Source organism: Zootoca vivipara, chromosome 1 (genome assembly GCF_963506605.1).
Source record: "Zootoca vivipara chromosome 1, rZooViv1.1, whole genome shotgun sequence".
NCBI classification, from domain to species: domain Eukaryota; kingdom Metazoa; phylum Chordata; class Lepidosauria; order Squamata; family Lacertidae; genus Zootoca; species Zootoca vivipara.
The window spans coordinates 11938942-12011030 of record NC_083276.1 but is presented as its reverse complement, the minus strand read 5'-3'; the positions used below and the strand labels follow the sequence as shown (position 1 = coordinate 12011030).

Below are 72089 nucleotides of genomic sequence, written 5' to 3'. Positions count from 1 at the left end.
CTCTCCCAGAACACAGAACAGATCAGGCCCATTTCTAGTCATTGAAATGTCATCTAGTCCAACCCCCTGCAATGCAGGCATCTCAGCTAAAGCATCCATGACAGATGACCGTCCAACTTCTGCTTATACACCTCCAAGCAAGAAGGGTCCACAACCTCCCGAAGGAGACCATTCCACTGTCGCACAGCTCTTCCCATCAGAAAGTGGTGTATAGTCGGAATCTCCTTTCTTGTAACTTGAATCCATTGGTTCAAGCCCTACCCTCTGGAGAAGGGGAAAAAAACAAGCTTGCTCCCTCTTCCATGTGACAGCCCTTAAGATATTTGAAGATGGCTATCCTATCTCCTCTCAATCTCCTCTTTTCCATGTTAAACATACCCAGCTCCTTCAACCTCATAAGGCTTGGTTTCCAGACCCTTGATCATATTGGCCACATTCCTCTGCAGACCTTCCAGCTTGTCAACATCCTTCTTAAATTGTGGTGCCCAGAAATGGACACAGCATTCCAGATGTGGTCTGACCAAGGCAGAATGGGATGGTACTATTCCTTTCCTTGATCTGGGCACTATATTTCTGTATAGTTCTGTATAGTTCTTCTGTGCAGTATCCTGTTCTCACGGTGGCCTAACAAACAGGGCCGGCGCATCCATTAAGGCGAACTAGGCAGTTGCCTAGGGTGCCAAAATGGAGAGGGTGTTGGCCAGCCTGCCCCCAAGTGGGGGAGCTGCGCGGCTTCGCCCAGCAGGGGTGCGGAAGGGTCGCTCAAGGCTGAGTGCGCCCCCTCTGCCAGTCCTGCGCAGTGGCAGGAAAGGGCTGGGGGGCGCCTGCCGGGGATCGCGCCCACCTCCTGGGCAGGGTGCACATACCAGAGAGGGACGGAGGGAGGGGTGGAGGGAGGCTGATTGCTGCGCACCCGGCTCGCTGCTGCCGATTGCCTCCTCCTGCCTCCGAGCCTCGTTGGGAGGCTCCACCGGCTGGGATGGCTCTGCTGCTGCGCCCGTCCACTGCTTACCCGGTTTTCCCCAAACTTATCCGGCTCTGCCCCACTTGCCGTGTCCTGTCAGGGCAAGGGAAAGGATGCCCGGCGGTGCCTTGTCCCAGGCCAGCCCCGACACTGAGTGAGGGAAGGCCGGGCCGGGCGGCGAGCGAGCGAGCAGGCAAGGGATGTCGCCGCCGCCCCCGGCACTGGGTCCCTCTTCCGCCGCCATCGCCGCTGCTGCTGCAGCAGCCACCCCCGGCGGCTCCCACTGCTGCCTCTGCCCTCCTCCGGTTGTCGCCCACGACCGCCGCTCCAGGCCCTGGAGGAACGCTGAGTGGCTCAGCCCCAGCAGTGACTGCCGCCACTTCCCCTCACAGGGTGCAGGACGGCACAGGCAGGACGTGGGGGGGGGGGGGGTTCTCGCCTAGGGCGCAAAAAAACCCTAGCACCGGCCCTGCTAACAAATCCTTGCATGCTTCCCACAGGCATCCAGTTGGCACTTTGAGAACAGAATGCTGGACTCGGTGGGCCATTGTCCTGATCCAGCAGACTCTTATTTATTTTATTTTATTCCTACAAGGGGTTCCATTTCTTCCTATGCCTTCATGTCCCAGGATGGTGGTGGCGGGGTGTCCAGGCAACCTCTGAGTAACTTGGTCAGGTAAAGTTCTGCCCACCCATTGCAGGCTGAGGAAATTGGTCTTCCCAGCACTAGATGATCCAGCAGCTTTCAAATTCTATATTCTAAGTGATTGTTGAAAGTTGAAAAGCAATTAATATTAATGCATTGGATTCAAAATGGATAGCTGTGCGATACCAGAGGGGGGAGAAATAGACACAAGAAACAGTGAATAAATAGCTTAGACTGCAGACTCATCTAGCTTCTACTTATTTATTTATTGGCCTTCTTTCTGCCCGAAGGCCCCCAAAGCAGATAAATTGCAAATAACAATTAGAATACAATGAAACCAGAACAGCAAGAGCTGCTAAAATAAATCAGGGAAACAATCAAAACAGGTTAAAAAGCCCAATGAAAGGCTTGCAATGCAGAGGCTAGATCAGGGAGGGGCACTTTTGACCCCCTGGCTCAGGCATCCCCAAACTGCGGCCCTCTAGATGTTTTGGCCTACAACTCCCATGATCCCTAGCTAACAGTACCAGTGGTTGGGGAAGATGGGAATTGTAGTCCAAAACATCTGGAGGGCCGAAGTTTGGGGATGCCTGCCCTAGCCGGACTCCAACTCCCATCAGCTCCACCCAGCATGCCTGATGGTCAAGCATGATGAGAGTTGTAGTCCAACAAATATCTGGAGAGCTACAAGTTCCCCATTCCCTGGACTAGGTGAAATTCCACTTCCCAGGCATTGCTATGGGAATGACTCTGACCCTCAGGTAGGGATGGAGTCAATTTGCACTTAAAGCTGAATTTAGAAAATCTGCAATTTCTAAAACAATTTGAAAACCAAAACCTATCCAAATTTTGTGATGCAGTTCTTCAAGTAAAACAATGTTTAGGGAAAAATGCATATATTAGGGCAGGAGGGTACATTAAAATGAATATATTAATAAAAATAACACAAAAAGCCATGATTGTGGGCACAATTGCTTGCAAAAATGTGTACACTAATCAAACCATGTGCACAAAAAATGTGTTTACCGGCAAAGGTTTGTTTTTTTAAAAAAATTGAAAATTGCTGCAGAAATTTTCAGATAGGAAAAAATGAGGAATGCAGAGAAGCAAAATTGACAGATTCTTCCAAGCTTCCATGCCTAGTCCCAACCCCACCTCTGAGGGTTTGCCATTTCCAGGCCATTTGCTCCAGTATCTAAACCTCATTTGACAGATGAACTAAATGTGAGTTCAAACCAGCCCCATCAGAAACTGTGAGGCATTATAATACTACCACACCCTGCGTTACAAAAGCCTTGTGCAATCCTCAGTCCATCTGGTTGGTATTTTTCTGCATGCCATTTCAGAGACCTAAAAGCCTTCACATGCCTGGTCCCCATTAGCTGGCTTCCACCTTAATTACATCTTTCACACAAAAGCAGGACACCTGCAGTGTACTTTGAAGGCTTTGGTGATGATGATGTTCCTTCCTCTCCCTGGGCTGCTCTCTATAATTTGGTTTTCTCAGGACTATCAACAAAGCAGATCGGAAAAATAAAACACAATTAACCACCCCGCCAAATTTCAGCTTAATTGGAAAGCCCCTCTGATGAGGTCACAATTACTGGGCAATCAGATAGACTTCCACAGATGCATCAGTTAATAGACAAGATTAATTCCTTGGCATAGAGCTGACAAATTGCTGTTTATTAGATGAAACAAAGTGGATGCATTAGGAGGAAATGCACAAAGGATAGTCGGAAAAAGGTTAATCCATTTTCTGCAGATCCCCAAATGCAAAACGTTGTGTAAACACAAGTAGGGGTTGCCAACTTTTCAACCAGCCCCAGTAAGCTGTCCCTTTGACAATTGCTTGATGGGTAGACATTAGCATATCTCCATGCCATGGGCAGCATAGACTTCCCGAGCTTTGCATAGCAACCAGCCGCTAAATGCATGGTGACAGCAGCCAGTTGATGTTTTAAATATTGTGCAGTATTGTGTTTCGAAAGTAATGTTGTGTTCTAATTGTTGTAGCCCGATCTGGGACCTTAGGGTGAAGGGCAGGTAATAAATTGCAATGGTTGTAATAATAACAATAGCTCATTGTCAGTGTGTGCTGTTTTGTGAATGGGTGAATTAATCATATTCTCTCAATGGGCCAAGCTAAGCCATTGTTGTTGTTTTCTTTCAAATTCTATATTAAAACAAAAAAGAAGAACAAACAGCCTTTGCTGATACTCCAGGTAATCTCTTCCACAGTTGGCCACAGTGAGGAGAGGTTGTTGAACTAGATGTGCCTGATCCAACAGGCTCTCCTTGTGCTTTTTTAATGAGCTCTACAGTATATTCATAAGGTGCTCTCTCCGCTGTGAAATTCTCCATTGGGGGGAACTGATATGTCATCATCATCATCATCATCATCATCATCATCATCATCATCATTTATTTATACCCTGCTCATCTGACTGGGTTTTCCCAGCCACTCTGGGCAGCTCCCAACAGAATATTAAAAACACGATAAAAATTCAAATATTAAAAACTTCCCTAAACAGGGTTGCCTTCAGATGACTTCTAAAAGTCAGATAGTTTATTTCCTTGACATCTGATGAGAGGGCGTTCCACAGGGTGGGCGCCACTACCGAGAAGGCCCTCTGCCTGGTTCCCTGTAACCTCACTTCTTGCAGCGAGGGAACCAGCAGAAGGCCCTCGGAGCTGGACCTCAATGTCTGGGCTGAATGATGGGGGTGGAGACGCTCCTTCAGGTATACTGGACCAAGGCCATTTAGGGCTTTAAAGGTCAGCCCCAATGCCTTGAATTGTGCTCGGAAACGTTCTGGGACCAATGTACCATAGGTCTTTCAAGACCTACCAGTCTTTTGTGGAACTGCGGTGCCTTTCTCAGCCACCCTTTCCCAAAATTCTTCTCCTAAGGCAGTGATGGCCAAACTTGGCCCTCCAGCTGTTTTGGGACTACAATTCCCATCATCCCTCACCACTGGTCCTGTTAGCTAGGGGTGATGAGAGTTGTAGTCCAAAAAACAGCTGGAGGGCCAAGTCTGGCCATCACTGTCCTAAGGGGATGGGTAAACACTTTCCCATTCCCCAAGCAATTACTTAGGACAACATTTTCCTGGTTTCGTTGTTTACTGCCTGGACTGTACTTCTGTGCCTCTTGTTAATAAACTTCATTTGCGTCTATTCATAAACCTAACTTTTTGTTTAATTAAACAAGTGTGTTCTGATCTGGGAAACATTCTGGCAAATATTGTTTTACCTCATGTTAGTTCTCTTGCTCCTCTCAACCCAGTTATGACAAAGGAGTGTGCTGGGGGCAATGGGCAAATGGAGACTGGAAATTGACACAGTTGTTAGCCGGTACCTCAGCCCAGTTAGATCTCTTTCCCTTTCCTGCATGACAGTCCTATTGCCATTTGACTCAATAAATGGTGGCAGCTGGTGATTCGTTGGACCATTTTCAAAGTGACTGTAATCCCAGTGGTAAAGAGTAACAGGATATTCTTCAAATTCAGCTTACCTAGTGACCCCTTTGGGGTTTCAGGATAAGGACTCTCCAAAGTACCCCAAGGAAATCACAGTAATGGATTCCATGTAGTTGAGGTGAGCATTAGGGGAGCCCCAAAGCTCATATTTCCAAGTCAGGAAAAAAAAGATGAGTTCTGGTGAAATCTCAACGAGGACAATATTGCTCAAGCCACTAGTCACTTTCTCTTTGTCCTGTGCTCAGTGTGTGGAAGCTGTTTGGCACCTAAAAATGCAGTAAATAAACTATAATAGCCCTATCATCAGAACAGAGTGTGGGGGTTGGATCCTTGTTACAAACAAGTTCTAGTTATTCATTTCAAAGTTGCAAATTCCTTTGTTTTTGTTTTTAAAAAGGAGAAGTGTTGACTAGTATTTGCCCTATCGTAATGAATTTGCTAACGTTAATATCAGGTATAAAAAGTATGCTACATATCTTCTTCTTTGGCGATCACTCATAGGCAAGTAAGGTTGTCTTCCACAAACACGGTTTTAACAATGAGTCCGTAAGTGACTCTGGAGGCCAATTCTGGATCCACACATCCTTCCACAGTGGGGACAGTGGTTTCCAGGTGGGAGCTAATCACAGTGTGGCTTTGCCAAATATACCTTCCTCTTAGCATGCTTCTCCTATGCGCCCTGAGTTTGAGCGTCTTCAAAGCCCATGACACCTTTGGTAAAGGCTGTTCTCCAACTGGAGTGTTCGCAGACCAGTGTTTCCCAATTGTTAGTGTTTCTACCATAGCTGCCAAGTCTCTCGTTGAAAAATCTGGGATCAGCAGCGGCGCGGCAATGGAAGTCGCTTCTACGCATGTCTGGACATGCGTAGAAGCAACTTCCGGTGCCGGCGCTGCCCGATTTCCGGTGCCCAAACATGGGCAGAGCGGCACCCGAAATCTTCTGGATTTAGAACATCTGGCTAAAAAGGACATCATTGGTAAGTATATATATATAAAGCATATATCCTATTTGTTTTTTATGCACCCAAAAGCACGTGTGGCAGCAGGGGTTCATCAGGCTAAAGTTTTCAAAGCTTCAAACCATCACAGAAGGAATTTAATTCAACGTAATGATCCCAGTGTCCCTGGCATCATATTTGAGTACATGCAGCAGGATTGGGATCCTTGTCAAAACTTCCTCTGGTGGTTCCAATAGAGCTGCTAGTGTGCCATCTTGCTCAGCACCTCACCCAGGAGGAAAACAATGGCTGAGTTGCACAGAAGCAGATTGTATATATAAAAAAAAATGCGTGCGGGGGGGGGGTAGAACTAGAGAATGTCCAGGCACCATCTCCCATCTCTCAACTGATCACCTGGTTAATAAAGGCCAAAAAAAGTGGTTTAATCTTCAAGTTCTGGAGTGAATTCTCATCTATTGCCTAAAATGCTCAAATATTTTTCTTAACATTATATCTCTGTATCTTATAAAAAAAAGATTGGATGGCCGCAGAGTTGGTCTGCTTTTCCATTAGCAGAAACCATGTTTTGATGCCTTCTGTAAGTCATCCAATGGAGAAAGAGAGAGAGAGAGAGAGATGGAAAAAATCAATGGAACTCACAGTGCAAAATGCAAAGCTATTTAGCATGAGCAAAATGGATGGATCAGGCCCAATGGGTCAAACACATTTATCTTTAACGTCCAACCTGTTGTCAAATGATTTACTGCCTTGTTCTATGGGATATGAAACAATAATTCTGCTTTCAGTGCTTAGACAAATTGTGCTCTGAAACTGACACAATTCTTCCATGGGCACGTATAAATCTTAGGTTGCTGATGAATGGTTTGATCCGGAGATCTCTTGTGGGGCTGGGCTCTCTGAGGTGCTCACAGGGTGATCCCACACAGAAGAGCACCCCAGATCACTTAACTGGAGAAGACAGACTGGGATACATGTGCATTGCAAGGCTCTTACATCTTCTGAAATGCATAAAGTTCTTGCATCAGTTCGGAGAGCTTTCAGTCTGAGGTAGGGAACCATTTTCAGCCCAATGGTAAGATGAAAAGGTGACCTGCTCTATGTGGGGCAATAATAATATCTGGCTGGGCTTCCCCAGCCACTCTGGGCGGCTTCCAACCGAATATTAAAAACAATACATCATCAAACATTAAAAACTTCCCTAAACAGGACACCTTCAGTTGTCTTTTAAAAGTAAAATATTTGATTATTGCCTTGACATCTGCTGGGAGGGGGTTCCTACCGAGAAGGCCCTCTGCCTGGTTCCCTGTAACCTTACTTCTCGCAGTGAGGGAACCGTGAGAAGGCCCTCGGCGCTGGATCTCAGTGTCCAGGCTGGACAATGGGGGTGGAGACGCTCCTTAAGGTATACAGGATTGAGGCCGTTTAGGGCTTTAAAGGTCAGCACCAACACTTTGAATTGTGCTCGGAAACGTACTGAGAGCCAATGAATATCTTTCAGGACCGGTGCTATATGGCCTCGCCGGCCACTCCCAGTCACTAGTCTAGCTGCCGCATTCTGGATTAATTGCAGTTTCCGGGTCACCTTCAAAGGTAGCCCCACATAGAGTGCATTCCACCTAAACATTAGGAAGAACTTCCTGACAGTAAGAGCTGTTCGACAGTGGAATTTGCTGCCAAGGAGTGTGGTGGAGTCTCCTTCTTTGGAGGTCTTTAAACAGAGGCTTGACAGCCATCTGTCAGGAATGTTTTGATGGTGTTTCCTGCTTGGCATGGGGTTGGACTGGATGGCCCTTGTGGTCTCTTCCAACTCTATGATTCTATGTGATAAAGGGGAGCCATACCAGGGTGAAGGCGTCTTCTTCCATTTGTCCCCATGCCAGTTTCAGTTAGTTGTTTCCCATACTGTTTGATACCATTGGCCCATGCTTACTCCTGACAGGTCTCTCCAGACTGTCACTATTTTCACGTGGGGTTCAATCACATGCCAGCACATTCAGGTTGTTCAATTGTACTTGATTGAGAGGTGTTGCGCAATGCATTCACTTGCCCCAAAAGACAGGATGTTTTGCAAATCCGCTTACCCCTTTTAAGGTCAGGCGGCATTGTGAATCAGCACATCCTGCCCCCAGCTGGATCCGATGAGGGAGCGGTTGTCATTGGGCTTCCCTGGCCAGTGAGATCCCTAGATGGGCCTTCAGGAAGTCAGATCATAGCCTGTCCACAAATTGGCCAGTTGTGGGTAGGCCAGGAGAGGTTGTTGCCTCTGCCAGCCCCTCCACTCTATATGCTTACAATGCATTTCACACCATAGGGAACATGGGCAGAAAATTTATAAGAGGCGGGATGCATCGCTTGAAAGCTGCATCTCTTTTTCTCTTCAAATTCCTATCAGCTTCTTCTAATGAGCCCGCGTGTAACTATCGAGTGATTACAATGCTATTTGTTCACCCCAGGATATTGCAATTAGCCTTGCATGCCTAATGAAAGGGAATTTTAGTTCTACGTGTTTTATACCAAATGGTTCCAATTTTAATTACCAATTCCCACTCTATCAACTTAGATATCAACTCAGCAAGTTCCAGGGGCTGGATCTGGAGAGGATCCTTCCGTTTGCAGAAGATGTGAACTGCAGCCCACCAGAGACGTATATATTCTCACACATTAAGTCTTCGGTGGAGCTGAACCTGAATGCAAAAGTAGCTTCTGTTACATCCAGAGCCTGCCATATGGATGCCCCATATTAATTGGGGATCTGTCCAGAAGTTGTCGGCACTCATCATAGCTCTGGTAAGGAGCACATCACAGTGATCTTCAGCTTGGACAAATACATAGTCTTAGAGGTGCCTGTGGTTCAACCGAGGGTGACTCCATGATGTTTTCAATTTATTTATTTTGTCGAAAGAGTATGTTGGTAATAACAAGGTTGTGAGCTGCACATATAGTCAAAAGCAAGATTCCGTTCTGGTTGCTGTTGCCAATTCCTTCTTTCCCAATAGTCCCAGGCCACAGATTGAATGGCTATCAAGATTATACCTCAACGCAGGCTTCAAGGAAGGAAACCAAGGCGCAAAATGAACACTCAAGCCCTTCAAGATCCTATTAAGGGGGATTGCTTCCAAACGACTCTTAAGGACCATCCGGTTTCGGAGTTCCCTGATAACATTGAATAACACTGGACCAAGCTTTCCTTTGGAAACCTTAATCTCACAATGCAATAATGATGCTCACACCCTGCAATGCTTGTTTACATAGTTAATTTCATTATGCTGAATTCCTACATTCATTGATGTGCGTGCACATACAGTGTAGAAGGGAGAACAAAGCCTCTCACTGCATTGCTGAAGTGCAGATCTAAAGATTTCCCCTGTGCCAGCAGACAGAGAGCACTTCACATCTCCTTGGAAGTAAATATGGTTTTACACACATACACACACACTCTGTTCACCGACTGGCTTCCCTCGCTTTCTGCCTCAGGAAATTGCAAGTGCTCCTGTATCCCACATTTCTTAAGGCTCTCACAGTGATTGCAAGCTAAGGCTTTATTAATATGAATGGAAGGCTTGCCAGAAGCATTATACCTGCATTTAACTACCGGGCAACTGACGTCCGTATGTATTTCCTTTTATGTGACCTTGATAGATGCGGCTGGCTTAATAAGGCTAAGATGAATGAACCAATAATTTTAGACAAGACGGCAGACATGCAGGCCCCTTTGATTTACAGTGGTATGTTAATAAATACCAATGGCATGTTTTGTTCCTTGAGCTCCTAGATGTGTCCCAAGCTATCTGTCATGCTTCCGTTTGGGTTCTATATTATTGCTACCAGGGCTTTTGCCCAAGGGTTGAGAACTTTTTTTTCAGCTCAAGGGTCACAGTCTGCCTGTGGTGGGTGGGGCTGGGGCAAAAAGAAGGCGGAGTAAGAGTGTGACTCTTACCTTTTTTGCAGCAAGCTGCACTCCAGCCACGTAAAACCCAGAGGCTTCTACACTGGAAGGATCTGTCCATTTTGGTTCGCTCAGTTTCTCATTTCCCCCCCATCTTAAATTCACCTCTCTGCATTTTGTAATCCTCCCGGAATTCAAGAGGGGTTTATCGCAAAGCTATCCCCTTTTTTATCTACAGTTTATCATGCAATTTCCCTGCATGTTCCCTGCATATAAATGCATGTTTATAAACTCTTTTCATCAATACTCTTAATTTCAATGCACACTTCCCCCAACATAAACATTTATTACAGGTAGGTAGCCGTGTTGGTCTGATGCAGTCAAAACAAAATAAAAAAAATCCTTCCAGTAGCACCTTAGAGACCAACTAAGTTTGTCATAGGTATGAGCTTTCGTCTGCATGCACACTTCTTCAGATACACTGAAACAGAAGTTGTTGTTGTTTAGACGTTTAGTCGTGTCCGACTCCTCGTGGCCCCATGGACCATAGCACGCCAGGCACTCCTGTCTTGCACTGCCTCCCGCAGTTTGGTCAACCTCATGTTTGCAGCTTCAAGAACACTGTCCAGCCATCTCGTCCTCTGTCGTCCCCTTCTCCTTGTGCCCTCAATCTTTCCCAACATCAGGGTCTTTTCCAGGGAGTCTTCTCTTCTCATGAGGTGGCCAAAGTATTGGAGCCTCAGCTTCACGATCTGTCCTTCCAGTGAGCACTCAGGGCTGATTTCCTTCAGAATGGATAGGTTTGATCTTCTTGCAGTCCATGGGACTCTCAAGAGTCTCCTCCAGCACCATAATTCAAAAGTATCAATTCTTCGGCGATCAGTCTTCTTTATGGTCGGAATGGAGGGGTCAAATGACACTGGTTCATCTTAAACTGACTGGCAGGCTGGGTGTACTGAGGAGTCTATTACAAGGCTACTAGAGTCAGTCCTAGCTGCTTGAGCACTTACAGATGAACCAAGGCCTATATCTTTAGGGCAACAGCTGGAATGTCCCTGGTTGCTGCACCACCCTCCTAATCAGATGAAAACAGCAGTCTCCTTTCTGCAGACTACTATCCATAGCAACTATAGCCTAATGGTTGATCATACTTGCTACCTTCCACCCTTCTCATGATCATCTTTGTGAAATAGCAACATCCCAAATAATTTCATGCAAGCATATTAGACCTATTACAACAGCCATACCAGTTTAGTAGCAATTAACTCATAATGGGAAGGGATATTAAATCTGATGCAGCAAGGCTATAAGCCCCGGAGCACAATAGAAATCACAATCATTTTAATGGCCATTTTCACAAGTGATGCTTAGATGGTTCTTTTGAATGTCCCACATTTGTTCATGGGAGGGGAAAAAACTCTTCATTGGCCAGGATCCACATTCAGTTTAAAAATGGCTTTTATGCTCTCCATACTATATTCAGTATGCTTAGCTTTTATATTAGCTATTTGAAGTATCAGGGGGGGGGAATTACACACATTTATTCAGTAACTTTTGCAGCATCAGTATTGTTTTATGCCCATGTTGCAGACGGGAGACTGAGAAATGGTCCTCTAGTCAATTTTACCAGTTGCTGGAAACCACAGAAGGGGAGCGTTTTCTTGGGATTGAATCCTACTTGTAGGTTTACCCACAGACATCTGGTTGGCCACAGTGAGAATAGGATCCTGGATAAGATGGGCCATTGGCCTGATCCAGCAGGGGTCTTCATATTTTGTTTTTTTAAAAAAAAAATCACAGTCATCTATTTGAAGTTACAGTAATTATTTCTAAAGTTGCATCTATACAAATAAATTAGCATGTGCAAACTTTATGCATATATGTGCTCTTTTGGGGAGTGATGTGTGTCCTCTGTTGGGGCCATGCGTAACTGGCCATTTTAGGCCCGTGCTTCCCTATCCTTGCTGAAAATCATGATCACCACAGAACGCAGCTTAAACTGAGTTCTTTACACCTCTTATTAAAGCGCCCCAACATGGCATAGTTTAAAAAACAAATAGAAAAGCACAAAGTGCACCTAGACAAAAGAACATCTTAGTACAGCAAATGGGAAATATTTATCTGCAAAGCTCTCTTTTTAATGCGTCAAATTGGTATTTCATTTTAATAGCGCAATCATTTTATCATAAGTACAAGCTGTAAAATGGCCACTCTCGGTGTGCTTTGTGATTAATTTAACTTCTTTTACGGCTTTACTAAAAGACAGATCAATAGGACCCAGAGATGTACGGACTTGGTTAGGTTATTTTAATATGGTCTCTAAGGACATCTCCCTTGAAAAGCACCATAGCAGAACACCTTACAGGCCTGGGAAGACATTTCGTCTTCGAAAACAAAACACTGGTAACCTTTAATTTGTGGAGGAAGCAGGTGTTTTTATTCCAGAAGCCACCTTTACTTATTTGCTTACTCTTTGACTATATGTATCTGTTGCCTTTGCTGCTGAAAATGGCCAATTTATTCATCCTTGGCTGCTGCTGAAAATTCCAAGTTGCATGGACTGGTAGATCATAATTCTCCAATAATATTTAGTTTCAGGATTGGACATTTGAGAGAGGGAGAGGGAGGGGGAGAGAGAGAGGGGGAGAGAGAGAAGGCTTTTTTCTTTAAAAATGTTTAGGGGTATTCTCATTTTAGTCAAGAAAATCACCATTTTATAGTTCAAACTGGGGGAAATAAATACAGTAAATGGACAAAAGTACAAAGATTCACAAAATGTTTAGTGGCATTCATACCCCTGCATCCCCCCAGAAAAAAAGCAGATAGATGAAAGATAGATAGGATACATTTAGATTCCACCCTTCCTCCCAAAGGAGCCCAGGGCAGGAAAAAAAGTGATATGACAACAAAATATATCCTTCAAATGTGTTTTAAGACAATTCCAGTGCAGGTACAGTCTGGAGAAGATCTCAGCTCAAAGGGCTTGTTGAAAGAGGAAGGTGCTTGTTTAATATTCAGGGAATTCCAAAGGGCAGGTGACACAACACTAAATACCCAATTCCTACACTATATGGAACAGACCTCCTGATAAGACGGACTCTGCAGGAGGCCCATACCTGCAGAGCGTAGTGATCAACTGGGTGAGACAATGTTTGGGTATCCTGGTCCAAAGCTATATAGGGCTTTATACAGCAAAACCAATACCTTGAACTTAGCCCAGTAGGCAATTAGCAATCAGGTCTATATTTTTTCAATTTTATTTTTATCTTTTCCTAGGCTGTTAGCTGGGTGATAATACAGTATGCTCTTCACAAAACTTCAAAGAACACTAATTCAGATTCAGGCTACCAAAATAAAAGGTCTGACACCCCTTCCAGAAAACACCTATAATTGGATGTGTGTAAGTCACTTGAGCAGGACGCAGGTGGTGCTGTGAGTTAAACCGCAGAGCCTAGGGCAGTGTTTTTCAACCTTTTTTGGGCAAAGGCACACTTGATTCATGAAAAAAATCACGAGGCACACCACCATTAGAAAACATTAAAAAATTTAACTCTGTGCCTATATTGACTAAATATAAAGTAATTCTCTTGAATAGGAAGCAAATAAACACAAAGAAAGTATATGTATATGATAACAATGAAACTTCAAGCTTTTTGTATTCAAGCTGACAGTGGTTTGAGATCTGGACCTGCTAAGCCCAAAGCCCCTGGCCCAGTCCCTGGTGCTGTGCTGCTTAACAAAGGCAACAAAAAGGCCACTTGCCTTGATGTCTCCTGCTGTCCCGGGCCGGGCCTTTTCCTCCTCCTTTTTCTAACAGACAAGGGGAAGGCGGGCCTAGGAGGGAGGTCGCTCGGGGACGCTGTTTTTCGGCTGGCCGACAAGCCAACGACTACAACGTCTTCTGAGGGGGTGGGAGGGGCGGCCACGTGTGCGCGAAGGATCCTGATGAGACGCAAGTCAGCCCCGGCTACGCCTGCCTCGGAACTCCGCGCTCATTCGCCGCCGCTGCAGCGACAACAAAGGAATTGGGGAGGTGCTTCTCGCCGGGCCTCTGGGTGCCGCCCGTCGCCTGCGTTCGGAACGGCACACCAGGCAACTAGTGTGCCGCAGAACAGTGGTTGAAAAACACTGGCCTAGGCCTTGCTGATCAGAAGGTCGGTGGTTCGAATCCCTGCGACGGGGTGAGCTCCCGTTGCTCGGTCCCAGCTCCTGCCAACCTAGCAGTTCGAAAGCACGTCAAAGTGCAAGTAGATAAATAGGGACCGCTACAGCAGGAAGGTAAACGGTGTTTCCGTGTGCTGCTCTGGTTTGCCAGAAGTGGCTTTGTCATGCTGGCCACATGACCTGGAAGCTGTACGCCGGCTCCCTCGGCCAAAAATGCGAGATGAGCACTGCAGCCCCAGAGTCGGTCATGACTGGACTTAATGGTCAGGGGTCCCTTTACCCTTTAAGTCACTTGAGCAGCCTTCCCAAAACTGGAGCCCTCGAGGGGTGGCATTTGATGCAGGTCCTTCTCAGAGTAGACCCACTGAAGCTGACAAATATAAGTTCCTTGATTTATTGGGTCTACTTTGAGCAGTGTGTAGTTGAATGCAACCAGCTGGGAAGAACTCAACAGATCACTAAGGAGATCGTTCCATCTGTGGCAAGCACTTCTGATCGCAGTGATGGAAAGAAACCCGTACCTCGCCCTCTGCATGCTGTCCTGAAGGTTCTCCCAATCCCCCTTCAAGCCAATGGGGGCATCAGGGAGGAGAGGGGGAAAGTCCCATTGCACTTGCAGAATTCCTTGTGTAGGTTTCCTCTAGGAGGACCAGTTAGTTGAATCTGGCCCTATATCTTTTGGATTACACTCATATCAGCCTTAGTCAGACTGTAGTGGAGTACAGATCAGCCTGTTCCTGGTCTGTGCCAATTTAATGAGTCCATTCATACTGATGCTCTACAAATCCTGCAATGAGCGTCATCTGATGACAGCCTTCCATTTTTATTATAGAGAGAGACACCCTGACCCTTTGAGTCTCAATGTGTAGGACACATGTCATGTTGTAAGCACAGGAAGATGATCCTAGGTCGAGTTAACATGGAATCTGCCCCTGGATATATCCTTGGGGGCTTTGTAGGTCTATTCCTTTCTGTTCAAGTTTGGGGCTCAAATGTCTTTACCCTTTAAATGATGTCTTGGCCCTCAGTCCCAGGGGATAGAAAGCCATGGGTAAATTTACTGCTGTGTTTTCCCTTTGCCTGCTTTCCAAGGCTGCAGTGATTGAACTAGGGACTTGTAAAGCTACTGCCTATATTTCTTGTGTCATTACATGGTCAGGCGTTGGTGGTTCCCTAATGCCTTCAAAGCATCCATCATCCCAGCTAGGAAATAACCATCCATTTGGATATTTTTATTAAAGGCTTCCCTGACCTGACGCTGCAATTAGAGGGCCATGTAATGGGAATTTGGTTATCTGTCAGGTGGGCGTGGGAGGAAACATCCTTACCCAACACACAGGATAATTTACCTGTCAAAGAACTACAGAGGTTGGCAAATCGTGCTGAGAAGAAAAGTGCCAAATATTCTCTTTTTTAAAAAAGTGCCCAAAATACTTATTTCAATTGTATTATTATTGGGGGGGGGAGGCAGGCCCCCATAACCTCTACATTCAGTGAAGGGTTAGAATTTGAGAAAACTCATACATTCATGAATTTAGCGAGGGCTGGGAAATAATACTGGCTAGCTTTCTAATGAAGCCACACGCTGAGGATGGCATATCCCCCGACAATCATCAGATAAAAATAAGGACATTCTATTCTACACCAATATCACTGCTAGTTTGTTGTATTTCTTGATTTGGGTTTTGTTTTTGTTTTTTCCCCTCCAGATTCCCTAATTGCAATACATGAATTTAAAGATTCCTATGCTTAAAATGCTGCAGTTTTGTGTGCTTCCTCTAATAACTCGACCTGGAGGAAATGCTCATGCAGTCATCCTGATGTAGAATCATAGAATCATAGAGTTGGAAGAGACCACAAGGGCCATCCAGTCCAACCCCCTGCCAAGCAGGAAACACCATCAAAGCATTCCTGACAGATGGCTGTCAAGCCTCCGCTTAAAGACCTCCAAAGAAGGAGACTCTATGTGGAATAGAATGTTCATCTGAGGAACATTGGAGGGTATTGCATGGGTCTTGGAGAAACAAAAACTGATAATGGCCTGGGTTGTTTGATAACGGCAAGCCACCGGCAAAACATAAGGCCCTCTACCCAGTAGCTTGTAGGGTAGGATTCACATAGGCTTGATAGAAGCAACAGGCGAAAAATGCCTTTTGAAATGGTCTGAAGCATGGGTAGGCAAACTAAGGCCCGGGGGCCGGATCTGGCCCAATAGCCTTCTAAATCCAGCCTTTGGGCGGATGGGGAATCAGCGTGTTTTTACATGAGTAGAATGTGTCCTTTTATTTAAAATGCATCTCTGGGTTATTTGTGGGGCCTGCCTGGTGTATTTACATGAGCAGAATGTGTGCTTTTATTTAAAATGCATCTCTGGGTTATTTGTGGGGCATAGGGATTCGTTCTTTTTTCTTCTTCTTCTTCAAAATATAGTCTTGCCCCCCACAAGGTCTGAGGGACAGTGGACCAGCCCCCTGCTGAAAAAGTTTGCTGGCCCCTGGAAGAAATAGGTTGCCAGGGTGACCGGAGGAAGGGATGCTGGAAGCGGAAGGGGGGGTATTTCTGCAAGTGATGCTGGGATGAAGGAGGAGGAAGTGGTGCTGTCTAACCAAACAGATTTGACTATATAATGATATAATAATATCACCCTTGGTAAATGAGGGCAATTGACAGTGTGAGTAATACAGTGGTACCTCGGTTTATGAACACAATTGGTTCCGGAAGTCTGTTCATAAACTGAAGCGTTCATAAACTGAAGCGAACTTTCCCATTGAAAATAATGGAAAGTGGATTAATCCATTCCAGACGGGTCCGCGGAGTACTCAACCTGAAGCGTACTTAACCCGAAGCATGGGTGTAATTGGTTCCAGAAGTCTGTTCATAAACTGAAGCGTTCATAAACTGAAGCAAACTTTCCCATTGAAAGTAATGGAAAGTGAATTAATCCGTTCCAGATGGGTCTGCGGCGTTTGTAAACCGAAAATTCGTAAACCGAGTTGTTCATAAACCGAGGTTCCACTGCATTGGGAAAGCCAGTAAGGCATTGTGTCATAAATGGAATTATATGGGGACGGTACATAGGGAATTAGATTTGGCTGTGTGATTGCATCACTAAATCAATTCAGAGTAAGAGCAAACAATGAAAAGCAGCTGAATTTTGGGAAGGGGGGGAGAAATATTCAGAATGTGTGCCCAATTTTTTTCAACACTGAAAGTTTTGCAGACCATTCCTGTGAGTAGTTTGCGGTCGGGCTTAGCCAAGAACCAAAGGGCACCATGCACAAAGAACTTCTGTGCAAACCTTGTTGCTGGGAATGCAAGAAGTGCCAAAACGCTCCAGGAGGCAGTGTCTGACCACCGTTCATTGCAATGGGATGCGTAGATCGAAATCACATCGAAGCATTAAAATCCATTACACTATTAGAGTCACTGGGAAATAACTGCGGCGAGGGGAGAACATGCTTAGTAAATAAAATTTGACCGAGTCCTCAGGATTGTAAATGCCCCCCCCCCCCATGTGGAATGTAGCAGGGTGGGGCCCATTTACATGGGTTTCCTCTCTTATCTCCATCATCCTGATTAAGGCAGATCGGAAGGCACAGCGGTTGCCTTTTATCAGCTGCTTATAAACTAGCAACTTGACCACGCTAAGATATTGGATTAAAAGGGGGGGGGGAGGAAACTGTAATTGCATCAATTACCCGATTCGTTTTACCAGGTTTTATGGGAGATGGAGTGAAATAGTCACCAGAGAAGCCAGCACTCAAATTCATTCAACCTCTCCCCCCTCTGCTTTGCCCCTTTGCATCAACAGCTTTTAATACCTTTTCGCTTTTAAAATTGCAATGGCTTGGCAGTCTCACCGCCTCCGCTGTTCTCCCCCAACGCTTGGGTGTAGTTTTTCATTCTTGATGCACTAATGAAATGATGGGCATCTTACAGAACAGCCAGGCTCAATGAGAGCTTTAGGGATCTTTCAAAACACATCTGAATTAGAGGGAAGCTTCGAAAGGTCCCAAATTCTTCTCCAGGTGAGATCAAAAGCCCAGCCAAAGGAGAATTCTCAACTTTGCCTTCCCATCTATTCCTGTCCTCTCACCTTCAATGGGATTAGTAGGTGGCCGGATGGTAAAGATCACAGAACTTCAGCACCTTTAGTGGTAAAAGTTGGTGGTGGCGGCCAAAGGACTCCTGCACCTCCCTGCCAACGCACCACCACAAAACACCACAACACCAAAGTCAGAAACCTGTTGCTGCAGGAGTCAGTGATGGCCACTAGCTTGGGTGGCTTTAAAGGAGGATGAGACACTCACACAAAAGGGATTGAGCAAATTCCTGCAGGTAAAGGCTACTATCAATGGTTGCCAGCCATGAGAGCTATGCTCTGCTTCCACAGTCAGAGGCCGTATGCTTCTGAACATTCATTGCTGGAACCCGCTGGAGGGAGGAGAGTGTTGTTGCGCCCGGGTCCTGCTTGCAAACTTCGCATAGGCATCTGGTCGGCTAGTGTGAGAACAGGATGCTGGACTAGATGGGCTAGTGGCTTGATCCAGCAGGTTCCTCTTATGCTCAAATAGCCACCGAGGTGCAGAAATGAAAGACTAGCCAGTGGCAGATCTTGGGGTCTCAAATATCAGCTGTGCCCTGTGCAATGCCAAAAATTGGCACCCCTCTGCCTCTCGCACTCCATTCTAAATAATAATAATAATAATAATAATAATAATAATAATAATAATAATAATAATAATAATAATTTCTGGCTGGGTTCCCCCAGCTACTCCGGGCAGCTTCCAACAGAAATATTAAAATACAATAATTTATTAAACATTAAAAGCTTCTCTAAACAGGGCTGCCTTCAGATGCCCTCTAAAATTCTGGTAGATGTTTTTCTCTTTGACATCTGGTGGGAGGGCATTCCACACGGCGGATGCCACTACTGAGAAGGCCCTCTGCCTGGTTCCCTGTAACTTGGCTTCTCACAGTGAGGGAACTGCCAGAAGGCACTCGGTACTGGACCTGTGTCCGGGCAGAGCGATGGGGGTGGAGACGCTCCTTCAGGTATACTGGGCCGAGGCCGTTTAGGGCTTTAAAGGTCAGCACCAACACTTTGAATTGTGCTCGGAAACGTACTGGGAGCCAATGTAGGTCTTTCAAGACCAGTGTTATGTGGTCTCGGCGGCTGCTCCCAATCACCAGTCTAGCTGCCACATTCTGGATTAATTGTAGTTTCCGGGTCACCTTCAAAGGTAGCCCCACATAGAGCGCATTGCAGTAGTCCAAGCGAGAGATAACTAGAGCATGCACTACTCTGGCGAGACAGTCCGCGGGCAGGTTGTGGTGTCGCTGGCAGTGCCCCTGAGGCTCCATGCCTAGTGTGACTGAATTGGTCACACGCCCCTAAATTTGCCTCCGAGACTAGCCAGAACATTGCCTGGGAGAAAGGGGAAGCCTTTGCCAAGGGCTGGAAAGATGTTAGTGTTAGTGCCAGGTGAGTCTTCTTGGGGAGAGCTTTCCACGAATGAGGGGCCACCACTGAAAATGCCTCTCTCTGCCTTGTCACCATCCTCCATGGGGGGCTGAGTGGAGGGCCCACTCAGTGGAGCAACTGCAGACATTCAGCCCTCAACATGTGGAGGGTAGTGGGATAGCTGGGTAGTGGGATAGCTGCTGAAGTAGAAGCACCAACCGCACAGAGAGAGGGGGAAGGTTTTCATTTCCCCTCCTTCCTGCCTCTCCATCACCAGGGTTGCAGAGCACCAAGGCCTGGAGAACCAATGATCTAGGCAGTTTCCTAGGGTAGCAGAATTCCAGTGACTCTAGTCTAACATGGAAATCCTGTAGTGGCTTCATATGGTGATTCACCAAATTTATCTCACAGAAGGCAAGTCCTATCTTGCAAACCTAGACGAGTTCATAGAGGGAGCTAGGGATAGCTCTGTGGATTGCTCAGCTGGTAGAGCATGATAGAGCTCTTAATCTGAGGGTCATGAGTTCAAGCCCCACTTGGGGCGAAATATTCCTGCATTGCAGGAGATTGAACTAGATGATCCTTGTGGGTCCTTCGAATTACTCTATGATTCTATGAGAGTGGCTTCATGAAAAATTCACAAGCATTTTAGTGCAGATCTCTCCTAATATACACATTGGCATGCAATATTGCCTAATATACGTGCATTTTGAAAAGTTAACTTCCCCAATATAATGCAGTTTTGTATAGTTTTCACCATACACAAATTTGTATGCACACTATTATATGCAATGTTGTGCACATTAGTTTGTTGAAGAACAGCATTGCGAGATTCACATTTTGAAGGATGGCTGTGTTTCAGATTGTGCACAGTGTTGCAAAGTGCAAATTATGCAGACGCGCCTTTAAACATAAACCGAATCAAATTCCTCTCCCCCTCCCCCATCCCTAGCCACGTTGCTGACATTTCCAAATTTAGACTCGCACGGCTTCGAAATCATATCCACCCAAAACAGGTAAGTCACATCGTTGCAGTTACAATCAGCCCCCAGTAAGGGGAGTTGAGGCTTCGCGTCTTCCTTGGCTTCGCAAACCGCTTTTGACAAGGTCACATCAACAGCCATCCTTTTGAAAACAAAAGTCAGAAATCAAACACTGTTGGATACACAAAGACATCTTCTCTGCACGGTCAGTCAAGCAGCATCTCTCTGTCCAAGAGGTGAAGCGGAGAGAGTGAGAGAAAGGGGGGTATTTCTGCCACTGCGATCATTAGGTCCTGCTTTCTCTGTTTTGAAGCCAAGCAAATGAAGCGTGTTTTGGAAGTCAGGGGTCTCCTGCCCTTTTCCACCTGAGTGACAGATCTTAACAGACAAGTTGCCTCTAATGGACAACTCTGCCTCCCATCACAGTCACGGACCTCCCCCCTACCCATTAGTAGTGCATGGCAGGCGCAGAAATTACTTAGATAGGGAAAGCAATCAAAGGGACAGGCTGGGTGGAAAGGGACTTTTATAAGTCATTGCAATGTGTGATGGTCACAGCCAGCAAGGCGCAGTGACCCCGGGGACCGCTCATGGCTCAAACACCCCAGCAAAGATGGTCATTAAACTCCTAAACCCTGACAGGAAAATATATACGGCGGAAGCCTTAGAGGCCCAAGCAATTGCCATAAAAAATTAACCATCTTCCAGTGGATTTTATTTTCCAGTAAATGCCACAGAGCTCATAGGTTTATGGGAGCCCTGAATCTCTGTGGCACGGAAAGTGGGGATGTCCACCCGGGGAGGGGGAATAACAAATGTTCTCCCTGGTGCCCAGACCAGGGAACACGGAGGCCAAGACATCATTATTGTGTTTCTACAAGTGCCTGGATATGATTTGCAGTTAAACAATCTGCAGTGGAATAATCACTTCCTCTATTTCCGATGTTCAGAAGTGAGTGCCGCCACATAACCAAACAGACTCAATCATGAATTTGTTACATGAAGATTAGCTTCGTTTTGTCAATCCTTAATCTTCCATGCCATATAGAGGAGGGAGAAAGGTTGTTTTCTGCTGCTCCAGAGAAGCGGACATGGAGCAATGGATTCAAACTACAAGAAAGAAGATCCCACCTAAACATTAGGAAGAACTTCCTGGCAGTAAGAGCTGTTCGACAGTGGAATTTGCTGCCAAGAAGTGTGGTGGAGTCTCCTTATTTGGAGGTCTTTAAGCAGAGGCTTGACAGGCATATGTCAAGAATGCTTTGATGGTGTTTCCTGCTTGGCAGGGGGTTGGACTGGATGGCCCTTGTGGTCTCTTCCAACTCTATGATTCTATGATTCTATTATTCCATTGTTCAGCTTCGTTGGGTGTCATCAAGTTCTCATTTTATGAGAGAGGAAGAATATCTGCCCCCAACTTAAGGAACGCTCAGATTTGTGTCTGCCCACTCCCCAAGTTCTTCTACAGTTCATAATGTTAGCACATCTGCATGCTGTTGAGCAAGTGGTCGAGATAAATGATGAGCTGGATTCAGTTTGCATTTAAAAGAGAAGTCCATTAAATCCACACTTTCCACAATAGGTGAAACGAAACGCTTCTGTTTGTCAAAATTTGCACCTACCCAAATTTTGTAATGTGGTTCTCCAGCCAAGCAATGTTTACAAAAATGCACGAGAGAAAGTGTGCCTAGAAATGAATATGTTAGTGAAAATAACGTGCAAAACAAATAACTGTGTTCATTATTTGAAACTGCATGCAAAGGTGTGTTTATTAGGAGAAATTCACATTAAAATGCTGGTGCATTTTCATGAAGATTTTGCTGTGTAAATGTTGAAAACTGAATTTGAGCTTGGGGAAAAAAGAGAAATGGAGAGAACTGAACTGGACCAGTCCAGTGTTGGTGTGGACTCTTAGACACTTTTACTGTTTTCCGTGCATAAGGTGAGGGAATGGAGAGATGTCCAAGGAAAGAAAAGCCAAATGCTCATCCTAATGGACACACTCTGTTTTTGAGGTTCCGATATGCCCTTCTAATTTCCCGTCCTGCTGTTCACATAAATAGCTACTCTCTACCAGGCAGATTCCCACAATACTCATCATATGCTCCATATCAACAAACAGCAGCACAGTACAATTTACACTACACAGAGAAGACCTGCACGGAATCTGCTTTTTAAAAATCTGTTTTTTTAATCTGTTTCTTCTGCCTGGGTCTGATAGAATTTGAGCTTCCATTTCGCCCAATGAACAATAGGAACGGACCCCCTACGTTAAGCACGCCACTATCTCTGCTCGCAGCCCCCTGGCCCCCTGCTGTTTCGTGTTTATTAACTGAGAAAAAAACATGGGCAAATTGCCACCAGGACTGGTGTACTTCTGACGAAATCAGCAGGTGCCCACTGCCCTGGGAAGATGCCAAGCGAGCTGGAGACTCCTGATTACCCATCAGTACCTACTTCAGCTGTCAAAAGGTTGATTGGATGGGATTGTCTTCCAAATAAGCACCGGAACATCAATTTGCAAAACGTGCGCATGAGATGGAGGAACTGTGATGTGCAGAGGCGCCTGACAGGAAGTTCAAGTGTGGGTGGGAGGCTTCCTAAACATGCTTGTGGGTTTCCCGTATGCATGATCTGGTTGGCCACTGCGAGAACAGAATGGTGGACCAGATGGACCATTGGCCTGAACCAGCAGAGGGCGCCTGTTATGTTCAGGACCAGTGTTGCCATCTCACTTGCCCACCAACAAAAAATAGGCTGGAACCAGCAAATTTATGCCCCTTTCATGGATCAATGCCTTGTCGTGGCGAAGGGGCTTGTATAACTCAGGGAAGCTATGAGCTATGCCATGCAGGGCCACCCAAGATGGACAGGTCATAGTGGAGAGTTTTGACTAAACGTGATCCACCTGGAGAAGGAACTGGCAAGCCACTCCAGTATCCCTGCCAAGAAAACTCCATGGACAAAGACAACAAGCATATAAAAGTTATGACGCTGGAAGATGAGCCCCTCAGGTCGGAAGGCGTCCAACATGCTACAAAGCCATTGAGCACATCCTTTGGGGATCCTGTCATCTTCCATTCTGTGGACATGACCAAGCCAGCCTAAACGTTGCTGAGACAGGAGTGTGAACATGCTGGGAATGTGGGCTTGGGAGAGCACATCTTTGTTTGAAACACTGTCTTGCCATGTGATGCCCAAAATCTTCCTGATGCAGTGCATGTGGAAGGCGTTGAGGCATTGCTCCTGGCGGCAAGTTGCCCACCACTCGGCAGTGTGATCAACACGCAAGCCTGGTGGACCTTCATCTTGGTATTAGATGTGAGCATCACATTCTCCCACATCCTTTTGGAGAAGTCATTGCTGTAGCTGCCTTGCCAATTTGCTTGTCCAGTTCAGTGCCAATGGAGAGGTTGCTGGTTTTGTCTAACCTGGAAAAAAAATGATGAGATATTTCTAATTTATTTTAAGAAATACTACTGTATTATATACCACGTGGTGCTGTGGTTAAACCACTAAGCCTAGGGCTTGCTGATCAGAAGGTCGGCGGTTCGAATCCCTGTGACGGGGTGAGCTCCCGTTGCTTGGTCCCAGCTCCTGCCAACCTAGCAGTTCGAAAGCACGTCAAAATGCAAGTAGATAAATAGGAACCGCTACAGCGGGAAGGTAAACGGCGTTTCCATGTGCTGCTCTGGTTTGCCAGAAGCGGCTTTGTCATGCTGGCCACATGACCTGGAAGCTATACGCCGGCTCCCTCGGCCAATAATGCGAGATGAGTGCGCAACCCCAGAGTCGGTCACGACTGCACCTAATGGTCAGGGGTCCCTTTACCTTTACCTTTACTGTATTATATACCACTGAGTGCCCATTCTGCGGGGCCATTCTGGTTGCAGCATTCATCCTTCTGTCGTTCTAGCCTAGTTCACTGCAGCTTAGAAAGAAGTACTTGACTTTAGATAAACCATGGTGATGTTTTCCCCAGGAGCCCAGCAGTGGTTTTCCTTTTAGGGAATTAGCCCTGATCTTCATTTATTCCTAAGCCTCATCTGTAGACTTCTTAAACGAAAAAGCTGAGCAGCTGGAATGTTCATAAACGTGCCAGAGCACTGCAGAAGCTGAGACAATAGCTCTGGTTCTTCCAGAAACTGTACATAGTATTCGCCCCTGGCTTTTGGGGGCTGGGGAGCAAAGTCGCTTCCAGACTGCTTATTTATCAAGCACTCATCCTGATTTGCTTGCAGCGAATTTACAAAACACCAGCTGTTTATTAAGTATCTATTCTGATTTGTTTGGGGGGTGGGGGTTTCATAGAATCATAGAGTTGGAAGAGACCACAAGGGTAATCCAGTCCAACCCCCTGCCAAGCAGGAAACACCATCAAAGCATTCCTGACAGATGGCTGTCAAGCCTCTGCTTAAAAACCTCCAAAGAAGGAGACTCCACCACACTCCTTGGCAGCAAATTCCACTGCCGAACAGCTCTTACTGTCAGGAAGTTCTTCCTAATGTTTAGGTGGAATCTTCTTTCTTGAAGTTTGAATCCATTGCTCTGTGTCCGCTTCTCTGGAGCAGCAGAAAACAATCTTTCTCCCTCCTCCATATGACATCCTTTCATATATTTGAACATGGCTAACATATCGCCCCTTAACCTTCTCTTCTCCAGGCTAAACATACCCAGCTCCCTAAGCCGTTCCTCATAAGGCATCATTTCCAGGCCTTTGAGCATTTTGGTTGCCCTCTTTTGGACACGTTCCAGCTAGTCAGTATCCTTCTTGAACCTTGGTGCCCAGAACTGGACACAGTACTCCAGGTGAGGTCTGACCAGAGCAGAATACAGTGGTACTATTACTTCCCTTGATCTAGATGCTATACTCCTATTGATGCAGCCCAGAATTGCATTGGCTTTTTAGCTGCTGCATAAATGTTGTTTACAATGTTGTTTAAGGCACTATCCCATGCTCTGTAGTGCATTTCCCCATCATTTTCCTTACCGTAGAAATGCTTTTCCTCTCTCCTTTTTTTGACATGGGCTTGTTGTGCAATAGTGCCAAAAAGCCCTTTTAATTTCACCATGTGACTTTGTCAGTTTGAGATTGACTCCTACCTGCAAAACAATGATTTAGGTTGCAAACACGCCATACATGTAAAGCACATTCCCCACTCCAAAGAATCCTGGGAAATGTAGTTTAACCCTCACAGAGCTACAATTCCAACCACCCTTAACAAGCTACAGTTTCCAGAATTCGTGTGTGTGTGTGTGTGTGTGTGTGTGTGTGTGTGTGCGTGCATTAAATTTATACTGTGTACATAGCCAGTCTGGAAGTGTCCTCAATTTATACGTGTTTTTGTAATAATTTGGGGGAAACCACAATTTTTTTCTGAATATCAGTTCAACCCTTGCGTTCAGCTTGATGCCTTTTTAGTTTATTTATGACCCAGAAGAAAAAGCATCCTTAAAGCTGACCAAGAGCTGCCTTTTCGACTGTGCAAACAAATAAAAGGAAAACCTTTTGAGGCGCAAGAGCTTCGAGTTCAAGTTTTTAAGAGTTTCAGTTTTCAAGAGCAACAGGAGGAAGTGGAGACAGAGATACAAACGAAAGCTTTCATAGGCCAAGAGGAGCCTGTATTTATTCTGCAAGCTGTAGCTTTTCTGCTGCTGCTTCTTGGCACTGACATTTCCCCTCACTTGATCTTCGGACAAATGACAGGAGTGTTAAACATGCTGCACCAATATACACAGGCGGAGAAACTCTGTATATAGCTCATTTGCAGATGGAGCTCCTGGCAAGCAGCACCATCATCCACGAAAGCTCCGGAAAGTAAGTCTAGAAATGCACAATAATCTGACTCCTCTCCTTATGGTTACAGGTAGGTAGCCGTGTTGGTCTGGGTCGAAGTAAAATAAAAAAATTCCTTCAGTAGCACCTTAAAGACCAACTAAGTTTTTATTTTGGTATGAGCTTTCGTGTGCATGCACACTTCTGGTATCTGAAGAAGTGTGCATGCACACGAAAGCTCATACCAAAATAAAAACTTAGTTGGTCTTTAAGGTGCTACTGAAGGAATTTTTTAATTTTCCTCTCCTTATGTTTCTGCTGTGCTGAACGTTAAAAAAAATATGCTAGAGATATGCACTGAGGGGGTTCTCCTTTCGATGAAATTTGTTCTGAATTTTCCATTAGGATCTAGGAACACAGGAAGCAACCTTATCCTGGGTCAGATCATTGGTCCACCTAGCTCAATATTGTGTGTGCTAACTGGCAATGGCTCTCCAGAGTTGCAGGAAAGTTGTCTCTCCCAGACTTACCTGGAGATGCTGGGGATTAAAAGTGAGACCTTCTGTATGAAGCACAGATCCCTTGCTGCTGGGCTGCAGCCCTTCCCTGAGTAGAGTTGAAAACAGAATATTATGTTGATTGAGTATGTTGGTGGCAAAAAACAACAAACCCTCTTTCAATCCAAGTTGAATATTGGTCTTAAGGAGAGAGGGGTTAGAGTTCAAGTTCTTGGCCTAGTACCAAGTGATGCGGGGGTTGAAGGCAGCGTCTTGTGCGAGAAGGTTGCAGTGTTGCAACCTTGGGAAGTATTTTTCTGCAAGGTCAAAATCTCCTCCATGGTCCATCCTTGCAGCCCTGCGCACACCTGGGCAGTCCAAGACAGGACCAGCTGGAGATGTTTCAAGGGCAAGATAGTTGTGGTCCAGCTACTTGTGCCAAGGTAAAAAAGAAAAAAAAGAAAAAGGTAAAGGACCCCTGGACAGTTAAGTCCAGGGTTGTGGGGCTCCTCTCACTTTCAGGCCAAGGGAGCTGGTGTTTGTCCACAGACAGCTTTCTGGGCCATGTGGCCAGCATGACTAAACCGCTTCTGGCACAATGGAACACCGTGATGGAAACCAGAGTGCACGGAAATGCTGTTTACCTTCCCGCCACAGTGGTACCTATTTATCTACTTGTGCTGCGTGCTTTCGAACTGCTAGGTTGGCAGGAGCTGGGACAGAGCAATGGGAGCTCACTCCGTCGTGGGGATTCGAACCACCGACCTTCCGATCAGCAAACTCAAGAGGCTCCATGGTTTAGACCACAGCGCCAATCAGCCTGCTGTCACCAGGTTGGAGGCTAGAGGGCAGAGGTGAATGTGTGTGAAAACTAGCCTACTGATGGAAAGATATTCCGCACATCCAGTTGTAATTTGAGACTCTGGGCTTAATGGTCTTGTGGTGGAGTCCCTTTTTTTAGATGATATTGCTTTACATACTTAAAAACCTGGTAAGCCAGAGCTGCTGCATCTGGGCTTTTCCTGCTCCTGTGGCTGCGCAGGGCCCTGGGCTTCTGTCCCAAAGACCTACTTTGATGGTGCCACCAGATCAGAGCAACTGCCTTCTCCGTCACCAAAATGTACAGGCTGAGCAGAGAAGTAGCAGGCCCACAGTTCCTGAAACAACATCCACCCCTTCTCAAAGAAACAGCTGCTCATTGACAACGAGATGCAGAACCTGAAATTAATTTCCCTGGCCAAATTGAAATTCCCCTGGCCAAATGCAAACAGTCTCTTTTGCTGTGTACATCCGCCCAGGCTGAAAGCTGATTTCAGCCTCCATCCTGGGAACGGAGGAAGCTTTCAAACGCCATGTCAAAGAGCAGCACTCTCCCCTCCTGGGGTCTCCAGAAACTGGTGTTCAGAAGCATTGCTGCATCCGACTGTGGAGGCAGAACACAGTCTTTACCTCCCTGAACTTGTTTAACCCTCTTTTCAAGCCATCCAAGTGGGGGGGGGGGAAATCACTGTGGTGGGAACAGGGATATTGGGGTGGGCAGGTCCGGCGCAACCATTGGGCAGAGGGAGACAACCACCTCTGGGGTTGCAGCACCTCCTTGGATCTTGCCCTCTGTTGGAGGGTAGAAGCAAGAGAGTGACATAAACTAGCCAGCAGCTCTTAGGGTGCTGACGGATGCTGATAGCTTGTTGCCAGAGTTTGACTCAGCCCTCAGTCCATTCACTTTCTGGACATGGGAAGGGGAGCCATCTTGTCCTTTGCCTCAGGCAGCAAAAAGTCTTGGGCCAGCTCTGAGATAGGGCAGGGCTGTACATGCCATGCCCAGTCCACACTTGATTCCTCCACATGCCCTGTCAATGCCTGAACAGAACTCTTTATTGCCCATCATAGAATTGTAGAGTTGGAAGGGACCGCGAGAGTCATCTGATTCAACCCCTTGCAATACCAAATGACATCTATTATTTGTGCCCAAGCCAAAAAAGAGGGCTCTATCTAGCTCACGCCAATGCAGCTGAGGAAAGTACAGCCTCTTCTAGGTCCTTAAGATCTCATATCCTAAGTCCTCCTTTCCCTGCGGAAAGTAAAAGGGACGCAACATTTTTCATGCAAAACCCACACCGCAGCTTTCTGTGGCTTTCGTGTTTGCAGACATCATGAAGCAAAAGAAGAATCAATTTCTCTGTGACTTTATGCCCTTCCTCCTCCTCCTCCTCTTCTTTTAATTTGATCCAGCAATAAAACTACTCAGCCGTAGGAGTAAAAAAATATCTGGGAAAATTGCACAGCTAAACGCTCTGTTGGCAAAGTCTGCTTCAACAGCAAAGTGTTTGGTTCTGCTTTCGGATTCCGTTATGAGCTGCATAGATCCCTCATTGGTCTGAGAGGCGGCCCAGTGCTTTTGGCCTGCCAGCCTTCGCAGAAGCTTCGCCTTCTCCCTTTCTGAGCAATTCAAGTCCCTTCATTTAAATTTCAATGGAAACTTTAGTGTTTTCAGCCCTGGCCAGTCTGCAGCTGAACGGCTCCTCTCTGGATCTTGTTTCCAGGTCTCGAGAGGACTGGGTTTGATCACCTCGTCTGATTACATCTTTGACAGCTTTAAAGGAGTTTGCAGAAGGGGAAAGGAGAACAGCAGTGGCTCCCGTGAAGGTTTGGGAGCCAGGATTCCCAAGTTTCGATGCACCTGCCGGAGACTTCAGAGTACACCTTGCCCTGCAAGGAACAGGTACAAACCTCAGCCCCCCCTCTCTCTCTCTGTGTGTGTGTGTGTTCCGTTTTGTTTTTTGGTAAAATAAGAAACTGCCTTATATTCAGGCTGAACATTGGTCCATCTAGCTCAATATTGGCTGCACTGACTGGCAGCAGTTCTCCAGGGCTTCACACGGAGGATCTCTCAGTTCTACCCAGAGATGTCGGGAATTGAATTAGGGACCTTCTGCAAGCAAAGCAGAGGTACAGCCCTTCGCCATACAATCTTTCAGCTTCGTCCTTGAAACAAAGTCTTGCAATGGAGAGAAAAGCAGAAGCTTTAAGCTGGTTGTCTCAAGTCTCTTGGAATGCTTTAGCGGAGGAGGTCCGTTTTGTATTTTACTTTTAAATACAAAACACATTTTTTTTGGGGGGGGGGGGTCCTTTGAAAGCCAGCCATCCTGCTGGTTGTTGTTTTTTTTTAAAAAAAACCTCTCCCTCCAATAACAAACAGCTGTTAAGCAGATGCTGGTTTCTCAACGGTTCATTCTTGTGCAACTGTTACACAACTGCCAGTACCATACTTGTAAATTCCCGTCTGCAACAACATCCTGTCGGTGCAACAAATGTCCCACTTAGTGACTTTCACTTAGCACTAAAATTAATTTATTATTATTATTTATTAAATTTGTATACAACCCTTCATTGTCAGATCTCACAACAATTTCACGGCATTGGATGCAACCCCATTTTCCCCCAGTGCTTTTTAAGAAGGATCCCATATTGTGAAGGAAATGTGGTACAGTTGAATAGATCACTCACATAGCCTTAAGAATATACCGTATCGCCTTGCATGAAAAGCAGCATCAGCAGTGGCCGGGGGGGGGGGGGGACCTCCCTTCTGTATCAGCTTCCATAGGTGTTCAACTAATTCAGGCATCCCCAAACTTCGGCCCTCCAGATGTTTTGGACTACAATTCCCATCTTCCCCGACCACTGGTCCTGTTAGATAGGGATCGTGGGAGTTGTAGGCCAAACATCTGGAGGGCCACAGTTTGGGGATGCCTGAACTAATTGCATATCTGCCTTTGGAGAGATGTTCCCACACAGCCCAAACCACTAACTTTGTAGCAGCCCGCTAATATTGTGTACAGTTCTGTCCAGCTCACTTCAAATAGGGTATTAATGAGTTGGACAATATCTACATTGGCTGCCAGTATGTTTCCGAGCACAATTCAAAGTGTTGGTGCTGACCTTTAAAGCCCTAAATGGCCTCAGCCCTATATACTTGGAGAAGCATCTTTACAGGGCCAGCCCTAAGGCAAGGCTGGGTGGCGCAATGTGCCAGGGCGCCAGGGCGCCGGGGGGGGGGGGTGCCACGCTGCTGCGCCTGCAGCAGCCGCACTTTGTGCTGTGCCCGCCAGACAGCCATGTTGGGAAACGGGGTGGGGTGGGGCACCAGAGGGATCTTCGCACCACGGCGCCAGGGTGCCAGATATGCTTAAGACGGCCCTGCATCTTTACCCCCCATTGTTCAGCCCAGGCACTGAGGTCCAGCTCTGATGGCCTGGTGGTTCCCTCACTACAAGAAGTGAGGTTGCAGGGAACCAGGCAGAGGGCCTTCTCGGTATTGGCGCCTGCCCTGTGGAACGCCCTCCCATCAGATGTCAAGTAGATCAGACATCCAAAGGCAGCCCTGTATAGGAACATTTTAAATGTTTGATGCTTAAATATGGTTCCATAATTTATTGGAAGTCACCCAGAGTGGCTGGGGCTACCCAGTCAGATCAGCAGCAGCATATAAATATATTATTATTATTATTATTATTATTATTATTATTATTATTATGGCAACCGAAATGATCAAGGAGATGTAGTAACTCCCCTATGAAGGAAGGTTGCAACATTTGGGATTTTTAAGTTCAGAGAAAAGGCATATAAGAGGTGACATTGTAGAAATCTATAAAATTATATGTGGCATGGGAAAAGTGGACAGAGAAAAGTTTTTTCTCCTTCTCTCATAACACTAGAACTCGTGGACAGATAAAAGGAAGTGCTTCTTCACACAACACAGAGTTAAACTATGGAACTTCCTGCCACAGGAGACAGTAATGGCTACTAACCTGGGTGGCCTTAAAAAAGGATTAGGCAAATTCATTGAGAAGAGGGCTCCCATCAGAATACTAGAAACATGATAAAACATCAAACATTAAAAACTTCCCCAAACAGGGCTGCCTTCAGATGTCTTCTAAAAGTCAGATAGTTTTTTGTTTCCTTGACATCCGATGGGCGCCACTACTGAGAAGGCCCTCTGCCAGTGGGAGGCAGCAATGCTTCTGAATACCATTTGCTGGAAACCACAGGAGGAGAGAGTGCTCTTGCGTTCAAATCCTGCTTGCTGGTTTCCCACAGGCAATTGTTCAGCCACTGTGAGAACAGGATGCTGCACCAAATGGGCCATTGGCCTGACCCAGCAGGGCCTTCTTATGTTCTTAATCAGGTTGCAACGGGACATGATGTTTGTGGTTGTTTTACACGGCTCTGGATAATTGCACCTGACAAAGGGGAACCCCATCCTTCGCTCTTGCTGTGAAAGGAGGCTATACCCTATTATTTACCGAATGCGTCCAGAACATTAGAGCTGGAACGCTGAACGGAGGATCGGTTGATGCGTGGGAAGCTAGAGGAACAGTGGAAGCATCCTCCCTGATTAATTCATTATCAGCCCGTTTGGTGAGCCTGATACACCAGCTTCCAGTTACACCAGCACACTTTGCTGCCTGCTATTACACAATTTTGTTTTCAGATTGTACGAGATAAGGTTACTTCATTATTAATATATGCACAACCGCACACATATATATACATAAATGTTGTATCTGTGCCGGAGCACACAGCCTCTGGAAGTGTTAATAGTTAAGATAAACTAAGTCCATTATCACTGGGAATGACTATTTCTATGACCCTATTTGCAATAAAACCAGATTCAATGATATGAGAAAATTGCTGGGTTTTGGAATAATTGAACCAGGCTGCATGAACCCGTACAAATGCATCATTTACAAAGTACTTTGCTTGTCTCAAGTATTTATTCCTGCAGAAGGAAAGGGGGGGGGAGAAGAGTTCATATTGTTTATGCTGTTTTCCTATGTGCATACTCTGTCTATATCTATCTATCTATCTATCTACCGTATCTATGTATCATCTATCTATCATCTATCTATCTGTCTGTCTGTCTATCCATACACACACACACACACACACACACACACACACACACACACACACAATGTCTACTGTTAGACTTCCCATTTCCTTCCTTGGAAAGGGCAAGAGAGGAACTGTGAACTTCTGTTGATTCACATTCTTCTTTAGAAGACTTGGCAGTGATCGAGAAGACCTCTCACTCACTCGAAAACTTGCAAAGTGGTTTGCAGAACTATTCATTTAAACAGTCAACATACATATACAGTATACCGCTTGTATCGAAAATATTATCTTGACCTTATATACCCAACGGATCGGTGCATTCTGCAGGAGAGAGCAACATGCAGATACAGTACCATCTGATCAGGAGCCCCATTCCACATGATGTCGAAACCAGGCACCTACCCTACAAATTTCCCCCATGTTACGTATCAAACTGGTACCCTCTTCATAGTCTTTTCCGTGCCTCTCTAAACATGAAATATGAAGAAAGCCTCACCCAGCACTTTCTTAGACTAGATGATCCTTTGGTCCAGCAGCCTCTGCTGGTCTTCTTTTGTTCTGTTGTCCACATCAAAGTAAGAGTCAGCTGCCAGGCTGATCGACTTTCCTACATGGAATGCGGTGGTCGTAGAGAAACTGTCATTGTCTTGGCCAATGGCAGCAAAATGTCTTGGGCCAGGAGCTGAGCTCTAATGGTTTTCATACCCATCATCAATGTTTTTGATTGTCATGGCTTACTCCCCCTTCAGGTCTGCTTGAGAGCATCTCCGTGACCATGGGGCAGTGGCTGTGAGGAAGCTGCATGTTTTTGAGGACATAAGTGCCCAGGTAACTGCTGCCAACTCTGTAATCGCATGTAATCACACTTTGGGCAGGCCTGGTACCCAACAGTTTTAGATAGCCCATGGTTGCAGTGGTTAAAGGGTTGGACTAGGATTTATGAGCATAGGATCATTAGTCTATCTAGTTCGGTATTGTTGGCATATAGAGTCTATATGCAGAAGAACCCTACCTGAGAAGGTTGTGGTGAGGATCTCAAGGGGAGGGGAAGAACCATGAACACCTTCAGCTCCTTTAAGGAAGGTGGGATATAACAAAAACAGGGCCTGCTATGCCTGCCCTGTGACATGCATATTGGCAGTGCTGAATGTCTAATTCTGCAAGCTCCCATTTTTAATTTCCCAGAATGCCCCTGTGGCATCATCCTGCTGATGTAGGAGAGGGCCCAACAGAGACCACCTTGTCAAGGACCACATAAAGCCAGTTCTGACTAAGGACCGAGGAAACTGCCTGATAGAGAGTCTGCCTCGGTCTATCTCACTCAGTATTGTCTATACTGATTGGCAGTGGTTTCCCAGGACTTCATATGGAAGTCTTTCTCAGACATATTTGAGATTCTGGAGATTGAACCTGGGACCATTCAGATGCAGTGCACATGCTCTGCCACTGAGCTACAGGGCTTCCCCTGGACACCTTGTGTGCACAACCCACCCAAAGCATCTCATTCTACAGATGCTCAACATCTGTGCAGCTCCCATTCATTTCGGTGGGTCTTATGCAGAAGAGCCTGCTGCTAGTGTCAGGAATGCTTTGATGGTGTTTCCTGCTTGGCAGGGGGTTGGACTGGATGGCCCTTGTGGTCTCTTCCAACTCTATGATTCTATGATCCTAGTGACTTGGTCAACCTGTGCTAACTGAGTTATGTGATCCTTGCAGAAGCCATGAGCCAGCAAAGTTCCCAAGACTTTCAGAAGTTCCGCAGATGTCCATTTTTTGCAGCATGAAGGCATTCCTGCAGATTCTCCAATGCACTGTGAAGGAAAGGTAAGGTGGATTCTTGGAATACTTCTCCAAGCTGTTGCTACCAGTGTGTTCACAGCCCACAGAAGCACTGAGCAGTCTCTGGTGACAAGAGATGGACCTGTGCTGCTATCACTATGCCCATGGGCAGGAATTGGCTGAGATTGGCTCAGTTGCCGTGATGTGGGGCTCTAGAGTTAGGGATTTGGAGAACCTCTTATTTGTACTTTCAAGTTACATAAACTGTTTTTTTAATGTGGGGGTGGATCTACACACAGCAAAAAACAAACACTCTATGAGTCAGAAATCAAATCATTATAACAAAAAAACACTATGTAAAATTGCATAGGGGTTTTTTTACTCTCCACCACCATCTGGTGTTGCATGTTTATAACGCATCCAAAACACTGTTTTTTGACTAAGGTAAAGGTAAAGGGACACCTGACCGTTAGGTCCAGTCGTGACCGACTCTGGGGCTGTGGCACTCATCTCATGTTATTGGCCGAGGGAGCCGGCGTACAGCTTCCAGGTCAGTGTGGCCAGCATGACAAAGCCGCTTCTGGCGAACCAGAGCAGCGCACAGAAACACCATTTACCTTCCCGCTTGGAGTGGTACCTATTTATCTACTTGCACTTTGACGTGCTTTTGAACTGCTAGGTTGGCAAGAGCTGGGACCCAGCAACGGGAGCTCACCCCATCACGGGGATTCGAACCACCAACCTTCTGATCAGCAAGCCATAGGCTCTGTGGTTTAACCCACAGAGCCACCTGTAACTGAGTCCAAAGTGCTAGTAATGGTAACAAACCATGGACTAGTTTTGCATTGTTTTTAATTTTTAGTTTTAAATTGTTGTAACTTACCCCGGGACCTCACGGTGTAGGGAAGAAATGTGAAATTTCAGTAACCTTCTCATAGTCTCCAACACTTTGAAGTCAAAATCCAGGGTGCCATCTTTCTGGATGCCGTCTCCCCCCCCCCTTTATAATTGCATGACCTTGGCAGCCATTTTGGTTGCTGCGATTTTGCAAGATTTCACGTTGTGCCGCGCCCCCAAAAAAACCTGCTTTTGGGGGGGGGGGTCATGCTACGAAATCACACGAGATCACATCAACCAAAATGGCCGCTGTTCTCCCGCGATAAAAACCAGGATGTCATGGACATCCTTACAGAACTTCCCAAATGACAGACAAAGCTTCCATTGTTGTGCAGCTTATAGTGACCCAGTAACAACTTTGTCCATGTAGCTATGCCTGAGGCATTCATAACTTGGCAGTTTTATGGTAATCGAAAGCAGCATTAGACTTCTGCATCTCACCCAGCAGTAAAGAGGCTTCGTATCTGAAAGGCTTTTATAGGGCTTTCGTCCTGGTCTTAGGAAGAAGACAAAGGCAACGGGGTCGACAAATAGCCCTAGGAAAAGAAAAGAATCAGCTCTTGCATGTGCTATTGATGTGGCAGGAACAATAATAATAATAAAAAAACTATATTTCAGCAATCATCGCAGAGCCATCTTGACTGAACGATGTACGTTTAATGATGGCAGATCCCAGAGTTTTACCAAGGACTTTTAAAAGCAAATCCTCTGCAACAGTATATCATGTCTCTTCCCAACTAAAATTCCATCAATAGTTTTACTGAAATATCTGTAGGAAGCCCTAATGTTCAAATCCTGCTTTATTACTGTAATAATGGATCTAATTTGTAAAACAGATAAAAATGTGGCCTTAACGATATTGGCATGGGAGAGATATACAATCCCTTCCTAGCTAGGTTGTTTTCTGGCTATTTTAGGGTTGCTTTATTTCAAAAAGTAAAAACCAGGGCACCCCGAAAGTTGTTGGGATTTTACGAAAATGCAAAAAAAAAAAACCACCATGATTTGACTTGTCTAAGATCCAGGACAAGGCACCACCTTTCGGAAATTCCCCCGGACGTCAATTCCGCCTTTGAAATCTAGAAGTATGGCAGCTATGGACTGTTTTTAATTCCTAGAGAAAAACGAGGGCAAAGGAATGAGGGCAACCATTCAGAAAGAGAGAGAGAGAGAGAATCCCTGTATGGGACAGCTGCATATTCAGCTGGACTAGATCAGGCATGGCCAAAGTTGGCCCTCCAGCTGTTTTGGGACTACAATTCCCATCATCCCTAGCTAACAGGACCAGTGGTCAGGGATGATGGGAATTGTAGTCCCAAAACAGCTGGAGGGCCAACTTTGGCCATGCCTGGACTAGATGATCCTCAAGGTCCCTTCCAACTCTGCAATTCTGTGATTGTAAGAGGGTGGATTGGTGTTGAAGCAGCATACCTAAATAATCACAAAACCTTTCCCATAAATGGTAAGTTGAGGAGTGCTGCCCTCTCAAAAACAGACATTTTGCCCCAGTAAAAAGATGGGTTCAATAATTCAATGCAGCTCTGGTCGTCGTCTGTGTGATGTAGATATTGTTTTTTCTTTTTAGACTCACTACACCAAAAGCCCTCCTTCCATATTGAGGAAAAGATCATCCGTGAACAAAGCTCTCAGTCAGAAGCAAAAAGTAGGGAGAAGAGTTCGTTTCCAGGAACCAGAAGAAATTATTGGGCGTGCTCATGGTATGCTTGATATATGACACTAACAGCTCAGAGTTGGTCTCTCTCATACCCTATCCCTTTGAGGTTTTATTTGCGAGCTCCAACCATCTGTTTACCCTAGAACTGTCACTGAGGCCCTTTCATTGTACCTGGAGCCACGTTGAAGACCCTCTGGGGACTTCTAGAGGCATGGTTGACTGACATAGAAACTAATTACATATAAGAAATCAGTTGCTGGATTGGACAAGGCATAAATAGAGGCCGAGAAGAAGAGCACTCTGGGAAGGCAGATGCACATCAAGGCTTCATTGGCTTGTGTGGAGGCCACACAAACCCAAAAAGCCTGCTCTAATTTCACAAATATTGACCTGGTTTCATATTCTTCTGTTTATGCTGCCAGAGTTAGGAGTGAAATGCACAGAGACAGAATCTGCAGGAGTGTGCTTCTAGCCATGGAACCATAGTCTTGGGAAGGAACCTTGGTGTCATCCAGTCCAAGGAAGCTAGTATGACAATTTGCCTGATAGAGATGATGCTAAGTACTCTCTCTCTCTCTTTGGCGATCACTCATAGCCAAGTAAGATTGTCTTCCATAAACTCGGTTTTCACAGTATTTGACTGTGGAAGCCAATTCTGGATCCACATGTCCTTCCACAGTGGGGACATAGGCAGGGCAGTCTGCAGCAGGTCGGGCGCCCTGGCGCTGAGGCACGGAGATCGCTCCGGCGCCCCCGCCCTCGCAGTGTCCTGCCCGGCTTCCGCACGGCTTTGTCGCGCAGCGCCCCACCTCCCGGCCCGGCGCCCTGGCACGCCGCGCCACCGGGGCCTTACCTAGAGCCGGCCCTGGACATAGGTTTCCGGGGGGGGGGGAGTTGGTCACAGTGAGGGTTTGCCAAACGTGCCTTCCTCTTAGCATGTTTCTCCCTTTCATCTTGAGTTTGAGCATCTTTAACGTCCATGACACTTTGGTAAAGGCTGTTCTCCAGTTGGGGCACTTGCAGGCCAGTGTTTCCCAGTTGTCGGTGTTTATACTACATTTTTTAAAAGATTTGCCTTGAGAGAGTCTTTAAACCTCATTTGTTGACCACCAGCATGACGCGTTCCATTTTTAAGTTGGGAATAGAATAGTTGCTTTGGAAGACGGTAATCAGGCATCCGCACAACATGTCCAACGAAGTTGATGTTGAAGAGTCATTGCTTCGACACTGGTGATCTTTGCTTCTCCCAGTACACTGACATTAGTTTGCCTGTCTTCCCAAGTGATGTGTAATAATTTTCAGAGACACCGTTGATGGAATCTTTCGAGGAGATGGTGTTTAGGGAAGCTTTTAATGTTTGATGGATTTCTGTATTTTAATATTTTGTTGGAAGCTGCCCAGAGTGGCTGGGGGAACCTGGCCAGATGGGCGGGGTATAAATATATTATTATTATTATTATTATTATTATTATTATTATTATTCCATGTTTCACAAGCATACAGTCAGCTAAGCACTATCACACCTCAACATTACAACAGGGAAGGGCCATAGCTCAGTGATAGAACATCTGACTTGCATGCTGAAGGTCGTAAGCTCAATCCCCAGAATCTCCAGGTGGGGCTGGGAATGACTGCTGCCTGGGACCCTGGAAAGCCACTGCCAGTCAGTGTAGACAATACTCAGGTGGGTGGACTAACGGGACTGACTTGGTAAGGCAGCTTCCTATGTAGTGAGAGAGCTGAGTTCAGTAGTTCCCAGTGGCAGTCATCACGCTTAGGACTGCAGCTTTTCAACCCACATTCTGCCTTCTATAATTTACACCAGCTGTTATAGAGTTATCTGGAACCCTAAGTCCAAAATGGAAAACTCACACCTGAAATATTTTGGTAAGACAGGGAGGGAAGCAGGGAACAGGGTGAGGGATCCTCATGTTTTGGCTGCCAGCTCCAGCACTTGTGTGCTTCAACATAAACAGTCTCTGACAAATGTGATTTTGCTGTGCGTCAACACACACGCCATCAATAAGGCTGAGCTACGGATTGGGAAATGAAAGCTTTCTGGCACCAAAGACATTTTTCCATTTGCAGTACATTTCTTCCTAAATCTCAACTTGTGTGGGTGTGCTTTTTTTATTTTTTATCAACAAATGTCATTCCAAAACACTGTTGGATGATAGATCCAGAATGTAATAAGAGTCGCTTTTTTTTTAAAAAAAGAAAAGCTTATTCCCCTCACTCCCACCCACACCCTAGCATTTTATTATTGTGTTACATTTTCTTTTGGGAAATAGTACAGAGGACTGGTTACAAAATCCTTGTTTTCTTGCAATGGGCTATATTTCTGCAACAGGAGCAAAGCCATCCACATTGCCTTTCATCTTTGAGAAGAAATGAACATTCACCCAAAGTATTATCTGCTCAAGACATTCAATAAAACCCCTATCTTTCCAATCGCCGGGTATGATTATGTTTTAAAATCGTGAAATAGAGCTTAAAGATAACTACCACAAATGCATAATCTAGGGTCTGAGGAATTAAATCATGTAATCTCTTTGGAGGGGAAAGGGAGGGGATTCTCAATTTTCTGAATGTCAATATCCTTGCAAAATTTTCAATTCATGTTTTCCTGCATTTCCAATTGCAGCTGCTGTTGGTCTTTTAGCATGGGGGGAGGTTTGCATAGGCAAGAAAATGCTATAAAAATGGTGCTGGGAGCACAGAGGGAGGGAGAGAATAGGCCAAAGTGGGTTACAAATGGCCACTTTTTTAATCGGTTGCAGTGGGGGCAGGGGGGCACTTTTTACAGCTTGATACTCCTGGACTCCCATGAACTTGCAGTCAGTCCTATCCTACATGGCACGTATCTAAACACTTTGATATGATGGACACAATTGGGATGGTTCCCCCCCCCAAAAAAATGATGCTTTGCAAAGACCTGTGGTTGTTTGTGCGAGATGTTCGAATGAAAAAGAACATTTCAGCTTCCCTACAGAGCCAAAGAGCCCTCTCACCCCTATAAACTCTCAGAATGCTTTCCATTTGCAGCTATAAATACTATGACATTATTATCTGCTCCCTGTAATGTTTTCAGAAAGTTCCATTTCCTTGTTTCACCTGTCATGGCTCGTGTGTGTGTGTGTGTGTGTGTGTGTGTGTTCTGTCACATCACAAAGCTTCAACAGTGACAGGAGAATGTTTATCTGAGAACAGATCCCAACACGCGTGTTGGAATTTCCCCTTTCACAACAGACTGTTCCATTTAGCGGCACATCTGCTGATTGTCATCAGGGACAAGCTGCATGTTAACTCAGCAAATCACAGTCTGAATCCCACAGCTGCTGAGTTAATGATGGAGACGGCGGAGGCAGAAGAAGACAGGAAAAGGGAGAATGGTGGTGGGAAGAGAAGAGGTTTAATAACAGGTGCCAACTCCCTGGGGCCCTGGGCATCTGAACACCCACAAAATTCCCCATGAAGGGACAAGTTTTGGTGCCAGGGCCATGCATGCTGCATGGCATCCATGGCCTTGGGAATCCATGGTTGTGGAGGCCAAGCTGGCACTTCTGGGCTTAATCCTTCCTACACCCATCTATTCTCCTCTTGCAAGACTATGTTTTCTTCCCAGGGAGCCCCAATTTTGGCTAGGGATAATTTGATACATTGCACACACACAAAAGAAAGGAAGAAGAGGAAAGCAATTGGTTTCAGTTTTACAAACTGATACCAGGGTGAGGTTCTAAACATATTTACTGAAATGTAGCTTCTCTGCTGAAAATCGCATACAGCGGTACCTCGGAAGTCGAACGGAATCCGTTCCGGAAGTCCGTTTGACTTCCAAAACGTTCGGAAACCAAAGCTCAGCTTCTGATTGGCTGCAGGAAGCTCCTGCAACAAATCAGAAGCCGCAGAAACCACATTGGACGTTCAGGTTCCAAAGAACATTCTCAAACTGGAACGCTCACTTCTGGGTTTGCAGAGTTCAGGAGCCAAAATGTCCGAGTATCAAGGAGTTAGGGATCTAAGGTACAACTGAACTGTCTCTTTTCTCCAGACTGTGTACAACTATGTACAGCTCTGTGTTGCAAGCAACCTCATTTACATTTATAAACACTGGCGAGGCACTCAGATTACATCTCTTCCCACTGTTTTAAGGTTTAACTCGTGACGACGTCAAGAGAGGAGTCCCGAGCTGACTTAATATACCCTATGATGATGATGATGATGATGATGATGATGATAATAATAATAATAATAATAATAATAATAATTTATTATTTATACCCCGCCTACCTGGCCGGGTTCCCCCAGCCACTCTGAGCGGCTTCCAACAAAATATTAAAATACAGAAATCCATCAAGCATTAAAAGCTTCCCTAAACAGGGCTGCCTTGAGATGCCTTCTAAAGGTCTGGTAATTGTTATTCTCTTTGACCTCTGGTGGGAGGGCGTTCCACAGGGCGGGTGCCACTACCGAGAAGGCCCTCTGCCTGGTTCCCTGCAACTTGGCATCTCGCAACGAGGGAACCGCCAGAAGGCCCTCGGCGCTGGACCTCAGTGTCCGGGCAGAACGATGGGGGTGGAGACGCTCCTTCAGGTATACTGGACCGAGGCCGTTATGGAAAAGTAATGGCTCTATGCCTAAAGCTTTCTTTTACAACAACTTATAGACAATGCAATTAAAAATAATATTTTGTGTAAATTAAACTTATAGCTCTTGGATTCGTTGTTGCCGCTTGAGGCTCAGGTAGCCTGCGTACCGCAGATTGCCTTCCATCAGCTTTGGCTGGTGGTCCAGTGACGCCCCTATCTGGACAAGGAGGGCCTAACATCTGTTGTCTCTGCTCTGGTAACCTCAAGGCTAGATGACTGCAACGTATTATATGTGGGGCTGCCTCAGAAGATTGTCCAGAAACTTCGGTTGGTGCATAATTGGGTGGCCAGGTTGCTCACCAGGGTGAAACGGTTTGAGCATCTTACACCAATCCTGGCCTCACTGCACTGGCTGCCAATTAGTTTCTGGGCCCAATTCAAAGTGCTGTCTTTGATCTATTAAGCTCTAAACAGCTCAGGGCTGCAATAACTCAAGGATTGCTTCTCCTCATAAGAACTGACCCAGACCCTGCAATATCATCTAAGGCCCTTATTTGTGTGCCCCCTCCATGAGAAGTCTGGAGGGCTGCAACATGAGAACGGGCCTTTAATATATATATATATATATATATATATATATATATATATATATACTAATTTTTATTGGATTTTTGAAACATACAATATAACAAATACACCAACAAACACATACATAGAATAAAAGAAAAAATAAAAACAAACAAACTAACTAACTTTAAAACATCAATTTTTCAAATCATTATCTTATAGACTTTCCCTCCCCCCCCCTTCATAGCTGCCAAGTTTTCCCTTTTCTCGCAAGGAAGCCTATTCAGCATAAGGGAATTTCCCTTTAAAAAAGGGAGAACTTGGCAGCTATGCCCCCCTTTCTTATTTTTAATTTATAACCTTCTTTAGCAATATCCTTTATCATAATTTTCCAATCCTTAACTCAACTTTTCATACATATATTATACTGTCCCCCTCCCCTCCCCCTTCCCAAAGATACCCCTGCCACCAAGGAATCCTCATGTGTAGTAGAACGGAGGAGGCAGACCTTTTTCTCATTGAAGCCCCCCACCCCATCTCATCCCTCATCCCAGCAAACCCCCCCCCCGTCACCAGAAGGTCCAAGATGAGAGGTGAAGAGCAGGGGCACAGGGGAACTCCATTATTCCTTGTTGTTGTTGTTGTTGTTGTTGTTGTTTAGTCGTTTAGTCGTGTCCGACTCTTCGTGACCCCATGGACCATAGCACGCCAGGCACTCCTGTCTTCCACTGCCTCCCGCAGTTTGGTCAAACTCATGTTCGTAGCTTCGAGAACACTGTCCAACCATCTTGTCCTCTGTTGTCCCCTTCTCCTAGTGCCCTCAATCTTTCCCAACATCAGGGTCTTTTCCAAGGATTCTTCTCTTCTCATGAGGTGGCCAAAGTATTGGAGCCTCAGCTTCACGATATGTCCTTCCAGGGAGCACTCAGGGCTGATTTCCTTAAGAATGGATAGGTTTGATCTTCTTGCAGTCCATGGGACTCTCAAGAGTCTCCTCCAGCACCATAATTCAAAAGCATCAATTCTTCGGCGATCAGCCTTCTTTATGGTCCAACTCTCACTTCCATACATCACTACTGGGAAAACCATAGCTTTAACTATATGGACCTTTGTCGGCAAGGTGATGTCTCTGCTTTTTAAGATGCTGTCTAGGTTTGTCATTGCTTTTCTCCCAAGAAGCAGGCGTCTTTTAATTTCGTGACTGCTGTCACCATCTGCAGTGATCAAGGAGCCCAAGAAAGTAAAATCTCTCACTGCCTCCATTTCTTCCCCTTCTATTTGCCAGGAGGTCATGGGACCAGTGGCCATGATCTTGGTTTTTTTGATGTTGAGCTTCAGACCATATTTTGCGCTCTCCTCTTTCACCCTCATTAAAAGGTTCTTTAATTCCTCCTCGCTTTCTGCCATCAAGGTTGTGTCATCTGCATATCTGAGGTTGTTGATATTTCTTCCAGCAATCTTAATTCCGGTTTGGGATTCATCTAGTCCAGCCTTTCGCATGATGAATTCTGCATATAAGTTAAATAAGCAGGGAGACAATATACAACCTTGTCGTACTCCTTTCCCAATTTTGAACCAATCAGTTGTTCCATATCCAGTTCTAACTGTAGCTTCTTGTCCCACATAGAGATTTCTCAGGAGACAGATGAGGTGATCAGGCACTCCCATTTCTTTAAGAACTTGCCATAGTTTGCTGTGGTCGACACAGTCAAAGGCTTTTGCATAGTCAATGAAGCAGAAGTAGACGTTTTTCTGGAACTCTCTAGCTTTCTCCATAATCCAGCGCATGTTTGCTATTTGGTCTCTGGTTCCTCTGCCCCTTCGAAATCCAGCTTGCACTTCTGGGAGTTCTCGGTCCACATACTGCCTAAGCCTGCCTTGTAGAATTTTAAGCATAACCTTGCTAGCGTGTGAAATGAGCGCAATTGTGCGGTAGTTGGAGCATTCTTTGGCACTGCCCTTCTTTGGAATCGGGATGTAGACTGATCTTCTCCAATCCTCTGGCCATTGCTGAGTTTTCCAAACTTGCTGGCATATTGGGTGTAGCACCTTAACAGCATCATCTTTTAAAATTTTAAACAGTTCAGCTGGAATATCATCACTTCCACTGGCCTTGTTATTAGCAATGCTTTCTAAGGCCCATTTGACTTCACTCTCCAAGATGTCTGGCTCAAGGCCAGCAACCACACTACCTGAGGTGTACGAGACCTCCATATCTTTCTGGTATAATTCTTGTGTTGTTGGAATAGAGTGTTTGTGATGACCAGCTTGTTCTCTTGACAGAACTCTATTAGCCTTTTATTCCTATTAGCCATTATTCCTTAATACCATAATTAATCTATTCTAATTCATTACATATTTTTCCTTTTCATTTACGCAATCTTAAAATATTTTCTTCCTTTAGCCTATATATCTCTTCCAAATTTCTTTCATATTCACTAAATTTTAATATATATATATACAATTAAATTCTCTTCAGACTATTTCCAATTTTATCCATCCTCTTCATAACTACAAATTACTTTCTCCCAATTAACACATTATTATTCACAAATTTCACCCCACTCACATTCTCCATTGTCTCCCCTCCCCCTCATTCCTGTTCTCCCCCCGCCGCCACCTCCCCTGCCAAACCTCTATTCTTTCCACCCCACTCCTGACAGCTCCCCTTCCTTTTTCCCTTGCCCATTCTTCTTTTCTTCTCAACTGAAAATACACTCTTCTTTCTTCATTGAAAGCACAGTCTTTCATTTGCAGGAGAACGGGCCTTTTCTGTGGTGGCTCCCCCGTTGTTGAATGCTCTCCCCAGGGAGGCTCGCCTGTCACCTTTATTATATATCTTTAGGCACCAGGCAAGAATGTTCTCCGATGAAAATAGGGACATCCTAAGGAGAAGCAGGACATTCCAGGATCAAACCATAAACCAGGATATCTTCTGTAAATCCGTGGCTGTCCCTAGAAAATAGGGACACTTGGAGGGTCTGCATCTAGTCCAACCCCATGCAATGCAGGAATCTTAGCTAAAGCAGCTAAAGCTATGGCCTTTTAAATGTGTTTGGGGGGGAAGAAGAAGAAGAAGAAGAGTTTGGATTTGCTATCCCACTTTATCACTACCTGAAGGAGTCTCAAAGCGGCCAACAATCTCCTTTCCCTTCCTCCCCCAGAACAAACACTCTGTGAGGTGAGTGGGGCCGAGAGACTTCAGAGAAGTGTGACTAGCCCAAGGTCACCCAGCAGCGGCATGTGGAGGAGCGGAGACGCGAACCCGGTTCCCCAGATTACGAGTCTACTGCTCTTAACCACTACACCACACTGGGCACACTGGGAGGGGGGTTATTGGTTTGTTTTTGTATTTTGTGTTCTCATTTTCTATCTTTGTGCTGTAAATCACCCTGTGACCTTCAGGCAAAGGGCAGTATACAAACACAATAATAATAGTAATAGTAATAATAATGATAATAATGATGATAATAATGATAATAATGATAATAATAATAATAATTGCATGTGTTGCTCCACCCACTTATGACTCTGGCCCCAAAAATTCCACCCAGACACCATTTTGGACAGACGAATCCCAGCTATGCCTGGAAAAAATTTCGGACCTATGACAGCCCTACCTAACCTGATGTATAGGAAGAAAGTGGAATCAGCTGAACCAAGTGTTAATTATTTTCTCAGTGAAAATCCAGCTCATTATTTTTGCAAGTGAACCATGTAAAATCTGCACTTGCCTTTTAACTGAGCAATTGCCAACCTGCAGCTAGGTCCTCTACCGAATTTGCCCTTTTTTTATTAGTCCAAAGAGGTTCCTTCTTTGCAGTGCTAATAATACATCCCTTTCATTCTGTTTCCTATCTAGACATTTCCTGCTGTGACTACATAGTTGGTAAGTTGAAATCTCTAACATGTTCACCGTGGGCCATTTGTGGAACTGACTGATGATGGCTTGCTGCTTGGATTATTAATAGCCTAGGTTTGCAAAAGGAATAAAACATTAGCTGAGAGTAGCAATTCACATTAGGTCTCCTTCGACATACTTCACCTACAATATGGGGGTGATAATAGTGAGATACTTTACACTGCTATTCTAAAAAATACACTTAGCTAGGGGTGGGTTGCTTTAAAAGAGGACTGGACAAAATTGGGGAGGAGAGAGTTATCAATGGCTACTAGCAATGAAGGGGACGACAGAGGACGAGATGGTTGGACAGTGTTCTCGAAGCTACAAACATGAGTCTGACCAAATTGCGGGAGGCAGTGGAAGACAGTAGTGCCTGGCGTGCTCTGGTCCATGGGGCCACAAAGAGTAGGAAACGACTAAACGACTAAACAACAACACTGTCTGAGCTCTGCCTCCAAAGTCAGTTGCTGGAAACCACAGGAGGGGAGAATGAACTTGTGCTCATTGTAAGTTTTCCATGAGCTTCTGTTTGGCCACTGTGAGAACAGGATGCTGGACTAGATGGACTAATTCAACAGGCTCATTTTAAGTTTTTAACCTCCAGACAGCAGGCTAATCTCAGGCCGCACTGGGTTGGTCTAATTTGGCCCATGAGGTCATTCCCCCCCCCCAAACACAACCACCTGTCAAGCAGCTGACATCACTTCTGGTGCTCTCCAGATGTTGCTGGACTACAACTCCCATCATCCCTGTCTGCTGGTCATGTTCAGCAGCGAGCCAGCAGTAAATCACACCGTGCAAGTAGAAGTTAAGTCTTTATTAGCAAGAACATGATATGCACACACTTGGCAGAGTGCCGGGCCCAATGAACACAACAGTTCACCCCCAGTAGGTCTTGCCCCACAGATCAGTTGCCGAGACTGAAAGTCCCTGCCTCTCCAGGGTTTTTCCCAAGCAATCAGAGACTATGCCTATGTGAACCAGCCTCTCCTCCGTCCTTTTCACGCCTCTTCTGGTTCTGGGAGACAAGCTGGAAGGGGAGCTTGTTGCAGCAGGAGGGGGAGACCCTCGTGACTCTTCACCAGCTCAACTCTGCCTCTTGCCCTTCCTCCTACTTTCATGCTTCAGCTTCTGCCTCTGATTCTGGACTTCTCTCTGCCATGGCCTCTCCCAGTTCACTAAGCCCTCTTCACCTTCTCCTCCCAGTCTTCTCCCTTTTCTCCCTCTGACCACTCACCGTCATTGCACCACCAATCTCCAGGCTCTGAGCCTTCTTCCCTTGGCTGGTTCCTTCCACCATTCCTCTGCGTCCAACTAGTTCATGACAGTCATGCTAGATGGAAGGGATGGGAGTTGTAGTTCAGCAACACTTCATTGGCTACCCAAGTCGTCATGTGCCCTATAGCATTTCCCCATAGCTTTGCATCTTAAGGGACAGTTGGTCATGCTGGGCACCCTAGTTTTTTTTAGAGTTCATCATTTACCACCCTGATAAGCTTCAAAATAACTGTTCCCCAGGACACAGTTTGAGCAACCCCAGCTCCAGCATTGAGAATGGAGCAGTTTTCTGTGTCCAAAAGCAATTTCACACTGTATGTTTCAGATGCTATCTACTACAGTGCATGTGATATATATATATATATATATATATATATATATATATATATATATATTCAGTCTACAAGTGCAATAACATTTGAATCAGTCCCTCACAGGAAGGAGTTAGCGAGCGAGCCACAGGCTGACATTTATTCACAGAAAGCACAAAGAGAGTAATTTTAAATAGCAATCGATTTAACAAAGAAAATGGAAGCCTGTTCAGAGATAATTTGCAAGCGGAAAGGAGGGCTTCGTTCGAGATGAATAAATCATTTGCTGCAAATAGTTTCCCCCGACTCTATTAGAGAACATTGATTCGCTTTCTCGGGTTCTTTAAAATGATTTGCTCTTAGCATTCCGCCTTCCCCCCAAACACACACACTTTTTGATACATTATTATGGGTTGGGTTGCCTGCCTTTATGACTTCTACTTTCCTCCCTGTACCTCAGCATGACAGCTTAATTGTTTACCATGAATTCTAAGACTAGTAATAGCAGCTAATTTAAATAGGCCAGAGCGAACAGTGGACCTTTACCCATAACGATACAGACCACAACGGCGTTTATACTGTATGTATATTTTTAATCTTACCCATACTGGGTGCGCTCGTATAGCAGGCAAATGGTTATATTCTGTATAGTATTTCTTTTTCAAAAAAAAAGGTTATTATCTGATGCATAGATCGGGTGTTTAGTAGTGCTTTCCATATCCAAGCTGCTTTATAAAAGAAGGTTGTTGTTGTAAAATAATGGCAATGAAACTTGCCGTACATAAAAATTGCCACGCTGGGTCAGAGCGATGTTCTGTCTCACTCAGCAGCTTGTCAGTAGATATTGGTGTGACAGTGTGTCTCACACAGGATCATCAACAGGGCATATAAGAACAGGGGGAGCTGCCTTCTGCCAAGTCACTGAGCTCAGTCTACACTGACTGGAGACGCGGGTGGCGCTGTGGTCTAAATCACGGAGCCTCTTGGGCTTGCCAATCAGAAGGTCGGCAGTTCAAATCCCTGCAACGGGGTGAGCTCCCATTGCTCAGTCCCAGCTCCTACCAACCTAGCAGTTCGAAAGCACACCAGTGCAAATAGATAAATAGGTACCACTGCGGCGGGAAGGTAAACAGCGTTTCTGTGCGCTCTGGTTTCCATCACGGTGTCCCGTTGTGCCAGAAACAGTTTAGTCATGGTGGCCTGAAAGCGAGATAAGCGCCTCAATCCCTTAATTGCCTTTGACTGGCCATTCAAGGGTCCTTTACCTTTACTCTTTTTTTTACACTGACTGGCCGTGCTTTTCCAGAATTGTAGAACATAAGAAGAGACTAGTCTAGTGGATCAGACCAATGGCCCATCTAGTCCATCAACCTGTTCTCACAATGGCCATAGGAAGATACCAAGCAAGACACAAGTATAAGAACCAGCAACTTGGCCTTACTGAAAATGCCAGAGGTTGAGCCAAGGACCAACTCTCTGCAAAGCACGTGATCTGCCCTTGAGCTCTGCCCCTTCCTGTGCCTTTAACACCATTTCATTTTATTTTCATTTTTTCATTTCACTTTTTGCAGTATTTGCATACCACAGACCCTCCAAGTGTCCCTATTTTCCAAGGACTTCCCTGATCTAGAGAAGCCATCCCGGTTTCTTATTTGATCCCAGAATGTCCCGCTTTTCCTTAGGATGTCTCTATTTTCATTGGAGAAATGTTGGAGGGTATGCAGTTATTTGAACCCCCAAGCCATCTGAAGGCAATCCTGTATAGCTAAGTTTAATGTTTTATTATGTTTTTATATATGTCTGAAGCTGCCCAGAGTGGCTGGGGTAAGCCAGTAAGATGTGTGGGGTATAAATAGTAAAATTATCCTTATTGAATGGGACATCCCTATGTTCACTGGATAAATGTTGGGGGTATGATACCACCTTTCTAAATCACTACACGCAAGGCGGTTTACAAACTGAAGAAACAACAAAATAGATAGCAAAGATCACATACCTAATAACCATCTGATCCAATACAAAAATGTCACAATAAAAACATAACTTTGAAATGAACAGTGTATCGCAAATCAAGCAATTTTCAATAATCCATTAGAATATAATAGTAAATAATAAATTTAAATCAGCAAATAATAATGAATGCACTTAATGAAGGTCAACAGAGATTGTGGTGTCCTTGGGATATATGGTTTTATTTACACATACAGTGGTACCTCGACTTACGAACAACTCGACAACCGAATTTTTTGACTTACGAATGGGGCAAATGGCCGCACGCTTACGAATTTCTTGACATCCGAACGGAAACCGCGGTGGTTTTAGATAGGGTTTTTTTCAACTTACGAATTTTTAGATGGTGTTGCTTCGACTTACGGATTTTTCCATTTCCAATGCATTCCTATGGGAAATCGCGTTTCCAATGGCGCTTTTCGACTTACAAATTTTTCGACCTACGAAGCTGCCTTCAGAACGGATTAAATTCGTAAGTCGAGGCACCACTGTATATGCAACCTAAGCAGAGGGCAAAGGGGCTCACAGCATCAACACCCCCAAAGATCTTGCTTCCCCCTTAGGTCTCCAGGGAAGCCCCAGGTCACAGTTTTGGATCCAGCACAGAGCAAGGCATGTCTCTGTCTCTCCGGCTTCCAGCGTCACCCCACACCCACTCACACGCCCTTGGCCTATTGCTCTGCATGACAGGATGACATGGCACCCAGCCAGGTGAGGTGGCAAAAGGTCCGCCTATTCAAGTTGCAAGAAAGGAGATTCCGGCTAAACGTGAGGAAGAACTTTCTGAGGGTAAGAGCTGTTCAATAGTGGAACAGACTCCCTTAGGAGGTGATGGACTCTCCACCCTTGGAGGTTTATAAGCAGAGGCTGGATGGCCATGTGTCAGGGGTGGTTGAGATCCCTGCATTGCAGGGGGTTGGACTAGATGACCCTCAGGATCCCTTTCAACTCTACAATTCTATGATTCTGCGAGAGTATTGAGACTAGTGGTATCCTCCCCAAAGGCTTCACAGAAAACTTAAATAAAAATAGGAATGCAAATGAAAACATTGTAAATGCCATTAAATACCAAAATTAATACAAATTAAGATGAATGCTTACAACACACACACAGGCATTTCATTAAAAGAAAAGGCCTTCCTAGATCAGCCTGTGAAAATTAAAACATGTCAAATGTTTACTCGGATGATCATTTTAAGCCTGCTTGTATTTTATGCCGCACTGAGTACGCAACTAACTCTTTTTTTCCAATTTGAAAGGACTGGATATAAAAGGCTCCTGTTACAGTCAGAAGGCACAGAATCTCGTTTCTTTATAAGCTGCCAATGAGCATTAAATAATTTGCCAGAGCTGCCTAGCGTTCAGAAGTATTTAAGTGCTCACGTTTTGCTGAAAGGTTTTTTTTAAAAAAAAAGATGGCAGCGAGGGTATCCAAGTGCATGCATTAATTATGGTAATCCTGTTCTTGTTGTATATAATCAAATCCTTTCAACGCTCCATTAGATTTCATCATTGTTATTCAGTCTCCTTTCGGAGGGAGGTGTGTGTTGTTGCTATTTCAGCTAGGCGTGCCAAAGAGCTGTATTCGAGGGCAGGAGGCCAGAGGAACACATGCAGTGGGCAGAGCCAGGCCTGGGAATTGCTGCCACACAGCTGCAAAGAGGCAGAGCAAGGGCTGCTTTATAGCAAATCCTGGGCAAGCACAGGAGGTGGGGGGGGGGGTGAGTCACATTTCTATGTGCAGATCAATTCTCCTCCTCTCTATCCGGCTTCCTGTGTTGCCTTTATTGCTTCTGAATGCCAGCTGCTAGAAATCGCAGAAGAAGAGAGTCCTCTTGTGCTCAGAGCCTGCTTGTGGGTTTCCAACGGCCGTCTGGTTGGCTTCCGTGAGAACAGGATGCTAGACTGGATGGGCCATTGGCCTGATCCCATCAGGTTCTTCTTAGAGTCTTATCATGGGTGAATCTGTCAATTTTGGCCTCTCTCAATTTCTCTTCTCCCCCCCCCCTTCAGTTTTGGGTTTGTATTAACGTAAAACCAAAGGTACAAAGAGGGAAGAATATAATAAAAGTTACAAAATAAAGGAATCGTAAGAGCTAAAATGGAACCCAACCCCCTGCAATGCAGGAATCATAGAATCGTAGAGTTGGAAGAGACCACAAGGGCCATCCAGTCCAACCCCCTGCCGAGCAGGAAACACCATCAAAGCATTCCTGACATATGCCTGTCAAGCCTCTGCTTAAAGACCTCCAAAGAAGGAGACTCCACCATACTCCTTGGTAGCAAATTCCACTGCCGAACAGCTCTTACTGTCAGGAAGTTCTTCCTAATGTTTAGGTGGAATCTTCTTTCTTGTAGTTTGAATCCATTGCTCCGTGTCCGCTTCTCTGGAGAAGGAGAAAACAACCTTTCTCCCTCCTCTATATGACATCCTTTCATATATTTGAACATGGCTATCATATCACCCCTTAACCTTCTCTTCTCCAGGCTAAACATACCCAGCTCCCTAAGCCGTTCCTCATAAGGCATCGTTTCCAGGCCTTTGACCATTTTGGTTGCCCTCTTCTGGACACGTTCCAGCTTGTCAGTATCCTTCTTGAACTGTGGTGCCCAGAACTGGACACAGTACTCCAGGTGAGGTCTGACCAGAGCAGAATACAGTGGTACTCAACTAAGTTGTACTCAACTACAGTACAGTGGAATCTCAACTAAGGCATCCATGACAGATGGCCATCCAATCTCTGCTTAAAAACTTCCAAGGAAGGACAGTCCAGAACCTCCAGAGGGAGTCCGTTCCTCTGTCAAACTGCTCTTACTGTCAGAAAGTTCTGCCTGATACTTAGTTGGAATCTCCTTTCTTGTGACTTGAAGCCATTCATTCAGGTCCTAGCCTCCAGAGCAGTAAAAAAAAAGAAAGAAAGCAAAATGCTCCATCTTTCATGTGAAAGCCCTTGAGATATTTGAAAATTGCTCTCATCTTATCCAGGCTAAACATACCCAGCTCCCTCAATCATTCATCCTAAGGAGAACTACAGAGGTTGTATTTTACAAATAAATAGAGAGCTGGTAATGTTGTAAAATAACAAAACACATCACGACAGCCAGATTTTGATTTGGTGGGATAAGAGTTTGGTATATCTGAATTCGACACACAACAAATAAAATCCCACCAAATGGCGTAGAATTCTACCACATTCTTACATTCCCAACATTTATTATCATGTGTATGATAAATCTTAGCTAATTTTACCAGCGTTAAGTACCATCTATACATCATTTTCATCATGTTTTCTCTCAACACATTACATGCTGTGAACTTAATGTTCTTCTTCCACAACCTTTCCCAATCCTCCATCATGATATTATGCCCCACATTTTTTGCCCAGTCAATCATTACAGATTTCACTTGTTCATCTTTTGTATGCCATTCCAACAATAAATTAAACATTTTGGAAAGATTCTTTGTTTTAGATTCTAACAGTTCCGTCTCCAATTTTGATTTTTCCAACTGAAAGATCTTCCCTTTTCTCTTGACCCTTCTTCTTCACTTTATTCCATCTTGATGCTTTTGCTGTCTGCTGGCTCTCAGCCAGCAGCACATGGGCTCAATCCCCATATGGGATGAACCCACACTCTCTTCTGTAACTACAAACTACTTACATTCAGGATCATACTGTGAACTGAATGTAAGTAAACTTCTTATTACTTTTAAGAGAAGACTGTTGTGTCTTTATTCCTTTTAAGAGGGAACAAAGGGGATTTGCCAATCCAATCTGGACAAGCCAGGCTGGATTGCCTAACTCAAGAGATTCAAACGAATCTATCAACTAGCTTCCTGCAATATACAGGGGTATGTACTCTGCTAGCAGCTCGCTAGCATGCGTGAGGAAGGATAATATTTAATCAATATATCCTCTCCTACTACCCACAACATTCCCACAAGGAGGCGGCAGCAGTATCCTCAGAGGGAGATCCTCGGAGAGCAGCATGCTTAAACGCCCCCCAAATAAAAAGAAATGGATAGTGATATCACACCTTCCAACATTTCCGAGATGAAAATAGGGACAGTCTATCTACATCAGGAAGCTTCTCCTGCGCCGGATCTCCTGCATGCAAAGACGTCATATCCACATCTACAGCCCCGGCCCGCCCATTGACTCTAGTGGTGCGTTGTGCCAGGGCGCCTGGGCGATCAGGGGGCGCGGAGGGGCGCCCCAGCAAATGGGGGAGCTGCGCGGCATCCTCCCTTTTCCCTCTACCAGCCGCACCAGGAGAGCAGGGAGGTAAGCGAGGGCGCTGCGTTTCATTGGTAGAGGCGACGCCACATGGCAGCACCTCTACCAATGAAACGCAGCACCCTGTTGGCGGGAAGGAAACGGCCCTGGACCCAGGAAGTGCCGGAGTGGCGGGAGACGGCCGGGAAGGCCCTGGTGTGGCCCGGCCTGCCCAGGCACCCCGGCCCGCTGGGAGAAGGGAGGAAGGCCGCGCGGAGCAGCAGTGCCCCCTCCCCCACTCAATCCGGCATCGGGCGGGCAGGCAGGCGGCCTCTGGCACAGCGCGGCCCCACTGTGAGGCGCGGGGGCCACCATGAGGCTCCCCCTGCCCCCGCCGCCCGGCAAGCCAGGTAAGAGTGGGGGCGCCCAAGGGATCCCCGCACCAGGGCGCCCGATGACCTCAAGACAGCCCTGCACATCTACATCGGTCACCTTGAGACAACTGCAACCTCTCAGCCTCCCCCACCTCATTTGGGGGGGGGGGTGTTGGAATCAGGACACTTGGAGGGTCTGTGATATGACACTGAAAGTAAGATTTCTCCAGCGAAAGGGGAGGTGGGGGATGTTTCAATATGACAGGGGAGGACCTAATTTTAACCTCGCTTCTTTCTATTCTCCTCCACTCCATCCCAGCGCACAAGAGGCCTGCAAGCGTACTGCCTTTGTTCCTGGGAATTTTCCTTTGTGCGCTCCTGCTTTTGGCTTTAAGTCTCTACTACGGCAGCGTGAGGCGAGATTTCAAAGTCTTGGAAGAGTTTCACACCCAGCTTGTTATCGCCGTCCTTCAGATCAGGCACGTTGCTGTGAAATGTTGGGCCTGGTTTATGAGGCTGTAGGAAAGCCTCCCACAGGGAGCCATGCAGGGCTGGGAGCAATGGCTCGCTTCCTCTGGGATGCCGTCCCAATGTGTCTGAGAGAGTAAAAGAGCCTCTTTATTTAAGAAAAAAATCAAACGGGAAATGAAGCAGCTGTCTTCTTGCAAAATTACGACGCTACCCACGGCGGGCATTTTTTCCTTTCTTATCGGCGTCATTTGGGTTCTGCATTTCTTTTCATAATGCCATTATCGTCTCCTAGCAATCTCAATTGCAATTAGAGGCCCATTGTGTAAGAGCCTTGAAGCATTGATAATATTCTTTATTTCCAACCTGGGGATGTGTGGGAGCTGCAAACAGGATTTCAAAGTATTGCCAATCAAACGTCTTAAAATAATAATAATAATAATAATAATAATAATAATAATAATAATAATAATAAACCCATGAGCTAGACCATACAAAGGACTAGTCTTCAAAAATGACTTATTTTTAAATGATAAATGTTGGGTGTTGCTTACAGAGGAATGTGTGGACAGACAGGGTGTATAACCTTATCAAAACTTGCTTCCTTTGAAATTCCCCAGCAGTTTCTTCAGGAGGGAGCCTTTGAATTCAACTCAAATTTTGGCTTGGATGAAACTGAGAGTAGCTGTATTTTACTCTCTCCCACTGGAATCAATGGGGAGTAAAAGTGTTTAGCTGGAGCTGAGTCAAGCCCCTTTGTATATTTTGAGGCGAGGGTTAAGCAATGTGAGTGGTGTATATAAATATCACATTTTATCCATTGCATGGTTTGAAATCTATTCTATATAGTTGCTGCCAGCTTTCAAAAGATAGGTGACCAAGTGTCTAACCACACAATTAAAAATTACAGGAATGCTGCAGTCTCCACTATCATTGGTTGATAGTTTAATAAAATATTGTATATACAGTACTAATACAAGTTGGTTATAAAAAGGTGTTTTTTAAGACATTGATGCCATTTTTAGCTTACTGGAATCACACCAAGACTCTTTAAAAAATGAACACAATGCAAAAATGCCTTCTGTATTGTAAAATTATGATTAAGAATGAATAAATGCTGGTAACAGTTACTAAATCTCCTTGTCACACATTGTGGTCCTGTCTGCACTATACATTTAAGGTCCCTGCCTCTGAAAGGTCTATAAAGAACTATATAAAAGATTAGTCTAACAATGCCAATAAAAGCAAATGTTCAAACGAGGCTGGCATACAATCTTAGCAAAACATAAATAAAACCAGCAACTTTTTAAAAAATTATACACAATAATATTGTGTATGAACAATGGCATGTTAAAATCCAGGGGGGGGGGTTGTTTAGCAGATGCTGAAAACAAAGCAGTGAAGACACCTGCCTAAAATCAATGGACAGGGAGTTCCAAAGAGTAGGCACTGCTGGTGGAATGGAACTGGCAGGACTGGTGCAATGGAAGGTGAAGAGGCCAAGAGTTGCTGGGGCCAACCAATTCTAGATTTGTTCCTATTCACTGCCTCCCTGCTGAGTTATACAAGGGCAAAACAAACTGAGGAGGAAGTTGACAGCCAGCATCACACACACACACCCCAAATTAGCTTTAAGAAGGGAGATGTCAGGGACAGGAATGGTGGAAACCGCCTGCCCATCCTGACCCTTCCAGGGAGGAGGAGGAGGAGGAGGAGGAGGAGGAGGAGGAGGAGGAGGAGGACAGTCTAGATTTACAACAGGGGTTTGGGGGAGGTCACAGCTCAGAGGCAGATGAGGGGTAAAGTTGGGAAACCATGGGAGAGCCAGAGCAACAGGTGGCTGACACGTTGTCAGTAGAAAGCATTCCAACCCCTCCATCTCCCAGAACCCGGCGAGCCTTAAAAGTAGGAGAGCAAAGAGCTCAAAGACAGAGGGCACTTAGTGGCACCTATAGAGGAAGTGATGGTGATGACGAATGAGGAAAGGGAGGGGTGGAGATTCACTTGGGACAACACCATTACCCAAGAGGCTGGGTTCTATAGCCTCTCTCTATAAAGTTTGAAATAAAAATGGACTGTAAGAAACTTTACCTTGTCTTTAGACTTTCCTGGGCAACCAGCCGGGAGCCTCTGACAGCATCCTGACAGGAGGCAGGTATGGGTTGGCTGAGGGCAGAATGAAGCCAGTGAGCCACTGCCCTATTTGCCCTAATGGACCAGCCTCTGCTGAAAAGTCAGGACAGAAACTTACTAAGATTATGCGTGGCATTGAGAAAGTGGGTAGTTAAAACTGTGGATCTCACACCCACAGGAGTCGGTGGTGAGCGCTTTAAAAGAGATTTTGGCAAATTCATGGAGGACAAGGCTATTGATCACTACTAGGCACGATGGCTATGCTTTGGCTCCACAGTCAGAGGCAGGAATTAAACCGCAGGATGGGAGAGAACTTGAACCCTGCTTGCTGGTTTCCCACAGGTATCTGCATTGCAGGGTTTTGGACCAGATAATCTCTTCCAACTGTATAGTCTTATAACTCTATTATCTGATTGGCCACTATGAGAACAGGATGCTGGACTGAGGGGCGTTGGCCTGATGCAACAGGCTCCACTTATGTCCTTATGGTTGCTACCACACTGAAGGGTTGATTCATTGCAAGTACAGAAGGAACATTACATGGCAAATAAAAAAGTGTTGAATAGGCATTGACTGAAGACAGAAACTCATTTGCAGGTTACCATTTTTGTTTTCAGATGGAAACATCCCACACAGAAAAAAAAATGAAGAGCATTAAAAGGAATTATTCTGACCATATTTATAACACTTGCCTTGGAGGGTGGCATTAATGGATGATGTTTTGCTGGGAACCTTTTAAAATACACACTGACCCACTTGTATGGGTGCATTAAACGTCGACGTAGGCAATGTTCTTCCTGGTGTGGATTCTGCACCATAATTGAGACCACCTGCCTGCCCCGATTATGTGAACTATATTTGACTTCTCTTCGTATTCAGGCATTATCCCTGCTGCGACAAACAGTTCTTGTTTACATAGCAAAAATAAAAAATATATACATGAAAAGGAGTTTATTTTAGCTGCCATTTAATACATGTCAGCAGCTGGAAAATGGGGAACAGCCCTCCCAGCTTCTATAGAACTGTGCAAGAAAAAAATCTGAAAAATGAGGTTAGACACACAAGAAAAGGTTTTATTTTCATTTTAAAAAATGAATTATATCCTTGTTAGATTCCTAGATCTGCACAATACTTGCCAGCAAGACTCGTATAGCCTATAAGGGAGGCACACCATTCAGTTCCCAACCATCAGTTGCTTCATACGTCTTGTGCTAAAAAATCTAATTATTCTGATTGTCAAAACAAAATAAAAGAATTCCTTCCAGTAGCACCTTAGAGACCAACTAAGTTTGTCATTGGTACGAGCTTTGGAAGAAGTGTGCATGCACACGAAAGCTCATACCAATGACAAACTTAGTTGGTCTCTAAGGTGCTACTGGAAGGAATTTTTTTATTTTGTTTCGACTACGCCAGACCAACACGGCTACCTACCTGTAACTAGTATTCTGATTGTGTTTAAATAAAACACCAAAACGCATTAAATTTTCAGACAATTTATTTTTATATGGCACCAGATCAGAAGCCCAATACGCTCTCCAGAAGGGGTAGTGGGCAAACAATTGATATCAAACAATAATTTCCTGTTTTAGGCAACCCTGTCCCCACCAAAGACAATGGAAACTCAAACGTTGGTTCCAGCAAGGAGAATGGGCCTTGGAATCTCAGATTTGCTTGATGTATACAAAGTATTACAACAGAAGGTCATCAATGGTGGTTTGGGGTACATCTTTTTTTTAATTAAAAAAAACCTACTCCCTGTTCAGTTTTGTATAAAACAAACAGCACTTTGCATTTCCAAGCTCAATGGTTTCCCTGCACTTTGCATGCAATCCATGCCCAACTAGACAGCAAAAAAGACAATGCAGATTGTGAGTGCAAACGCTCATTTACCATCGTGATTCCAGCCCCAATTTCTTAACTATTTTGAATTTGACAGTTATGCATCGTGCAATAGTAAATCTGTTCAGAAGGTCAGGTTCTAAATCTTAGGACATAAAAGTTGGTGGATGTGATACATACACACAACTGCATTTTGAGCCCCTCTCCCAGAAGGTGACTTAAGAGATCTTTCTTAAAACCACATGTGGACCACCTGATATTATGCCTAGTTTGGTGCTTTGCTCCTGAATCCAGAAGAAGTTCAAGTTTGAGCTAGGGAATGCACACACATACACAAACACACACATCACAGGGCATCGATTCAAAAACAGAAGCATTCATCCCCTCCTTTATGTACACAAATGTACAATAAAAGTTCAAACATCTACTAGTAGAAAGTTATTAAATGTACACTAAATTTGCTTTTTCACTACTGGGCATTGCAGGAAAGGAAGGTTGAGCCGAGTTGTAGGGAATGTGTTATGCACTCAAAAGGTCGAGGGTTCCATCCGTTGGCTCCTCCGCAGCATCTTCAACTCAACAGAACATTAAATGGTGGAGCTGGGCTGAAGGAAAGAAATCTGAAAATCTCAGATGACGTTTTTCCTTTAAAGCTACATTTCGAAACTCTCACATCTGACATTGAAACATAACCACTGACAAGCAAAGGTTTTTGCTTTCTCGCTAGAAATGGCAGAAACATGGGTGGCTGCATGCTTGCAGATAGAAGGTGACATCTTCCATGCCCTTAAAGTTGCCTTGATGGGTGGCCCTCTTTTCTGAGTGCATGGGTAAGGTTGTCATATGTTGAAGAGCAAAAAAGAGGACACATTTGCCAGTGCCTGGGGTGGGGTGGGGTGGTGAAGGAGGTGCGGGAGAGAAGATGCTGGCCTACATAGCCCTATGGTTTGATCCTGCAGGATCCTTGTTATGACCCTATGGGCTCAGCCTAGAAACTCTAACCACTGTGTCATGTTGGCTCTCAGCTCAATTATTGAGACAATCCTCTAAGACCTTGTTCCCCCTCCATATTAAGGTAGGTGAGCCACAGGATGGGGGCTTTCTGATGTTGACAAGAAAGGAAGTTCAGCCTCATGAAAGCACTCCCTTGGATGAACAGGTTCCTCCTCCAACATATTGACTTCGAGTTTTATTGTTGTTTTAGCCCAGACATCCCCAAGTGCAGCCCTCCAGATGTTTTAGCCTACAACTCCCATGATCCCTAGCTAAGAGGACCAGTGGTCAGGGATGATGGGAATTGTAGTCCAAAACATCTGGAGGGCCGAAGTTTGGGGATGCCTGTTTTAGCCTGTTTTGCATGCATGTTATTGTTTGATATCATTTTATTCTCCTATCACGTTGTTTGCTGCTTTGATTTATTTTTCTTTCATGGGAAAGAAGGAGACAGATGTTGAAAATAAGTAAAGGATGTCTGAATTAGCTCTTGTCCAATTTCAACACTCCCGGAACAGCAGTTCCCGAGTGTGTGCATGCTCCCTGGGTACCAAAGGGGGAGAACAAGGACATTTTGGCAAATTCAAAAAATCCTCCAGGACATAAATTCTACCCCTGAAAAAGAGGACGTATGGCAACCCTATGTATGGGCTATTTGGCGACCCCTTTAAGTAGGGTAAAGGTAAAGGACCCCGGGGTGGTTAAGTCCAGTCAAAGGTGACTTTGGCTTGCGCTGCTCATCTCACTTTCAGGCCGAGAGAGTTGGCGTTTGTCCACAGACAGCTTTCCGGGTCATGTGGCCAACATGACTAAACCGCTACTGGCACAGGGAGGACCATGACGAGTGCCAGAGTGCACAGAAATGTGGTTTACCTTCCTGTCACAGCAATACCTATTTATCTACTTGCACTGGTATGCTTTCAACTGCTAGATTGGCAGGAGCTGGGACAGAGCAACAGGTGATCATTTGACCTTTCAATCAGCAAGTCCAAGAGGCTCAGTGGTTTGGACCACAGCGCCACCCACATGCCTTACCTTTTTAATTAAGCAAAAATGGCCCTACCATTAGGAAGAGTGAACAAACCACCTCCAGCAGAGAATGCTGGAAGGCAACAGGGGCAGCCCTCAGGCTGTTTAACAGTACTGAAGCAAGTATCAGCTGCCACTCCAAGTACGGTAGCTTCTGTTATACATAGGAAAAGGGGAGGGTGCCATCTTTCCCTTTGCCTCAGGCAGCAAAATATCTTGGGCTGGCTCTGTTTCTGTGTACCAGAGGAAACGCAAGTCAAGACTCATGGCCAGGGAGAAAACAGTTTGCTGATCGTATCCATCTGCAGGGACCAGAAACAAACAAAAATGATGGTGCAGATTGAGAGAGAGAAACTTCTCGGAAGCAAGGCTCTGCACAATGAGTTCTTTGGTTTGGAAAGAAAGATAAGCATTGGGTCTGAAAATCTACAATGGAAGTGCAATCAAGCACTTTGCAGGCTATGAAATTGACGTGGGTGGGTGTTTTAGCTGTATCTGTTTTTAATGCATGTTGTGGGTTGCCTTGAATCCTGTGCTAGGAAGAAAGGAGAGCACAGAATAAAATACATAAGTAAACACTACAGGAGACATTATAAAAAAAGGAGCAGAATTATGTTTTGGCATTTGGGAGGCCTTGTGGAAGTGGCCCCATGGCTTATAAAAGGTAATAGCTCTTAAATCCTGGAGACTCTCTGTGTGCAAGCCTCACACTTTGAAAACAGCCTTGCAGCCATTTTCCTTTGCTGCTAACCCACACATGTGGGGTCTCTAGAGGATTAAACAGAATTCTATATCCTCTTACCAATTCTTTAGCTGTGATTCCTGCATTGCAGGGAGTTAGACTAGATGGCCCCTGAGGTCCCTTCCAACTCTACAATTCTACAATTCTGTAGTTGTAACTGTTTTATTTCCTTTTATAACTGTGGTTCCCATTGCTGCAACCCTTGGACCTTAGGGTAAAGGGTGGGTAACTAATGCATTGCCTTGCGCCCCACCCACCCACCCCGCTTACCCATAAGAGCAGACGACAGCAACAGCCAGAGTAACAAGCTTTGGTTAGTGATAAACCTCCTCAGGTTTGCCTGATCCTAAAAACAAATCATGAATCCAATCCTAATCCCATAATTCCAAATTGCAACTTCCATCTGAAGCAGTTTGCTGAAAGGGGGAGAGTCCCCCAATTCAACCACGAACAGCCTGCCTAAGTAGTTGTTTACGCAGATAACTGTACTTTGTATCTTAGAATAATTCCACACACTGTATGAAGGCAAGATTGCAGATGAGCATTACTACATTAGAATATGTCATTAAGATTCTACAGTACTTGTATATATGAAGAAGCAAGCATTATATATCAATCACTTTACAAGGCAAGCTGTTGCCTATAGCCCATTTCACTACATTTTACTAAGCAATAATAATATATTTTGCATGCCAACCTCGAAGCTAAGCAAAAGTGCCCTCCGTAATCTCCTGGGAAGATCTACGGAGAGCAGCTAATATAATGCAATGAGTTTCCCCCCCACCCCATTCCAAATACACATCTTTATCAAAATCCAAACAAGTGTCTAACAAGCCACGCTGCTCCATATCTTCTCAACTGAATCCAGGAGCAGATTTTTTTTTTAATGGAACTGAAACAAATTTTAAAGCAAAATTCCAATCTGCAGATTTTCAGCTTGGCTGCTGTTTGCCACAAATTAAATTTGGTAAAATGATGCTTCGGATTTTAAAAAATCTTTTTAAAGTGGTGATTCAAGGATTTTTGAGGGGGGCATCTCAAACTTTGCATAAATACTCGTGGTTTTTAACCCCTTGGTTTTCAACATTTTGGAATCAGGAACTCCAATCTGGAATTCTTTCATTCATTCATGAATGTGCAACTTTGCTTCAGTAAATGTTTCAGTAAATGTGTTCATGTGGCACTTATGCACCTATTTCACACTGGGCAACATCCATGAAAGAACCAGTATCTGGTTTTGCTATAAGCAATACTCATTGCTGCAAGCATTTGAGTTTCTTTTCAAACATATCATTTTGTAAATAAATCAGTATGATGATGGTGATACTTAGAAAAGGCTTGGGTGTGTGAAGCTGGAAATACACTTTGAAATCATCACCATGCCTGTTCCCAGGGCCTACATTATGTGCATATGACCCAATGCACAACACTTTCAACACACATCTAAACAGCTGACTGATAAATCCTGTGCATCATGGCTGAATTTACAAAAACCCTCCCTTCCCCAATGTATGAAAGTTCTGTGATTTGACCCACAGATGTCAGACGTAGGGTAAATAGAACATAGGGTTTTTAAGTCTTCTGGGCAAAGCTCCTACACAACCCCTCTGCATTTGAATGGAGCTTGTGCCAAGGATGTAATAAGTCCTGTTTGGGTGTTAATGCTCCTGTGTTTATCAACAGGGGAGTAATAACAAGTAACTCTGCCCACTAGTCTTTGTGCAAAGAGTGTGACTGCCTGTAATGAGTTTCTGTGCCTTCAGCTGCATGCAAGAAGGCTTCCAATGTAAACCAGAACTCTGCAGAATCAGGGCATTTGGATTTCAAGGAAGCTTTTGCATGTACAGTCATACCTTGGTTCTCAAACACCTTGGTACTCATACGTTTTGGCTCCCGAACGTCACAAGCCCAGAAGTGAGTGTTCCTCTTTGCAAAAGTTTTTTTGAAGCCGAACGTCCAACGCAGCTTCCGCGGCTTCCGAGTGAGTGCAGGAAGCTCCTGCGGCCAACTGGAAGCTGCGTCTTGGTTTTCGAATGTTTTCGGAAGTTGAACAGACTTCCGGAATGGATTACATTTGCGAACCAAGGTACCACTGTTCTGCGGTATTACGAAGATTCAGTTGCACTCTTCATTCAAGGGCGCATGGCTGGGCTACTTGGCACACACAACAAGGGTGCGTCAATGCCCGGAGAGGACACTGATCTAAGGCTTATCAGTGGGGTCTACCAAAAGGTAGCACTGGTGGTCACATCCAGAAACTGAGTCACAAAACAGTTCATTTTGAGCATGAGTTTGCAAGTGTTGCAAACTGCAGACCACCCACTCACTGGGTCAGAAAGAGCCGTCAGGTGGGAGAGGAGAAACTCAACAAAAAGATAACATCACACATATGATGCAGGCACTAAATGCAGATTCCCCAATCCCATGGGTGCTCAGTTTGGATAATTCTCACCCTCATTCCTCCTCTTTGAGGGGGAAGAATAACTGGGCATCCAAGGTAACTGGACATCAGCATTGAGAGCCCACATCATGCATGACGTTATATTTGTGATGGAGCGGAGGAGTGTATGACTCAGGCTTATCTCGTCAAACATCTGGAGAGGGAACATGACAGCCAAGAAAGAGAATCTATTTCAAAGTGGTGGCACACAGCTTGCTGTCTGTGGATTGGTTCATGCAGGCATCAAAGGATGGTTTGCATGTGTGCGAATGGGCCATCCTAAATGAATCCCCAGGGATGGACCTTCAATATAACCCAATTCTTTTCAAGTGAGTTTGTACATTTGGCTGAGATTCCTCAAGGTCAGCTGATGAGAGAGGGATGGGCATGCCCGTGTGAACCAGTCCTATGTGTCAATGCTAATGGGGATGTGTCTACAGACACCGTCTCCTTAACAGGATCCAGATTCACTTTCCTTTCTTAAAACCAGTACCATTTTCTTGAACTCCACCTAGAACTGCCAAATTATTATAATTATTTTTATTTATTTTTTTTAAAAAACCCTACAACCTGCTAGGTAGACGGGCTTGTCTGCCCACTAGATCATGCCACTTTTCTCCTCTTGGAAAGAAGTTTGTGATGAGGATCTTCCTAGCAAGAGCTCCTTCTCATGAATCAGGCTTTCCACAAGGTCCTCCTGCCGGTAGTTATGGTAAACTTTCAGAAAGGCCAAAATGGTAATTCCGAGCCAAGTGAGCCAGGCAGCCCAGAGGCCAAACTAGAGAGAGAGAGAGAGAGAGAGAGAGAGAGAGAGAGAGAGAGAGAGAGTGTAACAAGGTCAAGCAATTCCTAATACTGTACCAATTTGTTTACAGTGGTACCTTGGTTTAAGAACAGCTTAGTTTATGAACAACTTGGATTAAGAACGCTGCAAACCCAGAAGTAGGTGTTTTGGTTTGTGAACTTTGCCTTGGAATAAGAACATGTTTTTGTTTTGCTTCCTGTTGAGTGTGTTCCATTTGTAAATTGAGTCCCCCGCTACTATGGGAAAGTGCACCTTGGTTTAAGAACATTTCAGTTTAAGAATGGACTTCCGGAACGGACTAAGTTCGTAAACCAAGGTACCACTGTATATGCAAGTCTGTTTATACAGGGAAGTTTTTGACTGAATTATACAGAGGTGGCCAACATGGTGCCTTCCAGGTGGTATTTGACTCCAACTCCAACTGAGAGGCAGTGTGGTGTAGTGGCTAGAGTGTTGGACCTGGATGGGCAGAATTCAAATCCCCACCTGGCCATGAAGCTCACTGGGTGACCTTTCTCCTAATACATGCATTTTTAAAAAAAAACAATGGCTGGTTTCAAAGTTCAGATCTGCAAAGTTTAGATCAATGCAAATTTATCTGAAGGCTGACCATCTTTTGCTTCTCACGATGCCCCAGAAAGTGCGATTTTGATAGATCCTCCTTTAAATGCATACTGAATTGGATCTTACCCCATCCTCATCAGGGATGCTACTTCTGATTCCCAGAGAAGACAAGATGACCCTGAGAACCTTTCCAGAGATCGATCAATCAATTAGTCAATCTCTTTATTACAGCCAATAATCAGTATTCCTTTCCAGAGCTGCAACTTATCAGCTCTATGGACAAACTAAAAGACTTTGGGGGAGATCACTTGACTTACCTGTGTGATGGCAAACTGGTCATAGAATGCTGAGTTTTCTAAATTCAGCTCAAGATCTATATCCTGCAATTCTTCACAGCTAGAGGGAGAAGACATTTTGGGTGAGGGGGAGGGGAAGAAATGAAAATCATTTCAGCAATTCCAAATGACCTTTTCTGAGCTCCAGCTGAATCAGACCTCTAAATCCTGTCCAATAAAACTCCATTCCCAAGAAGCAATAGCCCACTGCCATATATAACAACTGGATGACAACATCTTCATTATAAAACAATCATCCTGCTATCCTTGAAACACAGATAAACTTTCATATCGCAGCCTCTGTCTCTCAGTGCATGCCACTGAACCAGTCAGAGTTTATTGCCGTTTGATCTCAACCAGAAATAATGGAGCAAAGGCCAAAATGTCAACGTCCCTTCAAATACTTTGCCAACTGTTCCCACTTTGATCAATTTCCTGCAGATTAAGAGAAAGAGAGAAGCCGTATGAATGTTTCATCCGTGTCTGCATTCTGAAACTAAACTGGGTCTCTAATCTGGCAGGACCTTTCCACGGAATCGTAAAAAAATAAAAAATAAAATAGGGGACCGGCATGCATTTTGGCCATTGCACAGTTAATGTGAAATGGATACACAAGGGAGTTTACAACCACAATTAGCACAACATACCAGCCTTGGCATAAGAAGGTAAGAAGAACCTTCTTGTATCAGACTGAATTGACCTCTGGACAGTGTGGTGTAGTGGTTAGAGCTTTGACAGTGACTTGGGAGAATCAGGTTCAAATTCCTGCTTAGCCATGAAGCTCATGAAGTGAACTTGGGCCCGTCAAGATTCTCTCAGCCTAGCCTACCTCGTACCTGCTCCTTGATCTCATGAACCATCAGGCCAAATTTGGTGATGATCGGCTTCTTGATTTCAGGAACCATCGTGCAAAATTGGGTTACAGTGCAGTTTAGAAAGGTTGGGTCCACCATCTTGTCCGATGGTATCCCATCACAGAGTTCACAAACTATCCTTGAGTTCAAGAATCATCATGCCAAACTGGAAGAGACCTTTAGACCCGTAAGCACCGTACATTTAAAAAAACACACACACACACACAAAGAGAGAAACACTGGCGGTGCCCCGCAGACTGACAATGACTACTGGGGATGAGAAACGAAAAGGCATGCAATGCAAATGAAGCAAAAATGTGCAGGGGAAGTCCTCCATCTTACCTAAAACCAGCATTTGAAAAGCCTGAAGCTCTTTGATTTTGCCCCACCAACTCCACCACCCACACAGACAACCCACACTTTGGCATCAGCCCACAATGAAACTGAGTTATGAGCCTCCATTACCTTTTGAGAAGACTTCAGAAGAAGGGAGTGTTTGGGTGTGTGTGTGGTTTTTGTTTTGTTTGTTTCAGATGCTCCAGAGCAAAGAGTTGGTCAGATAGAGTCTGCCTATGGGTGGTTTTGGGTTGGTTTGTTTACAGGTAACTTGGATTTCTACTTGGTGCTGTGAACAATTCCCCGGGGTTCTGAGGTTTCAGAAGGCCTCTTCTCTTTCTTTCTCTGTCTGTCTCTCTCTCTCTCTTTTTCTTTCTTTCCTTTCCAGTGTTGTCAGCCATCTTGGATGCTTATCCAAATATTCTATTAGTCCAGAGATTTTTTTTTGTTTTAAAAAAAAACCTCCCCTTTTAACGGAATATTCGAATAACCGTTGCAGCCCTAAACAGAACATTCACTAATGGCATTTTACAACATATGACAAGGTGAAACAAAGTAAATGCTTTAGCAATGCAGTTTATCTGTATCATATGACATAAAATGTCACCATTTTATCTTCTACTTTATGAGCCAGTGGATTTTTTTTATTTAAAAAAAAACATGAAGGGAAAGAAATTTAGACTCTCAATAATATTAAAAAAATTTCTAGTACCAAACACGCAGATTGGTTCAATATGCTGGATAATTTCTCAATTGTACAATATTGCTGGGCTTTAATACTCCAATAATACAACAATAATGAATTTAAATTGCAGCCTGGAAGCATTTTAGATGCACATTCCTAGTTGCTTCTGAAAATCAACTCCCACCCCCATCCCTTGCCAAGCTAATTTAGTAGTGTAAAGGAACAACAGCATTTCCCCCAACCAACCATGTTAATGTAGATTACTGCCCTTTATTATGAAGCAAATTATGTCCCATTTTCATTTATCCAGAATGGAATAGGTGCGTATTTTTCAGATTTTTTAGATAGGCTCAGGGGCGAAGAACCTTTTTTCAATCTGGGGGCCACATGCCATTCTGGGCAACCTTCTGGGAGTCATGGATGGGCGGGGCCAGAGGGAAAAGTGGGTGGAGTAAAAAGCGTGAAATTCACCTTCGTAGGCTACTTTATAAGCACACTCACGCGTCTCTCTCTATCCTCCAGCAAAAAAAGCGCTATTGGGGTTCAACAGCACATTCCAGCCAGGCAAAACCACTCAAGGAGAGTGGAGCGATGGGCTGGGTGAAGGCTGTGACCTGGAGATGGGGGGACATGGCTATGGTCTGAGGGCAGTTCCAAGGGCCACATAGAGAAGCCTAGGATCCCCTTGCCCGAGGTTCCCCATCCCTAAATTAGCTAAACTCTTTTAGGATACACATCACGTCCTGGATTTTGAGGGACAAGGAATATAAAAGTAGTAATCAAATGCTCTGCACATCCAAATTTTCACTTCCCGTGTGGTACAGGAAGTGCTTAACCATTCTTCCTTCTCTTCCTTCCCTTTGTTTGACGAAGGGTGCTGCAGTTTCAAGGTCCAAACTGCCACATTCAATACAGGACTGGCCTCCAGTAGTAGTCTTCTTCTTTTTTTCTCAAATCACAGAAAAGGGGGAAGTTTACTTCTCCCATTGCAATGCTGCTAGATAATTCTTAAAGGCACTGGATCTCTGTCCTGTGTTGCATCTGACAACGTAAGCCAAAGAAGGGGCAATTTCTCCTTCCGTTGGGCCTCGCTGTAGCTACCCATCGTACCATTAGGAGATTATTTCCAGCTCACACCTCTTTTTGCCTTTTCCCTTGCTTCCATACCTGCCCTTTGCTTATTGCCTCCATCTATCTGCCTGCATGCATCAATGGGAAGGACCTTCCCCTGCCACACTCACCTGTTGGGCATGCTTCCTTTCTCGGTGATGGCGTCGCACCACATGTTAAAGCCGACGCTTACGATCGTGCTGGCGATAAAGATGACAAAAACCACAAAAGCGCTGATGAGCAGATTCAGGAAGGCGTAAAAGAAAGAGCTGTGAGGGGAAAGTGGGAGGTGGGGAGGGAGAGAAGAAAAGGGAATTATAACTCGCAAGCAATGTCAGGACATCCTGTATACCTGAAGGAGTGTCTCCACCCCCATCGTCCAGCCCAGACACTGAGGTCCAGCACCGAGGGCCTTCTGGCTGTTCCCTCGCTGCGAGAAGTGAGGTTGCAGGGAACCAGACAGAGGGCCTTCTCGGTAGTGGCGCCCGCCCTGTGGAATGCCCTCCCAGCAGATGTCAAGGCAATAATAATGTATTTTAATATTTCTGTTGGAAGCCGCCCAGAGTGGCTGAGGAAACCCAGCCAGATGAGTGGGTTATTTAATGTCTGATGCTGTATTGCAGGTATCCCTAAACTTCGGACCTCCAGATGTTTTGGACTACAATTCCCATCATCCCTGACCACTGGTCCTGTTAGCTAGGGATCATGGGAGTTGTAGGCCAAAACATCTGGAGGGCTGCAGTTTGGGGGTGCCTGCTGTATTGTTTTTAATATTCTGTTGGAAGCCACCCGGAGTGGCTGGGGAAACCCAGCCAGATGGGAGGGGTATAAATAACAGGGTGGATAAAAATCAATGATTTAAAAAAAAAAAATCAAAAAAATCGGATTTTTTTTATTTAAATCGGATTTTTTTTATTTAAATCGATTTTTTTTATTTAAATTGGATTTTTTTGAAAATAAAATGCTTTTTGGGGAAAATATATTACCACCCAAAGGTTATTCCATCATGAAATAAAGATTAGTTTTTTAATTATGTAGAATAAGGTTGTATATGTTTCATTTTGGGGGTAAATAAATTCCATTAATCCATTCACAATGTCATGCTCTTCCAGAGGTTTTTGTAAGATTATTGAGCAGTTTCTCTGCCTACAAGATATTATCACAGGTGCTTGGTTTACTTTTGCAGTTCTCAAAACTGAATTTGACTCAACAGAGATCACATGCCTCTTCTTCACAGCAAAAATGTTATAACATGAACAGAGTTGAGAAAAAGACCTTAATCCTATTGTTCTACAAACCTATGAATACAGAAACAACCCCTTCAGTGCTAAGTTTCAAGAAGTTCAGTGAATAGAATAGAAACAATATTTTTTCTGATTGTTTGGAGTGGACAGTATTTAAGTTTTTCATGTGTAGGCTGGGCTGACAGTCTAAGTTTCTTAAAATATATATATTTTGTTTTTGTTTAGCTAAATTGTTAACTAATGGATGTTTGTTTAAGCAAATAACATATGCTGTAATGTTATTGTTTCAGTTGAATAAATCTATTTAAATTGTTATTATTAAGGTAATGATTATTATTCTCCTTCCTAAGTACAACAGTAAAGTTGTCCAAATATGAATGATTAACCTATTAAACTGGGGATAAAAAACTAATATGAAAAGTTGTTATTCTAAAAATCTTCATCTACTTGCATATTAAAGTTATACCAGCAAGAATTAGTCTTTATGTAGAAAACTATGATTTAAATCCAGCCTTACTGACTAGTGATTTAAATCGTGATTTAAATCAGTTTGATTTAAATCAAATCCACCCTGATAAATTATTATTATTATTATTATTATTATTATTATTATTATTATACCAATGCAGCTTCTTGTTATCTCACAGTGGCTGGCCAGCTGCTTCCAGGAAGCTAACAAGCAAGTCCTGAGTGCAACAGCATTCGCCCCACTAGGGATTTCCAGCTACTGCTATTCAGAAGCATTACTGCCTACCACTGTGGAGGGAGAACATAGGCGTCATGGCCAGTAGACATCAACAGCCCTCTCCTCCATGAATTATTGCAATACTCTTTTAAAGCCATCTGGGTTGGTGGCCATCACTGCCTCCTGTGTCAGGGAGTTCCATAGTTCGTGCACTTTCTTTTACCTATCCTAACTCTTCCAGCATTCAGCTTCATTGGATGTCTCCAAGTTCTAGTGCTATGAGAGAGGGAGATTTTTTCTCTCTCTATCTGCCTTCTCCATGCCACGCATCATTTTATAATTTTATAAATCAATTTGTCAGATCCTCTTTCAAAGCCATTGAAACTGCTAGCCACCAATGGCTGCCTCTTGTGGGAGTGAATCCCGCAACTCTGTGTTTACAGCACCAGATCACCAGTTCAGATATGTTTGGAAAGCTAACTGTTTTCTCAGTGCCAAGGCAGCAAAATCCAGACGATGCACTCCTTTGCCTTTTGACAGATTGATACTGACAGATCTGGGTTTAAGAAGCCTATCCCGCAATCTCCTTCCTCACTCCTATGTATTTTTGGTGGCAGATCTCAAACATTTCCTTTTAGCCTAGGCCACCACAACTGGGCTGAATTATTAGTCAAACCATATGAAGAGCACTAGGTTGGGGGAGGCTAGCTTATACTTTGTCCATGCTCTGACTTGCAAACAAATCAGCACTAAAGAACATGTGAGGTTTGTCAGAATTTAATATTGTGTAGCTGCTTTCTATTTCACAAATAAACAGCAACTAGGGGAGGGCAGATGGACCCAGATTGAGAACACAGTGTAGGAGAGGATTTATCCAGTGCAAGGTAGGGAGAGGTTGTTTCCATTACCATACTAGTAGAATTCAGGCCCATTCAATGTAGCTGAATGTTGGAAAAATTGAGAGAGACTGTTATTCATTCATTCATTCATTCATTAAATGCATATCCCACCCTTCTTCCCAAAGTAGGCAAGGATGGTAAGCAACAACTTTAAAAATGTTCTGCTGCAGATGCAGAATGGGAGAGATCTCAGTTTAAAAGGTCTGCTGACCAGATGCCAAAAGGACAACAGAGACTGCACCTGTCTGATATGCATGGGGAAAGTATTCCAAAGGGCAGGGGCCACACCACTAAAAGCCTGATTCCTAGTTTGTGTGGAATGGACCTCCTGATAAGATGGTCTCTGCAGAAGGCCCTCACCTGCAGAGCAGTGATCAATTGGTCATAGAAGGGGTGAGACAATCCTCCAGGTATCCATCTCTCAAGCTGTATACAACTATATGCACCCAAACCAGCACCTTGAACTTAGCCCAGTAACACACCCGCTCAGTCTGCTTTTTGCCAGGCAAAAAAAACACACCAGTTTCTTCAACCTAGATAGCCAGTGGTATGGAAAACAAATCCTATTATGAAAGGTTGGAGAAGTTGGGAATGTTTTGCAGATGTTCTACCTT

The 72089-nt window shown here is 44.8% G+C and overlaps 2 protein-coding genes across 5 annotated transcripts in view; one reads left to right on the top strand and one right to left on the bottom strand.

Moving 5' to 3' along the window:
* Nucleotides 1-26297: 26297 nt before the first annotated feature.
* C1H14orf180 (chromosome 1 C14orf180 homolog) lies at nucleotides 26298-60033 on the top strand. Of its 4 annotated transcripts, none has more exons than XR_009557130.1 (8): nucleotides 26298-26366; nucleotides 29365-29543; nucleotides 33466-33544; nucleotides 34433-34540; nucleotides 36978-37110; nucleotides 46086-46112; nucleotides 54634-55469; nucleotides 59834-60012. XR_009557130.1 is itself a non-coding variant. In XM_060271616.1 (8 exons), exons 3-7 carry the CDS (start codon nucleotides 34523-34525, stop codon nucleotides 54834-54836), a joined length of 375 nt encoding a protein of 124 aa, XP_060127599.1. In that variant the 5' UTR covers nucleotides 29130-29543; nucleotides 33466-33544; nucleotides 34433-34522; the 3' UTR covers nucleotides 54837-55469; nucleotides 59834-60033. The 4 variants fall into 4 exon arrangements, 1 of the variants encoding a protein (XP_060127599.1); XR_009557132.1 differs by having other exon boundaries at nucleotides 26321-26366; nucleotides 29415-29543; nucleotides 59834-60015; XR_009557131.1 differs by lacking the exon at nucleotides 26298-26366 and adding an exon at nucleotides 45388-45404 and having other exon boundaries at nucleotides 29130-29543; nucleotides 59834-60017.
* Nucleotides 60034-63612: 3579 nt separating this feature from the next.
* Nucleotides 63613-72089, bottom strand: part of TMEM179 (transmembrane protein 179) — an 11633-nt gene continuing 3156 nt past the window's right edge. The window contains exons 2-4 of the mRNA XM_035116858.2: nucleotides 68779-68916; nucleotides 65645-65723; nucleotides 63613-64736 (exon numbers count right to left, since the gene is read on the bottom strand). Coding sequence (XP_034972749.1) covers nucleotides 64557-64736; nucleotides 65645-65723; nucleotides 68779-68916 — 397 coding nt within the window. The 3' untranslated portion in view covers nucleotides 63613-64556. The remainder of the gene's footprint in view (nucleotides 64737-65644; nucleotides 65724-68778; nucleotides 68917-72089) is intronic.